General features: G+C 42.8%; 1 protein-coding gene across 1 annotated transcript; it reads right to left on the bottom strand.

Moving 5' to 3' along the window:
* Positions 1-25,606: 25,606 nt before the first annotated feature.
* On the bottom strand, positions 25,607-70,805 carry NSG2 (neuronal vesicle trafficking associated 2). Its single transcript, XM_083181999.1, has 5 exons — positions 70,646-70,805; positions 70,154-70,304; positions 63,113-63,229; positions 29,803-29,913; positions 25,607-28,460 (listed from the first exon to the last, which is right to left on the bottom strand). Exons 2-5 carry the CDS (start codon positions 70,280-70,282, stop codon positions 28,269-28,271), a joined length of 549 nt encoding a protein of 182 aa, XP_083038125.1. The 5' UTR covers positions 70,283-70,304; positions 70,646-70,805; the 3' UTR covers positions 25,607-28,268.
* Positions 70,806-72,089: the final 1,284 nt, after the last annotated feature.

Below are 72,089 nucleotides of genomic sequence, written 5' to 3'. Positions count from 1 at the left end.
GTATTCTTCACTGCTCCACATGCCAGCAGCTCTGAGGCCATGAAATAAAGAATAATGCACAGAAATTGGGAAAAGATACCACCCAGCATTTCCAACAGCTGCAGACAGAATATAGCTCTTAAATAAACAGCAACAATATAACCCACAATTCCAAAGTAATTTAGGGCCAGAGGTATCAAGCTTCAAAAGTGATAAAATGGGGAGTGATAAACAGCCAGCCAATCAGCTCCTACCTGCCATGTCAGAGGCTGGGTTTGAAAAATAACAGGTAGGAGCTGATTAGTTGGCTTTTTATCACTCTTCACTTTATCACTTTTGAAACTTGATACATCTGGCCCCCTTAATCTTTTACACCAATGTAATAATTGACTACTGGACTACCCACAGGAAGGGACTCTAGCATTAGTTCCCTATTTAGAGGGAAAATGGTCTTTATTATTTATACCTATTTCTTTTATTTGGTAAAGTGACGAACCCCATGGAATAAATAGGGTAGGTTTTCTAATGTCCACATAGATAATTAAGCTACTACGGGCCAGATGTATCAAGTTTCAAAAGTGATAAAGTAAAGAGTGATAAAAAGCCAACTAATCAGCTCCTACCTGTTATTTTTCAAACCCAGCCTCTGACATGGCAGGTAGGAGCTGATTGGCTGGCTGTTTATCACTCCCCATTTTATCACTTTTGAAGCTTGATACATCTGGCCCATTGTTAATGAAATGCATGCTTCAGTAGCTTCTTTTTGCCCTTTTTTTTAATTAAACACATTGTACTTTCCTCAAAGGTTTAAAGGTTTAAACATAAAGCCATCTGTACATTGACCTGCACTGATATGACGGGAAATTGAATGGGTGCAGTGGATAAATGAAGCATTTCCAAAATGTGTTTTTAACATTTATGCACTAATTCTTGACTCACAACTCTGTTGCAAAGCAAGGTCAGATTAAGGCCCTTATTCTGGTTGGTGCGGTCAGAGCCGCACACGGGGCTCCGACCGCACAAACCAAGGGCCGCCCACCCGACGGATCGCCACGGCCGTCCGTACACGGACGGCTGGCGATCCGCACAAAAATGGTGGAGGCTACGCCTCCACCATGGTGGGAGCTGCCCCCTGCCTTCGATGGTCGACGACCATCGAAGGCAGGCCCGCACGCCGCGGCAGCTCCCGCAAGCTCAGACCACACGGACAATCGTCCGTGTGGGAGCTTGAAAGGGGGCTGAAAGCTGACATCCGGCGACGTCAGCTTTCCGCCCCCATGTCATGGTAATGAGGGCGTCATGCCCTCATTACCATGCATACGCCCCGCGTTTGCATGGGAACGCCCATGAAACGCGGGGCGTACACATAGGGTAATGAGGGGCTGAAGCCCCTCACGCCCCTATACGCCCCCTTTGCGGCGGACGAAATCCGTCTGCGGCGAAGGGGGCTGCACATGCGCAGAATGACCTCTGCGCATGTGCAGAACAAAAACATCGGCGGTACGGCCGCACGCGGGCCGTACCGAGCCGAGTAGAATAAGGGCCTAAGAGAGACAGTGTCTGTCCTGGCCCCTCTTCTCAGGCCTATAATGCGCACTTCTGCTACTGCTGACATTGGACTCTGGAAAGGTAATTTATGAAGAAATGGGTGCAGGGTAAGCAGGTTGGGACCCCTGGACACAGGCTCATTAAACACAGGAGAGCATTGGACTTGAGGTGGATGCTATCTTGATGTTGTAGTAATGTGCAGACACAATGTGATATTGTTTCAATGAACTCACACACTTTTATATGGCCCTGGCCCTCTTCTAAACCAAGATAGGTATCAGATTTGCCTCCTTTACCATCTCATTGGCTGCAGAGTGTCACAAGACTGGTGCCTTTTAAATTTCTCTACAGCGCAGGCTGACTTTCCTGCATGTGGCCAAGCCAACAGGCTTATTAGATGCCCATGTATAGTGATCTAAATGCTTCACCAGAACCAAGGCACCCAGAGTCTCTCACTGCTGTCTCAAATGACACAACTGATGATTTTAAGTGAAATATAGGCTTTTAAGATGTTGTTGTTATTATTATTATTAGTAGTAGTAGTAGTAGTAGTAGTAGTAGTAGTAGTAGTAGTAGTAGTAGTAGTATTTATGTTGAGAACAAAGTAGCAAATCTTGTTCATCCCATTTTACAAGTTATTCTAACTTGTTTTTGACAGCTTTTTTCCACCTTACAATTCTGTCATCTCGATAATGGTATTGGTTAGTAAGTAATTTTCATGTGCGTACAGTATGTACCATTGCAATCTTGCTAACACTGACATTTTATACACAGAGTGATTGAACGAAAGAGACCATTTGCAAGTTACTATAACTTGGGAACGGCAGCGAAAACGTAGGCATGTCATGGCCATTTCTGAGGCGTGTATCTACGTCAGTTGCAGTGGTGGTTTTTACCTATGGGCTGCAGGGCTACAGCCCCCCCCCCAGGTAATATGCGCCACCGTAGTGAAGACAGATGCAGTCTGTGATACTGCACTGACTTCACTGTGACTGGCAGTGACTTCCTATTGGAAGTCCGACCTGCCAGTCACCAAGGCAGTCCCATTGGGAGGTGTTCCCTACCTCCGGGACGCCTTTGTGTGGGCTGCCGAGAAAAATCGGCAATTGCGCATGCGCAGTACCTATATTGGTACTGCGCACATGCTGGTCCCGGTGCCTGTAATTTATATTGTACAGGCGCCGGGACCAAGAGTCCTTCTATGGGCTGTTGACGAAGTAGCCCAGAGAAGCTGGCCACATGCGCAGTACATACTTTTGTACTGCGCATGCGCCAGTCCCGGCGCCTGCATTCATAGGACAGGTGTCAGGGACGGGAGGTCAGTGGCAGGGGGGGAGGGACAGAGGCAGCCCACCGCCCCCCCAAAGAGGTAGGAGCCGCCACTGGTCAGTTGTGATAATGTATACAGAGTAGTATTGGTATTGTTGTGGCCAGTTTGCGTAGCCATAGGTCAGCCATAGTCAGTGGCGGAACTCCCGGAGGCAATGGAGTCATCTGCCGCCGGGCGCCAGCCTTATAGGGGGCACTGGCTCCATTGCCTTCTGATGTTCCAGGGAGACCATGTGGCTGAACCTAAGTGCCCCCCCTGAATCTAACACAACTGGCACCCGCTAATTGTAAGCTGCACCAGGTCCCCGCTCATGCACGGTATGATATGCACAGGCTCCCGGCTGAGTGGTCCCGCCCATGCATATCTAATGAGCGGGGACGCAGTGCATACTAAATGAATACTAATGGTCCCCATCAGGCACGGTCATGGAGGGAGCGGGCGGTTGCCCCCCCCCCTCCCCCCCTCTTAAAAGCAGCGGGTCAATGGCTTCCAAATCCTGCTTGCGGGACTAAAGTGCTGCTGGCTTCGTCATGCTGCTGCCGCCGCCCCCGGTTGCCACTGCCAGCCAGGAGCTGCTGCGCCTGCCACCACAATGGGGGTCACCACAGAGTACTCCGGTCCCCACTCCTGCTTTCCGTCCTGTTGCCGCACACTGGCTGCAAGGTAATGGGCTGCGGTCGAAGTGGATGGATGCTCAGCTGAGATTTGGGGATGAGGAGAGCTTTGAACTTCCTCCCTCCCCGTCCTCCAGTCTCATTGCACACTCATACATGTCTGTGTGTGTGTGTATATATATATACATATATATATACAGTCCAAAGTCCCACCAGGTAGGACAATAACGGCACTCAAAAGGATTTTTCAACACAAGAAAAACTGTATTAAAATACAGACATGTACAGAGTGATGGGTAATGTTTCGGGGGACAAACCCCGTCCTCAGACCCTCCTACAGCAAATGAATCCCCCAAAGAGACCTCATTTATACTTTACCTGAAGCCGCCACGCTCCCCGGACATCTCAGTCGCGTCTGCCGCTGCCGGAAGTGATCAGCGCGCGCTTCCGCCCGGATACAAGCAGTGTGTTGCCTAGCAACCCTTCTGCTTGCGCTCCACAGGCGGCGCGCGTCATATGACACAAACCCGGACAGCTACACGCAGCCACTGGAGTCTCAGTGGGAGCCCGGGCGGCCAGATTAGTATACAAAGCAATTATAGACCCCAATAGACCTGACTCCATAAGCGCACCTGGCTGTGTGGATTGGAGGAGATAGCGCTATCCAGCACTGATATTATGTACTCACCCTGCTGGGGCACCCTGGATCAGCACTAGCGCACCACATCAACCACCATCACAGTCCTTGGTTGCCATGGGTAACTCGGTCTGTGGGGATGTGAATGAAAAAACAAAGAGACAAAAAAACAAATATTAATCAAAGTGCAATAATAATAACCAAAATAACAATAAACATGGACATATACATATACACATACAGAGAATTACATATATTAGCAGAGAGAAACATTAGTGAAGCTGACTCGTAACGATTAGGCAATACTAAATAAAGGGTCCTAAACCTCATAATAAGGCTATTGAGGTTAATCTTTTCATTAAGACCACCCGGTTGGATGGTACCCAGCCTAAAGATCCATCTAGCTTCTAAAGTTAGCAGTTGTTTGGCCCTGTTACCGCCTCTCATCGACTCAGGAATATGGTCGATCATAAAACACTTAAGAGAGCTTAAAGGGTGACCTAACCTCTTTGTTTTTTCATTCACATCCCCACAGACCGAGTTACCCATGGCAACCAAGGACTGTGATGGTGGTTGATGTGGTGCGCTAGTGCTGATCCAGGGTGCCCCAGCAGGGTGAGTACATAATATCATTGCTGGATAGCGCTATCTCCTCCAATCCACACAGCCAGGTGCGCTTATGGAGTCAGGTCTATTGGGGTCTATAATTGCTTTGTATACTAATCTGGCCGCCCGGGCTCCGACTGAGACTCCAGTGGCTGCGTGTAGCTGTCCGGGTTTGTGTCATATGACGCGCGCCGCCTGTGGAGCGCAAGCAGAAGGGTTGCTAGGCAACACACTGCTTGTATCCGGGCGGAAGCGCGCGCTGATCACTTCCGGCAGCGGCAGACGCGACTGAGATGTCCGGGGAGCGTGGCGGCTTCAGGTAAAGTATAAATGAGGTCTCTTTGGGGGATTCATTTGCTGTAGGAGGGTCTGAGGACGGGGTTTGTCCCCCGAAACGTTACCCATCACTCTGTCCATGTCTGTATTTTAATACAGTTTTTCTTGTGTTGAAAAATCCTTTTGAGTGCCGTTATTGTCCTACCTGGTGGGACTTTGGACTGTGTAAATTCGTTTACTGGCACCTGGGTTGATGCTGCAAGTACATTGGAGTGCCGGCATTTTTGGATGGATACATATATATATATACTGTATATATATATATGTGTGTATATATGCACACACACATATGCACACACACACACAGACACATATATACACAGACATGTATGAGAGTGCAATGAGCCTAGAGGACGGGGAGGGAGGAAGTTCCATGTCCATATGTAGTGGATTCAGTGGAGGGCAACGGGTGCAGTATTCCAGTATCCAGAGCGCCGGGGACTAGTTCTACATTGTGTATATATATATATATATATATATATATATGTGGAAAGTGCACAGGTGTATCAATCCAGCACTAGTTTGCGGTCCTCACAGCCAGCTAGCAATGGGTTAAGGCCGACCCTTTTCAAAGGTACACTAAGTCCCAATCCGGACTGTAGCTCACTCCGCAAGATTCCAGGACCCCAGGAATCAAACAACAATCTGCAGAAACATAACAACAGAGGAGACACCGATTGTGTCCGCAGCACCCCGGAGGTGGTAGGAGATAAGCCTGGTCCTTGTTATTACACGCCTTGTGGTACCCAGCCCACACCTGTTTTATTTCTGGTACGAGTCCACCTTGACTGCACCGGAGCAATTTTATGCTTATTAAAAACTCAGTACTCAAACTTAGTAAAAAATCAGTTTTACACTATGAAGCGCTTCTCTGTTTTTATGTTTCTGCATATATATATATATATGACAGAGTGACAGAGAGACAGAGGAATGGCAAAGACAGAGGGATGGACTGCAGGAAGAATGACAGCAGGGGCAGAAAGATTGATGACAGAGAGAGTCTGCCTGACACTCTGCCTGACACTCTCCACCTATGTCTCTGCTGTCCATCTCTCTGTCTCTGCTGTCCCTCTTCTTGCCCTCCCTCTCCCTGTCACTATGTTCCTTCTGTTCCTCTCTCGTTCCCCGATGTCCCTTTATCACTCTCCCTGTCCCAATGTCGCTGCTGTCCCTCTCTGTGTGTCCCTGCTGTCTCCCTCTCTGTATGTCCCTGCCATCCCTCTCCATGTCACTATGTCCCTGCTGTCCCTCTCTTTGTCATTGCTGTCTCTCTCTTGACCCTGACCCTGCTGTCACTCTCTCCTTCCTGACCACAGCATCCTCCGCACTGCCGCAGATCACAGCCTTCTCTACACCGCCGTTTCAGCCGACCTCAGCCTCCTGCACACCACCGCTGTCACTGACCGCAGCCTCCTCCACACCACTGCTGCCGACCATAGCCTTCTTTGCACCGCTGCTGCTGACTATAGCCTCCTCTGCACCGCCATTGCCACCAACCACGGTCTTCTCCTCCACCTATCACAGCCTAAGGTAAGGGCTTCCTTTCTCTCTCCCACTTCTATGTCCCTGTCATCACTCTCTCTGTCATCACTCTTTCTGCCACTGCTGTCATTCTTCCTGCAGTCCATCCCTCTGTCTTTGCCATCCTTCTGTCTCTCTGTCACTCTGCCCATCTCTCTGTCCTTGCTGTCACTCTTTCTCTATCCCTGCTGTCCCTCTGTTTCTCTATCCCTGTTGTCACTCACTCTCTGTCCCTGCAGTCCCTCCCTATTCCTGTATTATGTGAATTTTTACTTATTCCATGTCGCATAATGTTAATATTGGCTCATTCTGTTGAATTCTGTGTAAGGGGCACTAGTATTAGGTAGTATACATGGATCCTACTATTGTGGTGTATGAGGGGTATATGGTGTAGTATATTACACCTTAGGACATGTCCCCTTTTGAGTGGTCACACACCCTTTTCTGGAGTTCTCACGCCTTTGGCGTGTACAGAAAAAGGCTCTACGTGTGTGTGTGTGTATGTGTATATATATATGTATCCCCAATATTCCAACTTGCGCTTTATCCTATTTCACAAATAATGTATACAATGTGTCACAATTATATGCTTGGTAGCCTCACCACTAAGTTCCCTGAGGGATAGGGAATGAACAAAGACCAATATTTTTACCCAATAGTGGTATGGCGCCTCTAACAAAGTTCAATAGCAATCTTGCAATATCCACATCCAGTGAAGTAAAACAGGAGGTGTTTTTCCAATATTTTGTTTATTTTTCTTCACAGGATAGTCAGGTAAAAAACGCTTGCAGAAAACCCAATGCGTTTCGTCTCACAGAGACTTCATCAGGGGAATAACAGTCTTGTAATTATTTTCTTCTTTATACAGATGTTCTCCAGAATAATTTAATGTAAGGACATGATGTTCCTTGAATCTATAATAGGAATATGCATCAATATCTGTTGATAGGTTTTGGAGTAAGTCAATAATTGTGGCCTATAATGAGACAGGTCTTGGAATTCCTGTCAACCTCCTCTATTTTGGAGTTAAAAGAAGTTACCTATAATGAAACAGGTCTTAGAGTCCCTGTCAACCTCCTATGTGTCGGAGTTAAAAATTCCTATGGTGTAACAGGTCTTTGAATTCATGTAATAAAGGGCTTTTCGAGCAGATTTCATAAAAAACTGCTCCAAACCCTTTAAATCACATTTTTTATGTAACTGAATCGCATGTTCCATACTTCTTCCGTACTTGTAATGGGAAATGCAATCTGGGAAAATTTACTAAACAAAAATTGTGAAACAAATGCAGTGAGTCCTGTGATAATATCGCCAACTTTAACTGGCAAATTCCCAGGGCTCACTGCGAATCCTAGCTTCTACACAGCTTTCTTAAGAAGAGAAAGCAGTGTGGAGACCAGGCCAGTGATATCAGCTATGTGTGTCCGATGGATACACAAGTTGATCACTGTGTAAAAAACACAGGGACCAGTGAATGGAACTTTGTTGAGGGCTGCCAGTCATCATGGCTCCCTGCATCTCATGTGACCCTTTTTTTGCAGGAAAGTGATGCTGCAAAGTGGTAGTTCACTTCTCAGTACCAGAGGTCACCAAAGCAGAAGGCCCTGATGACTAGTAGCCCTCCTGGTGCTCCGATCAGTGATCCTCGGGTAGGTGAATATGAGTAGCAGTGGTGGGGGGTGTCTCAGCATGGGGGGTCATCATGACCATGAGGGGGGTGTCAGTGGCAGTGAAAATGGCAATGACAGCAGCACATGATATGGGTATTTTTCACAAAACATACCCCGATAATGCTGTAGTTATAGTGGCATCACAGGGACAGAACTTCCTCGCAAGCACTGTATATCTGTGTGTTGTAGTCAATATTCACAATACAGCTTGGTCCAAAAATATCACATCCATATCTAGGGATGCGCATGTCGATAAATAGATCCCTTAGAACCTAATTTACAGTATGTTTGAATGCTAATACCTATGCAGCTACAACTGCTATGGAACTGTTAAACACATGGGGCCAGATGCGCTAAGCTTCAAAAGTGATACAATGGAAAGTGATAAGCAACCAACCTTAAACTCTTGCCTGACATTTTTCAAACAGAAGGTGGAATGTTCTAACATCTGCAGCCCAGCTCTGCCGCCCTTCGCCTACATAATTATCGCATATGCTCTATCATATGCGATAATTATGGCAAAGGACAGCTCTTGCGTTAAGAGCTGTCCTTATCGGTGAGTTAGTTGGTCCCATCGGGTCCCGGCGGCTCCCCCGTCCTTCCCTTACCCGGCGCTGGTGCTGTTGCTGCTGCGGGGCTGGCTGTCCTCCACCTCCCTGCACCCAGAAGAGGATCACAGTGCAGGGAGGAGGAGGTCACAGGTCTGAACCAGAGCTGTGCTGCCCGGACACAGGTGGGGGGGTCGGTGCGGGGTGGCGAGGGTCGGTGCGGGGCGGCAGTGGGTCGCGGTAGAAGCCCATAGCCTTTTATGGGGCATCACCAGCTTTTGCTGGGGATGCCCCCCATCGCGGTAACACGGCGGAGGATGTTTATAGCATCCCAAAATGCGGTTTTTACAGCATTTTTAGTTTAGAGAATCTCCCACAGAGGGCGGTATTCAATGAGCCTGATTCGCCAGGTTTTTATGGTGAATTTGTGCTGTTTGGCGAATTTCTGACTAAAACGGTGAATCACCCTATTCAATGACCAGTTGGCGAATACATTTGAAGGTTTTGGTCACCATGATTCACCGAGCAGCAATCGCTATCTTTTTATGGTGAAGTGGAATGTGAACTTTTAAAATAAAGTGTTCTGTTTTTTACATTTGGTGTCAAAAAATCAGGAATTTTCTTCTGAGGAGGGGCATGCTATTTTTATTCATGTGCTGTAAGCACATGAATATATATTTAATTTTAAAAATAATATTTTTTTTTTTTTTTTTTTTTTTACACAGCAGCCAGCAGGTGGCGCCAGAGCGGAGCCGCTCATTACATATTCATATATTCACTGCACGATCATTACGATCCTGTGTAGTGAATATACGCTTGCCTGCTGGGACCCCCGGGGGGGCAGCCTGTGCTGCCTGGCACCCGGGGAGCACACCTAACCCCCCACAAAGGTCTGGGCTAGGCAGAGAGACTACCATCTCTCTGCCTGGCACCGTCCTGAGGCTCCCTGCGGCAATCGCCGCAGGAGCTCATATTCGCCTGTCAGGGGCAGCGAGCCCCTGACACGTTGAATACCGGAGCCCGCTGGCTCCGGAACGTGGCGAATGTGCAGCGAATCCTAAAAAGGATTCGCTGCACCTCGCAGGGTATTCACATTGAATACCGTCCAGAGTCTGTGACATGGAAGTTAGGAGCTGATTGGCTGGCTTTTTATCACTCTCCATTGTATCTCTTTTGAAGCTTAGTGCATCTGGCCCATTAAGTGAAGCTACTATCCAGAAAAAAGAATATAGCCAGTTAGCCACCTACCAAAGCCATTGCAAATTGCTTTTGCAACTACCAATAACTAGGAACAATGACCACTAGGGCCAGTGGCGTAAGTTCATTCCAGTCGCCCGGAGGCAAGATACATGGTGGTGCCCCCCTCCCCTTATTCAAAGCTAACTTACTGTTATGAATACTGTACACACACCATATATATTTATATATATATATATATTTATTTATTTATTTTATTTTTTTACCCAATAGTGGTATGGCGCCTCTAACAAAGTTCAATAGCAATCTTGCAATATCCACATCCAGTGAAGTAAAACAGGAGGTGTTTTTCCAATATTTTGTTTATTTTTCTTCATAGGATAGTCAGGTAAAAAACGCTTGCAGAAAAACCCAACGCGTTTCGTCAAGTCTTGGAATTCCTGTCAGCCTCCTCTATTTTGGAGTTAAAAGAAGTTACCTGTAATGAAACAGGTCTTAGAGTCCCTGTCAACCTCCTATGTGTCGGAGTTAAAAATTCCTATGGTGCAACAGGTCTTTGAATTCCTGTTCCTCCTCTAAATTGAACTTAAAAGATTTTACCTAAAAAAGTGGATGACGATCCTTCATCCAAATAATAATAGCAAATGAATCTCCACTGGGACTTCTGAATGCTTCAGAGAGGAATTCTGCTAGCCTCTCTGAAGCATTCAGAAGTCCCAGTGGAGATTCATTTGCTATTATTATTTGGATGAGGGATCGTCATCCACTTTTTTAGGTAAAATCTTTTAAGTTCAATTTAGAGGAGGCGAACAGGAATTCAAAGACCTGTTACACCATAGGAATTTTTAACTCCGACACATAGGAGGTTGACAGGGACTCTAAGGGGCAGATTTATTAAGCTTGGAGACGAGAGAAACTGGAGATAAAGCGAAGAAAAGGTAAAAGGAGATAAAGCACCAGCCAATCAACTCCCAACTGTCTTTTTCAAACACAGCTGATTGGCTGGTGCTTTATCTCCTTTTATCTTTTCTCCGCTTTATCTCCAGTTTATCTCTTCTCCAAGCTTAATAAATCTGCCCCTAAAGGCCCCCATACACTAGGGCGACTTGTCCTAAGGACAAGTCAGCCCCGATTTCCCCTGAGCTTCCCGGGCAGCTCTCCGGGGGAGCTTGATAAGTTTTGGCACTTGATGTGCCATTTTTACATGTGATAAATCGGATGCGATTTATCACATGTAAAAATCTGGGGGGGGAGGCATCAGGAGCAGGCTGGCAGTGGGTATCTGTCCGGGGAGCGGCAGGAGCAGGGACTGGTCTGGGGAGCGGCACAAGGTGTAGCGGCAGGCAGCGGATGGTTGTGGGTACCTGTCTCCCAGAATGGGTACCTGACCGGGGAGCGGCAGGAGCAGGGACTGGTCTGGGGAGCGGCACAAGGTGTAGCGGCAGGCAGGGAGCAGGGACCGCGGCGCAGATGCTGAGCAGAGACCGGGGGCGTGGCGGGACAATAGAAGGAAATCCTATTCAAAAGACTGAGCGGCCGCTGATTGGCTGTGAACTTAGCCAATCAGCGGCCGCCCGGTCTTTTGAATATTATGGTTTCTATTCTCCCGCTCACCGTGGGGACCGCAGAGCGGCGGTAGAATAGAAACCATCCTATTCAAAAGACCGGGCGGCCGCTGATTGGCTGAGTTCCCAGCCAATCAGCGGCCGCTCAGTCTTTTGAATAGGATTTCCTTCTATTCTCCCGCCGCGCCCCCGGTCTCTGCTCAGCATCTGCGCCGCGGTCCCTGCTCCCTGCCTGCCGCTACACCTTGTGCCGCTCCACGGACCAGTCCCTGCTCCTGCCACTCCCCGGTCAGGTACCCACTCTGGGAGACAGGTACCCACAACCATCCGCTGCCTGCCGCTACACCTTGTCTCGCTCCCCGGACCAGTCCCTGCTCCTGCCGCTCCCCGGACAGATACCCACTCCCAGCCGGCTCCTGATGCTCCCCCCCCCCCCAGACGGCTGCACATTGCACATGATTAATCTTATGTGCAGACCATCCGACATCTGGATCTGATCCGATGCGCACGGGACCGCGCATCGGATCAGATCAGATGTCATACCCTACGCAATTTGGCCAATTTCACCCGATTTCTCGGTCCAATCCTCCAGAATCGGGTGAAATCGGGGCCAAATCGCGTAGTGTATGGGGGCCTTAAGTCTGTAAAGAAGAGTTAAGAATTTTTGTGGTTCTAAGCATATTTACTAGATTCATAGTGTTGCCTACAATTATACAGAGATTTAATTCATATTGTCATATTGGCTCATGAAGATGCATTGATGCACTATATTAAGCCCATTCATTTAATACAGATATAGCCGTGCTCATCAACGCTGCAATATGGCTGCTAGTGCCCGTTTGGCACATCAAGTTACCCCCTAGGTGCAGAATCGCAAAGTTGGCATGTGCCAAATAATGCTTTTCCATGAGCCATAGGTACAACTTCGATGAACAAGCGACATGGCAAACCTCCGATGAGCGAGACTACATCTGTAAGCGCATTTTCTGAAAAATTACAAATATGAGTTACTCTGCGTTATAATTAGAGATGTGTACTGACCCATGTGTTTTGGTTTTCGCTTGGGTTATCATTTCATCCTCATGTCTTGGTTCTCATTTCATCCTCATGTCTTGGTTCTCCAAAACCTCCCTCAAGTGTTTTCAGTTTAAAAACATTGATAGAGAGTCAATAAAAAAAAACTAAACTAATTTTTTTTTTCAACGCAAAACCCAAAAAATGTATTTTAAATCTTAATGAAAAACCGTGAAAAGATCCGATACAGGTCTTGGTTCAGATCGGAACTCCTAAGAAAATCCGAGCAGAGGTATAATTTGGGCTGAATTAAGATTTCTGGAGAACCAAACTACACTTCATGCACTTACTGTATAAGAGTTTTGTCTAATAGTATCATTGTTTTTCAATCCTAATGAAAAACACATAACGAACAATATAAATGTTATATGACTTAACTGCAACTTCTTTCATAACCAAGCTCTGCTCAACTCATTACATTGGGGAGTAAATATAGATACATTATAGATCCTTTCCTATAGTCACTGGCAGGTATTTTTTCTTACAAATGATTATGAATCTGGCCTTGAATCTGCTGGCAGATAAATGTAATAATCAATAGGAGGGCAGCTGTATACCTTTTATTCTATGGCCTTGGGCATTGTTGCACAAAACAACATCTTTAATTCCTTTAGTAATTTAGTACAGTCCATTAACCTACCTTTCAGTATATTATGTATTCTATAGAAATTGTAGTTAAAAGCAGAATCCTGGATTCTAAAGAGGCAAGTTGTGGTTTTGACCATAGCAAGTGCAACTGTATTTTATTGTAACTATCATTTATTTTTGCATTCTAGAACATGATACACTAGGCACATTCTAATTGGTTGCTATGGACAACGCCACCATTTGTCTGTTTTAGACGATTTAGTAAATTTTCCCTTTAGGACAGGATTTATTAAAGGAAACAGGCATCCAAAAACTCAAAACTGCACATGGTTTTGTCCATCTAAGAAGGATTTTTGTCAGAAAGAGTGAACTAGAATAAGGCCCTTACTGTACCACCTGTGCTGCTATATTTTTAGAATTGTGCATTTCCTATATGAAAAAGATCAAAGACAATAATAAATTCACTAAAGGGCAATTAATTTATTGAAAGCCATTAAACACATATACCATGAATTTAACAGTCAGCCAAATGTATTTGAACTGTGTCATAATGGTTTTTTTGTCTCTCTAAATCAGTATTACATTCAATTACACAATGTGGGCGCTTAGAATTGAAGTTAATATGTTGCTATTCTTTGCTTCTAATGTTAGAGTTTACGACAAGTGTCTAGAGGAAACTGCATTAGTGCTGACTATTACTGTAAATCATAACTAAATCCGTACCAATGTCGTCACAACTCCCACGTGATAGGAACTGCTGGTTTTAACGTAGTCACAGGTGACAGGATTATTTTTAACTGCCAGCAAGCTTGGTCATACTGTATTTGATTGAAGATTTTCAATAATTTAGCAAAAATTAAGCAATAAGAATGTACAGATGTAACCGAACACATTTCATCTTTGCAGGGGCTGGCAATTATATCCCCAGCCCCCGCCAGCCTTTGCCAGTCATCGGCTGGCCAGTTGCCGTCCTGTTCTGATAGAGCTCCCCTCGGGTCCCCGCCGCCTTGCCGCTGGTCTCCGCCGCCTTCCGCATCTGAAAAGTAAGTATGGACTTTTCAGATCGAAGGCTGAAGAAATCATTTAATGGTAAGTGACCATCAAATGATTTCTTCTCCTTTTGGTCACATGCCAGGGGATAAGTTTGTGTACACAACAACTTGCATGCTAGCAACAGGATTCGGGTGTATCGGGGGGGGTGGGTGGGTGTGCAGTTAAGTGGCAGGCAGGGTTTAGCTGTTTGCTAGGCTGTGATTACACACAGCCTAGAAAACTGGTCTGAATAAGGCCCTGTGTTCTGTGGAAACAATTAAGGGGCCCATTTATTACCATTTTTACTAATGGAATGTGAAAGGGGGTGTTTTCCAACCATTGACCTCACCACAGCTTGCTGTTTATCGGGCTGGTTTGATAATAATCGATAATCGATAATAATCAAGTAATCAGCCTATTTTATTGTGTAGTGTGTAGGCAGAAATGTTTCAGTATTTCTCAAATAAAATGGTAAAAAATTGTCCAAAAATACTCGGCTTTAGGACCTTATTCGGATCCATTCCCACAGGAAAGAGATGGTCAGCAGCTGCACATGTGCATAAAGTTATACGCATGTGCAGCTGCTTTGTGCAAGCGGGCGTGGCAAATTGCTTATTCACCGACCCGTTCACACCTAGTAGTGCTGGCAGTGGGTGTGGGGCGGCGGCGAGGTGTCGCGCCCATAAGACGCTGGGCATTCCCATGTAAATGCACCAGTGATGTGGGTGCGGTGGGTGGGCAGCTGACGTTAGCAGATGTCAGCTGCCCACCCTCTTCCTGTACATGGAGCATGCAGATCTAAGACACCAGAGAGGTGTCTTAGATCTGTGAGCACTTGCAAAATCATTTGATGGCCAGTGACCATCAAATGATTTTGTCCCTGCATGCAAGTCTGCAAATGGATGTTTATGCGGGGATATTCGGCATCCGAGTGGGGGTGGGAATTCGTATGGTCGGCACATAGATGACACGCATGACATTTTCATGTCAACCAGAATCATCCCCGTAATCTCTGATTATCTACCTTGCCAGAAGATATTTTGTCAAAGTTGTCAATGTCTTTGTGTGTTCTTGATAGTTGTTATTATTATGATTATTGAGTACATAAACATACATAAAAACATAGTAGTTTAGGTTAAAAGAATACTTGCGTCCATCAAATTCAACCTCTTACAGGACATGTTGGAGGGTGTTGTCTAGATGATAAATACCCTTTTGAATTTTTTACTTCGATTCCACTTTGGGCTAAATTATGTTTATCAGTTGTACCCCTGGATGTTTTCAGCCAATAAATGCTTGTCCAGCCTTATTTTAAATGTATTTATTGTGTCTGCCGACACTACTTTTTCTGGAAGAGAGTTCCATACTTTAACTGCCCTGACCATAAAAAAGCCTTTCCTTCAGAGAGTACGAAATCTTCTCTCCTCCAGCCTGAAAGCATGACCACATGTCCTAGTCTCCAACCTCAAAATAAACAGGGTGTGATAGTTCGTTATATTGTCCCCTGATATAATGTATTTGTAAATGTTAAGCATGTCTCCCAGTAAAAGTCTCTTCTCCAGCTTTTAATCTGTCCTCATAGCTTAATGACTCCAACCCTTTCATTAGCTTGGTTGCCATTCTCTGGACTTTTTCCAGTAATATAATGTCCTTTTTGTAGTGAGGTACAGCAAATTCTAGAGATCTAACCAGTGTCTTGTACAGTGCCAGAATTATTTCAGTGTAAGCAAAACAATGACTTACAGTTGAAAACAATAGAGGACAGGTACAGGGTACATAAACATAGCTGCATCAGAAGAGGAAGCTGGAATAAGTATTAGCGTGGCAAAAACTGCAGGAGTTGATGCCATCAAAATGGTGTACGTGACAAAGGGAAAAGCATATGAGGAGAGAGGGCCCTGTTCATGAGAGCTTACATTCTACATAATCCGCCTGTATTTCCTTTAATATATTTTAATGACCTCTTGTGAGTGGACATATGCAAGTTTAGTGCACAGTGACAGAACATTAGTGGCTTTAAAAAAAATAGCTTAGTGTGTGCTGCCCATATCGAGTCCTTAATGTCCGTTGGCTGTACTATCCAAAACAAATCACATATACAGATGGAGCCACTCTTTCCCTTGCCAGCAGCGTGCCAGATTTCAGTATCTGGTGGTTGCTGGCAGAGTGTGGGCGGGTGTGGATGCGTGAGCATCTCACATGCTTACACGTCCATTGCCGAGTATGGGACTCTAATGCACGAGCACTCCTTCTGCCGGCTGGCTGACGGATGGCACGATGAGAACCGGCTCCATCTGTATTGTGTACATGGGCTAGCTTCAGAAATCCAGAACAAAAACGCAATTTACAAAAAAAGACTTCTGTTTCCTCAAAATTTACATTAATAGAATATATAAAATAGATTTTACTAGGGGAAAAAAAAAACATTCCATAACATACAATATTAGCACACTTTTTCCCTGACATTTTGCGTAGTTTTCCCCGTCTACAGAAGCATGCAGAATTCCCTCTAACCTTTCAATGAGCCGCGCTGCACGTCAACATGACATACAAGACCAGACATTTACTGCAACTGGTAAACAAGTATCTGTGCAACAAATGCTCTTAGCAACAAATGTATTTATATTCTTTGTGTCAGTAAAGGACAAATAATGCCTGTACCAGTAAAGGCAAGTAGATGTGAATCATACTCTCTATAATATCTTCTTTAACATAGATAATCATTCTTATGTTACATTAATTAGCCAAACAAAGTAGCATAAGGTGCTTATAATAATGGAAAAATACATATTAATTGTTGCAACTATAAAACAGATATTGCTGTGAGTATGAGAACCAGTATGAGCTTGATCTATCAGACTGCTTACGATTTCTATTATAGTCCATAGGATGCATCCTGCTCTTACAAACACAATTACCGTATATACTCAAGTATAAGTCGACCCGAATATAAGCCGAGGCACCTAATTTTACAACAAAAAAACTGGGAAAACTTATTGACTCAAGTGGGACCCTCACTCGAGTATAAGCCAAGGAGGGGCTTTTTCAGCATAAAATATATATATATGGTACACATTCCTGTTAGGACTGATTATTGTGCTGTTTACTTACAGTATGTAGAAGCTGAAGCAGAATATGTCCTCAAACATTCCCTAGAGGCTGACAATAGGCAGGAGGGAAATTAGTGTTGCCCCTATACAATATGTGCTGGTTGATTTTTAATGGGCAATAGTAGTTAAGTGGGGAGGAGTTTTTGTAATTAACAATAGTGTTTCATTCTAAAACATTGTATTACTATATTGGTCTCACAATTGTCCAACTCCTTCCAAGGAACTACTGCATTGCTGCAATTGAAGGGAAGGTTCTAGGGCCCTCTACTCCTCCTGTGGCATGGTATTAAAGAGCTGGCATTCTGAATCCACCAAGTCCTTTTGTAAGGAGGCGCAAATCTTTTTATATTAATAGAGTTAGTAATATATTCAGGGGCGTTTTAAAAGAGGAGGCCCATGAGCATCCTCCTCTGGCCCGGCTCCCTCCTCTCTTATTGGAGTAGCACTGTGTAGTAGGGTCTGAGCACTAGAGCACTCAGACCCTACTGCGCATACACAAATCTCCAGAAATGTTGCGCAGCAGCCATTTTTCTGGTTATTTTGGTATCACTGATGCTGTTAGCAGAAGCATAGTGTTGTGGAGTCCGAGCACTAGAGCACTCAGACTCCACTGTGTATGTGTAGATCACCTGGACAGGTATTAATGGATTCGAACATCACAATTAACATACAGAAAGGTATTAAATACAAGGATCTCCACATCTGTTGCTTCCATTTCAAATGGGAATGCTCTTTCATGTAGTAGTGGAAATGTCAATTTAATGATGCAAATAGACAAAAATTGTTTCATATAGTATAGTAACAACATTAATCCATTAAGTATTGTTACCTGGAGGGGTTAATACATAAGCAGCCAATCAAAACTGGCTAGAAAGTGCTGGTTATAGTCATTAATGTTTATCACTGAACCAGCCTTCCGGTATCAGCAAGAATTGAACTTATTAAACGATGTATGGGCATCTAATTATGCCATAATTATGTGACGACTCTGATTAATATGCTCATGCAGAGCTTCTCCATCTTGCTAAACCCAATTCCACTTATTCAGGCATAAGGGGATACATGTTGACAATATCAAAGTGTATTTATACAGTATGCAGTTAACATCCTGGCTGTTGGGATGCCGGCAGTCAGAATACTGACACCAGGTTCTGACTTGTGGCCACAAGACCGGTGCCGGAATACTGACATTCATGAGGATGCTAATGACAGAATCCCAACTTCCGACATCCCGATCGTAAGTATGTGGGTCGGGTAAGCATTAGGCTGGGGTAGGTTTAAGCAATAGCGGGGGACTAAGGGTTAGCTTGTGATGGGGAGGAGGGGAAATTTAGGGTTAGGTTGCAGGGAGAGTAGGTTAGAGTTAGATGCAGTGGCATAACTACTGTAAAGCAGCCCCAGCTGCCGCTTGGGGGAGCAAGCGGCAGCGGGATCTGTATGGACTCCGGCACCCGTTGACACACTGACATGCTGCTGCCTGCCGCTGTCCACTGGCTGAGCACCGGAGGCAAGTCAGCCGCAGCACGGGTGTGGCCATGACAGAGACGACAATTCTCCCCCGATTCAATTGACTGTACACAGAGCCGTCTATTGGTTTTTGTGTACAGGATGGAAAGGCGGATGGGCGTGCTGGGGCAGCCTGGGATGCGTCAGAGCCAGGGGAAGCAGCAGTGTCTGTTGGTCTCTCTGCCTCTCTCCTGCTTCAGCTTCTCCGATATGCTGGGCAAACATGCTGGAGAGGAGCCCCCCGGGGGGAGGGGCACCACAAACTTTTTGGCAGGGGGAAGCAAAATTTATAGTTACGTCACTGGTTAGATAAGTGCGGGGAGGGTTCGGTTTAGGCTGCAGAGAGGGAGGGTTAGGGGATGGCGAGGAAGGAGATTTAGGGTTGAGGGGGCACGGTGTAAAGTAAGTATACTTACCAAACTTCTGTCCTGTTTCCCTCTATTGTAATGTCGGCATCTGTATTCTTAACTGACAAAGTCTGCTGGTCATCCGTGTGTATTGCCTTTATATGGATGCCAGTGTGTGCGATTAGTAAATATAATAGAAACATAAAATTTGACTGGGACAAAATATCTCTTGGCCCATCTAGTCTGCCCTTGTACATTTATCTACTGTATTTGGTCAATTCAACCCTATCTGTTTTTTAGGTCTGTGTACGAATATTCTTATGTCTATCCTAAGCATGTTTAAATTGCTCTACTGTGTTAGCCTCTACCACCTCTCATGTGCATTTAAATTTGTCATAATTTAACTTTAAATAGCCCATTTTACCAAGTTGTCCATATCTATTTTCTAAAATAAAAATGAAAACAAAGTATGCCAAAAACTAAATTTGTATGTCAAACTGCATTTGCCATAATGTGTACTGTACCTGACAGACTTTTGTTAGACTTATGTGGTAGGAGAGTGCCATGGGCTACTGTTGGCTAAAGTGAACATTTTTGTATACTGTTTCTTTTAATACATATTGAATAAGGCAAAATGCAGTAAAATACAGGTAATGAAACAAAATGCCCTGATCAAAGGTCCACTTCCAAATCAAATAGTACTATTGGAAGATAAACAACTGAACAGCATGCAAATCTAATCTTAGATACAGTAAATTGTCCATAGAGGGTTACAAGCACTTGTAAAATTCCTGAAGACTTTAAATTAATGTGCAACCCCATGCATTACACATCTTGCAGTCCCCGCCACAGTATACCACCAACCCTATAATAATCCACCGGGAATTTCTCCACAGCTTTCCCCTTTTAACCTGGCTGGAGCCCCTACACCCAACCTGGCCACATCAGTCACCACCAGCACTCTGTCCAGACTCCAGTGGTGTGTACTCTGCTATGCTGAGTACACAAGTCCCATCACAGGACTATGCTGACTTTTTACCGTTTCACATTTTTTTTTTTTACTAAATCATTTTTTCCTAAATTATTTATTTAAAGTTGAAGAAATTACTCTTCCATGCGTTCTCAAATCTTTTCTTCAGAAGGACTGCAACTTGGTCAGTACTATAGTGTTTGTGTGTACACGTCATTTGGCTGTAGTATACTCTAGTTAATTTGTTGGCCTTATCCCTCTATTTTGTTTGAAAAGTCTTTGCCTCAGAGGCAATTGTTGGCCTGATATTGTCAATAAAACCAGTGGTGTTCGTTTTTATTATTTTATACAAAAAATCAAAGGTTTAAAGTTCAAGATTTGAAATAACAATTTAAGTCAATTTTAGAAAAAAAAACATGGTATGGTCTCATTTGATTTTAAGGTTTTAAAAATGTGTAGGATTATTGATATTTTACAATATTTTACAATGTGCTATTATTTACAGGTATGGTTCCACTTTGCACTTTGCATCCACTGTTGGCACCATTTCTCCTGACTTATCTCCCTTGGTGCCCTGTTGACAGTGCTCCAGGGCCTCCTGTAAGTATGGGTAGTAGGAGTCAGAAATCAGTGGCACTCAGAGACTTCAATAGATGCAAAAAGGCTTTTATCCCAAATACATGGTGCAAAAAAAGGAACAGACATTTTGGTGGTACGTAACCCCCGTTATCAAGGTGCAGAACAAGTGAACACAAACATTAAGACTCCTACCTGTAGATATAGGAGATGAGCTCATGACAAAGACCCATCACCGTGCAGCGTCCTCACCGGGGGCTGGAGTCCGGTGGTATCCGGGTCCGCCTCACAGACGTGACGTCAACAAGAGAAAGCATCACCTGGTTGCTGGGTGGCCGACCGTGTGCTCTATCGGTCATTGTCACCCAATGTGTGACTGTCACAACATTCAGTTATTGTTTGGTTCTTACCTGGTTTGTGGCTTCTTCTGTCAGTTCAGGCCTGCTCCATGCTGCAAGGGAGTTATGTGTGGTCTGAGCTTTGCTAATTGATTACAACACCTGGGTGAGTCCATGCTGCCAGACAGCTCTGTGTAACCTGACCATTGCTAATGATTAAACACCTGATTGAGACATGCTCAGCTCTCATTGATTGAGGCACAGGTGATCCAGTTCCTTGTGCTTCCTATAAAAAGCAGTCTCTGGCAGACAGAAGGTGCCAGAGTATAGGTTCACTAACCTGCTCCAGCGTTCCCAGTGCTTGGTCTGATATCCAGTGTTACCAGTGTATGATTCTGGCTATTCTCCTGACTATTCTCCTGCCTGCTCCCTGTGTACTACATCTGTGACATCCAGTGTATGACCTTGGCTTGTTCTGTGACCATTCTCCTACCTGCTCCCTGTGTACTGCATTTGTGACATCCTGTGTATGACTTTGGCTTGTTCTGTGACCATTCTCCTGCCCGCTCCCTGTGTACTGCATCCTTTGACTGCAAGGAAAAAGTGGTTGTGGTACCAACCTATTAGGCGCCTGTGGTGGGATGGTTTGTGGAGCTGCTACTGGAAAAGGGGGTGAGAGCCCCTTAAGGAATACAAAAATACAAAAAGGAAGATAGTAGCGCTAGACAATATTGGATAAAAAATTAGCAGGGTTTATTACACACAATTAAAAATAGGACAAAAAATGAAAAAATACTATGCATATGCAATAGGCTAGGCACCTGGTACGCTAATAATGGTCCATTCCTAGTACACCGCCAAGTGATTTGTTCCAGTATAGTGTCCAGAGTTGAAAAGTATTCAAAGTGGGTATAGTTACCGCAGGGAAGTGTCCAAATGGAAGATAATTAATCCTTAGTAAGGAAAGCAAAATTGCTGAAGTCTTCAGGTGGTTAGGTGGAATTCCCGAATATTGATGCGGAGATAAGTACAACCATCGGTCGGCTCTGGTGGCGGCTGGTCTGGGCCAAATGATAGCGAAGGTAGCTTTAGGGGGTGCCAAGATGCCTGCTCCTGACGCGTTTCGCTGTCTCAAGGTACAGCTTTATCAAAGGATAAAGCTGTACCTTGAGACAGCGAAACGCGTCAGAAGCAGGCATCTTGGCACCTTCGCTATCATTTGGCCCAGACCAGCCGCCACCAGAGCCGACCGATGGTTGTACTTATCTCCGCATCAATATTCGGGAATTACACCTAACCACCTGAAGACTTCAGCAATTTTGCTTTCCTTACTAAGGATTAATTATCTTCCATTTGGACACTTCCCTGCGGTAACTATACCCACTTTGAATACTTTTCAACTCTGGACACTATACTGGAACAAATCACTTGGCGGTGTACTAGGAATGGACCATTATTAGCGTACTAGGTGCCTAGCCTATTGCATATGCATAGTATTTTTTCATTTCTTGTGCTATTTTTAATTGTGTGTAATAAACCCTGCTAATTTTTTATCCAATATTGTCTAGCGCTACCATCTTCCTTTTTGTATTTTTGCATCCTTTGACTCCCAGTGTATGACCCGGCTAGTACTTGGATTCTTGCTCAAGCCTACTCCTATAGTACCTGTATCTGTCTACAAGTTCCTGACCCGGCAAGTCTGACCATGAGTATTCCAGGGCTTACCCTGCCTTACGCCCAGTGTTTACCAGCACCATGTGGGAAACCTGACCAGGGGACCGCGACCGGCGTACCGAGTGCAGCAAAGCCCAAATGCCGCTTGGAGGGGTCACTGGCGAAAACCACCAGTACGGTTAGACTCCGCACCCCTGAGTCAGGTCAAGCCAATTCCCGGTCTGGCATTCACCCGTCCGAGTCAAAAACCGTGACAGTGACCTGTAAAGAAGAAAAGTGCAAGTGGTAGGCATCTAACAGTCTGGTGTTAAAACAGCATGTATGCTTGACATTAGAAAAACCCCACTCTAGCTTACAGACTTATGGATTTTTCCATATTTTTGGAAACTCCTACAGTAGCTGTTACATTTTATGAGAAAAACATAAAAGATGGCGTTGTCTTTATGTTAAATTTGCTGTTTGAAGACAAATACAATATGTTTGAAAATACTTTATATGTGCACATAGCTGCCAACAATTGTTTCTTAAAACCAAAATTGGTGGCACTCCATCCACTAAATTTACAAACATATGGTAAAAGGTAAAGGTGTGAGTGTTTTTGGACAATAATGAGTACACAGAATAAATATCAATACTATATAATACTTGTTTAAAGATGTTAGGATTGCTGGATTTCCTTGTTCTTTTTATATGAAAATTCACGTAGTGGACATTTTTAATGTAAAAAATGTGTAGTATTGCCATTAAATCTAAAACCTTAAAATCATAAATTTGTAGAGGATGATTTTTAATGATCTCAAAAGAAAAATATAGGATATGGTCATGTACCCCAACTCCCAATTTAACACTGATAAAAGTATCTTTGTCCCTGACTGTGTCAGAATTAACAATCAGAGTAAAAAGGTTCATACCCTAACTCACTTAAAAACTTAGTACAATTAAATATATACAGGTTTCTTTGTATAGCAGAGGTTAATTGCTGGCATACCACACTCATGATCATTGAAGTAAATGTACTCCTATGTGAGTTTCATTTTAATACCACGGAGGGCTGGCAGACTTCACACATATAGTATGTGTATTTGTAATGAATGACACTGCTATATACTACTAAAAGATACTATACATAAAAGCACCCACAATCACACATGCCACACGTGACTATATACACACATACTCATTTTTCTTTAATGCAGTAGTCAGTAAATTGGAGAAATTCAAGTGTCTGTGAGTGGTGGGCTGATACCCATTTAATGATTGTCATCAGGAAGGCAGGGGTGGGGAGGACTGTATCAGTTAATGTGGTAACAGGATGACTTCTCTAGAACTGCCAATGACTTCCCTAGAACTGCCAGGGTTCTTGAGGATGTTTGGTAATTGAGGAAGGGGTAAAAGTTTCCTTTATCCGGGTAAGAATAACATCTTGTTTTGAGAGGCATTAAGGTGGCAATATGTTAATACAAGAGATGAATATGTTAGGGATGCCATTAAGGTGGTATAGGTGGCACTGTTGCACTTGCCCAGCAGTCCTTGAAGCCTCCTGCAGGCTGTTCGAAGGAGTAAATTAGGTTCACCCCAACCCTGGTGCCGCCAGGACTTTTGAGGGGACAAGGCTGCTACAGGAGGCTGGGCAAGGCAAACACAGGACTGAAGTCATACTGGGACACAAAAGGAAGGACCAGACACACAAGACAAATACAAACTTTAGCACACTACCATGTGTGACTAGCACAGGACCACTGCAGCATATGGTATACACGAGCACCACAGCACTGGAGATGGAATTACCAAGCACTGGGTACTGAACCGCAAAGGCATTAGAGGTGCAGTCCCAGACAGTGTCGTAATGCAATATAGTGCAGACAAACAAGTGACAAGGCCGGATTGCGGAGCAGAGCCGGCACAGGTGGGTAGATATAGACAGTACATAAAGCAGGACCAGACTGTGGGACAGTTCTGGTTACAGAAGACATAAACAGAAGCTCTATTGGAGCAAGTATCAACTGGGGCAAACAGGACCAAACACAGCACAGGCACATGCAGCGTCAAACAAACTTTGGGAGACAGGATCCAGTTAGGTACAAACTCAGGGCTGTGTAAGATAGGGTATACAGACAAGGACTAAGTACAGGAGATAACATAAGGGTTTGTCAGAAAAGCATGTATGTGCTCTGCTGCAATGGCTAGAAACAATCAGCATAACCAGCACAGATCTTAGGGTTGGCTGGGTAATATAGGGAGCAATGTCCAATCAGAACAGCTAGAATAGACAAGCCCCCTTAATGAGGAAATTCACTACCGGTGTACAGTCTGCCACAAGACAGAGTGCTAATTGCTTAATTATATGACAGGTGAAACTGAACACAGAACAAATATAGGAATCAGGCTGCATTTACACAGACCCACCAGAGGACGCTTGTAACAGAATACTGCATTATCTCAGAGGTGATGTATAACTACAGCAAATACATTTTCTATGCTACGCCTTCTTTAATGTAATAAATAAAATAATCAGAACCATGCTTAGATTAAACGTGGTGGCCATAGTGTGAAAACAGGAGATATAATTAAATTATGGGTAATATTCCTAACATCACAGGACGTGCTATAATAAGGCGACATTTGAACTTTGAGACTGTAAGTGAAATAGATATTTGTCTATGAATAAATTGTGTAAAGTTACATCATTTTGAATGCTAAATCTAAATAAAGATTAACACAACAGCTTAGAAAGGAGGTCTTGTACTTCCGTTGTTGTGGATGTAAACTCTATCTTTGTTATTGTTACTTGCCTTTTCGAACCTTCGGGTGTTACCAAATAACATGACAATTTAGCACAGTTCAGACACATCCAGCTTTATTGTTCCTGTCAGAAAAGAGTGCAATGATTACATCAAAATACTCCATTCTCTTCTAGCTACTAACAAGAACACACCACAAAATTATAAACAATGAGTAGCCAAATTATTTTTTTACAGTGACAATGGATTTACAGGTGATAAGAAGTAGAGGAAACAATTCCAAATGATAATTTGGCACTATAGTCTGGGTACAGCACATGTTACACCTTCAGCTCAAGTTTATGGAGTACATATGGTAGCACAGCACAGTTCAGAAAGCTCTGCACAGTTCTCACTAGAAGGAAAATGGTCTGCATTTGGGAGTCAAACACCAAGGATCATTTCACTGGACCCTTAAAAGAATATGAAACAACAATCAACAATGCATACATTATATGCTACTTAATTTCTATGCATTTAAAGCATGGAGTCGTATCTAATTGTAATAATATACTGCCCTACAATATTTCTTTGTCTACAATCTGACTTGGTGTTGTGAGGAATGCAATCAAAGATGAATTTACAGAATGTAATTATGACTAATGTGCACATCTTACCAAGGCAGGTAATTGTTTAATATTTATACAGCACGGTCAGTTGCATCTAGTGAAATAATTAGACAATTTACTAAATAGAACTAGCCTAAGCAAAACAATAATTTAAAAAATTGCAATGCCAGAATATACTGTAGCTCTTAAATAGAGCTGCAAAAACCACTGTATGCTCCTATTTTACACAACGGATGTTTATGTACCGATGGGGAACTGAACCTGTCGGTGGCACAAACAGGCCAAACCTCCCATGCAATTTTAGATGTATAGAGAAAGAAAAAAAAACTTCCAGTAAAAACTTCCAGTAAGAAAACAATGAGGGTAAATAATATACTTCCACAATTAATAAAATATTTAATCAGTGCCAAATAAAAGGGAGAAAAAAAGATAAAACTAACATAATAAATGTTTCAAATTACATTAAAGAATATAAGCATTATAATTGAGTGTATCTACAATTGATGAGTACTGTATCTATACTTAGGGTAAACTTATGTGGATAGAATTTGATTTAAAAGTAACTTTGCATACAAATCATTAGTAATAAGCAAGCAACTAGTAATCAGTATCTAATAATTAGTCGTTAGTAAATAATTAGTAAGTATTAGTTATTAGTAGCCAATAACTAGTACTTAATAATAACTGCATTCTATTACTCAGTTATTGAAGTTAATAAGCTCTTCTAAAGGTGCCCATACACAGGTCTGACCTTTCTCCGGGCAGCTCCTCTTGAGGGCTACCTCCGTCTTGGTACTTTATATGCCAAAAGAGCTGCCGGGGGAGTTCAAAGGATGCAATACATTTCGGGTACTAAAAAGCACCCGTGATGTGCCACTGATGGTCCAATTCCACATCATTTTATGTGCTGCACATAAGTTCTCCAGGCTCCGATCCAATGATCACAGGACCGCACATCGGATTGGCCCTGATCTCAAACACCTCCAATTTGGGCCAATTTCACTCGATATATTGGCAATATCCATCAGAATCAGCCCAAATTGGACCTGTGTATGGGCACCTTAGTCATGATGATAGTATGCCTAAAAACAGTTTTATCTTGCCCACTCATCTTGATGTAAGAAGATTGAATGCAATTGTAAATGTATATTCTTGCTTGCTTGAATTAACAGAGATCACAAACACACCCCAGTTATAACCATTTATTTACTGGATTTATATATAGTGATGCAGCTATTATATAAGGGCTCACCAGCTATACTATTCTCACCCACTGAATCATAGTCGCGTTATCATTTTATCTATATACAGATGGAACTGCGCTCATCTGTAGCGCCGGAGCGCCTCCATCTGTATAACTAAATCCCATTATCACTGCTTAGGATTGTGCCCATGTTATTTTAAAAGTTGCGTATTTTAAAATATTGTTAGTAATGTAATATTAAACCTTTTAAGCTTATCCCTAACCAATGGGTCATTCATATTGGGGATCTGAGGTATTTATGGATGCCTATCATTTTATATTTGTTTTTTATTAATTGACAAATGTATTATTGTCCAATAACACTTTATTTATTTTTGCCTGAATAGTAGCAAAAATAGATAATTGGAAAACATGTTGTTTTTGTCGGACCTGAAATACTAAACTTGTGTCCCCACTATTTATGTCAAAATATATATTATAAAATGTTAAGCTGTGAATGTAGCTTTTCTTTGTTTTGTTCATGGAACTATTATGAAAGTACTCTAGTGGGCAAAGCGTTCTCCCAACACATTGTAAACCGCTGCCAGTTCACAAAGAACAATGGCAACAATTGTAACGGAGAACAAAGCAAGACATTCAATTGCTATGTGTTATGTATATGTTTGCATCCTCTATCAACCGTGTTTAGAATTTGGCAATATAAAAAAAAAAAAAATTCAATATGCATTTTTTTTTCTATTTTTAAATTGCAAGTTAACAATAAACATTAAACATGCCTTTGTACAAGGTTGTGACTACAAAATAACAATAACAATGCACAAAAAAGAAACATGTTATTCATTAGTGACTCCCGCAAGTTTGTTTTCAGCTTTGCATCTTCATTGCGGCACCTCATCTGAGCCATGCCCAGAACACTGGGAACAGGGAAGTTCCTTGTTTACTTGACCTTCTAGTGACTTTCACTTTTACTAGCCTTGCCTTCATGGTTAAGGGTTCCTGAAGAAAGCCATGGAGAGACAGATCTTGAACTTGTTTGTTTTGCCATGCTGTAGTGGCTAATTACAGTATAAAATCTTCCTCGTGAGTTGGAATCCTGTGCAGAGTAATAGGCATCAAGGGAGGAGGGTATGCATCTCTTATGCTGCAATGAAAGAGAATAGACAAAAATGCCTCTTAAAAATATATATTGCATCATTATATGAAATTAAATTCTTAAAATTAAAAAGTGACATTAGTTTATTATTATATTCTGGCCTTTCAAGAAAAATGAAGTACCGTAAAGTTGTTTTAGTTACTTAAGCTACTATTTTCAAACTTGCTATATATTTCTTTCCTATGTACACAGTACTTCAGGCGCTACATTGCATTCAGTTCACCCATTGTGATTCATTCTGATCACTGCCTCACCATGGGTGTTAGCTAGATATACTGTATAAATAGCAACTGCAGGGTCACATTCCAAAGCCCCAAAATAATTGGCATCTATATACGTGTTCTGTTCAGAAGGCACCCGGCAAGTACCTCTTCTACAGTGGCTTGGAGTGCCGGCCTGCACTACTCTCTCTCTCTCTCTCTCTCTCTCTATATATATGCTTTTTCTGGAAACAGACAGTGACACTCCGCGAGGTAAACTTAAAGTGACTTAATATCAGTGTCCAGGAGGCACCCGTGGCTGCTGTAATTAAGGTGGAGTGCCAGGCTGAACCTTTCTCTCTCTCTCTCTCTCTCTCTCTCTCTCTCTCTATATATATATATACACAGTATATATATATTTATAGTGTAGAGCGGCACTCACAAGATTTTCAAAGAAAATAATTGCAGACCACACCGGCAGGAAAGGTTCTGACGTTTCATTATTTTAATACTGTTTTACCGTTTTACAATAGCAAGTAGATGAAGGGGATCGTCTATTTGCTATTGTGAAATATACTACTGAACTTTTTATGGTCTGAAACAATCACCACTGTTATGTGGAACAAGAGACTTTTTAATAAATGTTTATGAATTTTGGACTTTACTTTTATTGCTTTGAAATTTATCAAAAGGCTATATAGACCCAATCACTAAAGGTCTAAAAAAAAGAGGGTGCCAACTGCTATCCACATTTTCTTTGTCCCCAACCATATATAATATGTGTGGCGTACCTTATTGTGCTTAAATCACTATAGTGGAATAGATGTTTTATTGCTTACATAAGTATTACCCAAAGTCCAGATTTTCATTTGTCAGACCAAATTCTTGGCAGCCAAATGGAATAAAGTTTACCAAATTGTGGGCATGGTAATAGTGTAGTAATCTGTAATAAAGGACATGGCAGGCATACAATATTTAAGGGGCATGACCAAATTTCATCCTACTTTTGTAATGGAGTAGTAGGATATTTAGGCTCTCTTTTTAACATCGAAACACATAATTCTCCGCCAGACAAACTTACATACATACTTTTTATCATTTTTGGTTTAAATAAGAAGAACACTGCATACCTTGTACACAAATCCATCTGGACAGCTGTGATCATACGTAAAAGCTTTGTAGACCACAAGGAACACTATGCAAGCGAGAAAGGCAAGTGCCAGGCTTATTAGAATGGTGACCTAGAAGGAAGAGAAGTCAAAGAATAAATACAAATTGTGCGCTATCAGCAAAGTGAAAACCACATCCCTGCAAAAAAAGATCTGCACTGTCACTTTCTAAATATAATTTTTAGGCCTTGCTGATGGGTTTATTTAGCTTTACTTCAATCAGAAGGATGTTTTCAAGCTGCTATTTTGCCCGTGGGATACAAAGGAGGGACACTGCTGTACTGAAAGGATTACAATCAATAGGAGGAAATTGACAGCTTCTCTCTTGCGGAGCCAAGGAATGAAGACAAGTAAGCATCATTAGGACCTGAGTGTTCTTTCTGATCTTCCTGGAACCTGACATCACGTCTTTCGTTGCATGGCCTCTTCATAATGCACCATGAATTAAATTACACAGTGCATCTCAAGGTTTTCAAAGAAAAGAAAGCTTTTCAAGAGGTTTGTGCTTCCAGTACATCTGTTTATGAGCACATGTGTAACCCGCAGTTCCAGTCAAGTCCTGAAACCGTCATATATCTATCCCATTCCAGAAACTGTACATTGCATTTTAATGTTTATTCACTAAATATGTGCATTTGCCATATTGTTCAGTATGGTATCTGACAGACAAGGTTTAGGTCGACATGCATATAGTCAGCACTGACAAATGGTCAACACAAGCAAAATGTCAAATTAGAAACGATTGACATGGTTTTTTGGGGTGGCTTTTTCATTCTTTACCATCCACGTAGACTGTAATTGGGGACTGCAAATCAGTGTATATCAGCACTGATATGTAAACCAGACCTGTGCTAGAAACACCACAGCAGACAGCAACACCCCAGGCAGGGAACAGGAACTGCATGGGTTTTTAATTAGATTTCAAAAATAGAAAAATGGAGCATAAAAAACAATGTGATTGGCTCATTAGCCCACTTCAAAGTTATTCACAAGTTAATGTTCATAACGTATTGTCAGCATCGATAATTAAACAAAGTGACAAAAAAAGCGAATAAATTATTACAGTTCCAATGTACATAAACAGCATAAATATGCCTTGGCATTCAACTAATTATGGGACTGGTTTCCCTATTGCCAATTCCACAGGTCCTGATTCATCAATCATGAATAATTTGAGCAGAAGTGAAATGTATGTTATATAACACTGAGTGTGCTGTATAATACTGCATTAGGCAGCTCCTATTTATCAACTATTTGGACACTGAACTCTAAATACCACACCTGGTGTTCTCCAGGGGCCAAGGCGGAACAGGCGAGTTGTGGGCCCCCGAAACACACACAAAAAAGTATTTTTTGTTTTGTTTACCTAAAATGTAAAGACCATTACACACTATGCCACACACCGTAATGCCTATTACATGTTCACACACCGTAATGGCCACTACACATTGGGCCTTATTCTGGTCTGTGCGGCCGGAGCCGAATATGCGGCCAGCACCATGCGTCCTAAACCCCGCCTTCCGTACGGATCGCTCACTCCGTCCGAATGCGGTAAGCCGCTGACCGCACGGAGCACGAGTGGATTTCTCATGTGTACACCTCCTCCATCTCTGGGAACCTCCCCCATCATTCGATGGTCGCATACCATCGAATGCAGGACCGAGTGGTCAGGCAGCTCCCGCGAGCTCAGACCACTCGGGCATTTCTCAGTGCAAAAGCAGGGATCTGGGCAGGCAGCTGACATCCAGCAATGTCATATGTCCGCCCCCTACACGTGCGTCACGGCCGCATTACCATACGTACGCCCAGCGTTTTCATGGGAACGCCCATGAAACGCGGGGCGTATGCATATGTTAATGAGGCCAAACAGCCCTTCACGCCCCTCTCCTCCCCCTGTTCGTAGTGTAAACAATCCATGCGGAATTTGGACTTATGTCCCTTTTGCACATGCGCAGATATGCCTCTGCACATGCGCAGACAAAAAACATTGGCGGAACGAACGCACGCGGACATATCCGCACCAACCAGAATAAGGGCTATTATGCCACACATGTAATGCCCATTACACATTCTCACACACTGTAATGCCCATTACACATTGTTACACACCATAATGCAAATTACACATTATACCGCACATCATAGTGGCCATTACATATTATGCCGAACACAATAATGCCCATGACATATCATGCCACACACTGTAATGCCCACTACACCGCATACTGTAATGCCCATTACACATTATACCACACACTGTAATGCCCCTTAAACATTTATGCTACAAGTTATGCCCTGCAGTACTCCTACTTATACAATTAATACGCCCATTATTGCCCCTTACACAATGCCACAGTAGTGTCCATTACACATAATGTCCCTGGAAGATAGAGAGACAGACTGTCAAGGAGAGAGAGAGAGAAAGGATGTAAGCAGGAGAGACACTACCTGACTACAGCACAGGATGAGAAGGCATAGACAGACAGACAGACAGACGGAGCACCGTATAGGTGCATAGATGGATTTACAAATGGATGGGTGGATGGACAGAACACTATGAGGGTGCATAGATGGGGGGGTCATAAACAGATAGAAAAAGGCATAGACAGACAGACAGATGAGGGGGCATAGACAGACAGGCAGACGGCTAAGTGGGGGCATGGTGGGCAGAGGGGCAGACACACACAGACTGCGTTACTCAATGTACAAATACCCTGATATGCGGGTAATACCCAAAATTTTAGGGTAAATTGTGCCTTTTTGCAGATGACACAAAGGTATGCAACAGGGTAGACACACCAGGAGGGGTAAAACAAATGATTGATTATCTAGGTAGATTAGAGGAATGGTCAAGAGCATGGCAACTACAGTTTAATGGCAAAAAATGCAAAATCATGCACTTGGGTCTCAAAAATTCAAAGACTAAATATAGAGTATAAATGGCACTATAATGGAAACTATAATGGCACTATAATGGGATCTAGGTGTCCCTATTTCAGGGGACTTAAAGGCAGGTAGACAATGTAAGAAGGCAAGTCAGATCCTTGGTTGCATAGGGAGAGGTATCAGCAGTAGAAAGAAAGAAGTAATAATAACACTGTATCGGTCATTGGTACGAACTCACCTAGAGTACTGTGTTCGGTTCTGGAGGGCATATTTCCAGAAGGATATAAATACATTAGAGACTGTACAAAGAATGGCAACTAAAATGGTGCATGGCCTACATCACAAAACGTACCAGGAAAGACTAAAATATCTTAGGGGGGGATGCTCTAACATCCGCTCCCCAGCTCCGCCGCACATCACCGCACTTTGCATTCATAATTATCGAATATGCAGTAACATATGCAATAATTATGGCAAAGGACAGCTCTTGCATTAAAAGCTGTATATTGCGATAGAGTCAGCGGGTCCCATGGGGACCCGGCGGCTCTCCCTTCCCTCCCAGCTCTGTGCTGCCCGGACACAGGTGAGAGGGGGGGTGAGGCGGGGCGGTGGGGGTCCGTGCGGGGCGGCGGTGGGTCGGTGCGGGGCGGTGGAGGGTTGCGCTAGAAGTCCATAGGCTTCTATGGGGCATCGCCAGTAACCCGGCGGAGGATGCTTACAGCATTCCAAAATGCGGCAAAAACCCAGATAACGGGAATTTTACCGCATTTTATGCTTAGAGAATCTCACCCTCTATATGTATACTTTAGAGCAGTCTTGCCTACCTGACCCTCTCCATGCGGGAGAAAATGCTCTATTTCTGGACTTCCCTGGTAATGTATGATTGCCATCACCTGTGGGGAGCTAGTAAAGGTGTTTCACCACAGGTGCTGGCAATCCTACATTACCAGGGAAGTCCAGGAGCAGAGCATTTTCTCCCGCATGGAGAGGGTCAGGTAGGCAAGTATGCTTTAGAGCAGAGAAGGGAAAGGGGGGACATGATATAAACTCTCATATATATTAAGGGTTTTAACAAGGTACAGGTGGGAGACATTCTTCGGTACTTGTTTCCTAGCACGGCGCCCATCGCATCGTATACCATAAGACTAAATATGGTATGCGATGCGACGCGACGCGAAGTTGTACAATTGTATGCCATACAATGGCATACAATGCGACGGTATACGATTTTTTATTGTACAACCACCCTGATGGGTCCTTACAATGTTAAATGCCCCCCCACTATCAATGCCAACCCAGAGTGTGGCGAGCGTAGCGAGCCCGTGAGGGGCGGCGGTACACGTCCTCCGACCTTTTCATACCCCCACTATCCACGTCGGCGTGGAGTTGATTTTAGATAGTGTGGCGAGCGCAGCAAGCCACCGAGTCTGAAGCATGGCGAGGGGACACGGAATACATGTAAAGTAATATGCGTCCCCTCGCGAGGCTCGCCACACTATCTAAAATCAACTCCACGCCGACGTGGATAGTGGGGGTATGAAAAGGTCGGAGGACTCGTACTGCAGACGCTCGCCACGCTTCGGGTTCGCATTGATAGTGGGGGTGGCGTGGGGGTGCATTTAACATTGTAAGCACCCACTAGGGTGCTTATACAATTAAAAATCGTATTGGGGGTGCATTTAACATTGTAAGGACCCATTAGGATGCTTATACAATTAAAAATCGTATCGCATCGCATCATATGCAGTATTATGGCATGCAATGCATGTGATGGCATAAGATGCCATAAGATGGAAATCTTGGGCGCCGTGCTAGGAAACAAGTACCCATTCTTCACAGGAAGAGGAGCAACAGAACACGAGGATATGCACTGAAACTAGACGGAGGAAGATTCATGGGAAATGTGAGGAAGAATTACTTCACAGAAAGAGTAGTAGATAAGTGGAATAGCCTCCCATCAGAGGTGGTAGAGGCAAATACAGTAGTACAATTTAAACATGCTTGGGATAAGCATATTGATATCTTTACAAAAAATAAGGCTCAAATATGGTTTGAGGTAACATGTTTAAAAAAGGGGCAGACTAGATGGGCCAAGTGGTTCTTATCTGCTGTCAAATGCTATGTTTCTATGCCCTGGTAAGATGCACCCTCCTATATGAATGACAGTACCTGTCAGTGATTCCCTCTTAAGATGTGCTGCCATGCCCAGTGTTTAATGCCACCTGCATATACAGTACAGCATACACCCAGTGTCACACACACAATGTCCACAGTGCTACTGCTTACTACGGGTCCTGGCATTATATTTAGACATCTCAATCTGCAGACCACCCTGTGGTCCCTGTCCATTCCCAGCCCTGACAGCAGCTCTCAACCGTGGAGATCCGTATGTTTTATTTCCCCTCTTCCGCTCCCCATGTGTGCGCAGCTCCCTCTGCTCTCCATGTGTGCGGCTCCCCTCTCCTGCTTTCCATGTGTGCGGCTCCCTCCTCCACTGTCTTGGGTAGCTCAGCAGTTGTAAATGAATTCGCTGTTCCCTGCTGTCAAAGAACTCAGTAATGTATAGGTTAAATCAAACAACTAGGGTTCAATGCTCTGTAGAGATCCACAAATCTCAAAGATTGCCGATCCTCTTGCCTTACAAAGTCATTAATACCCCGTTCTCACTGCAAGGTAAATTCCCGTGTCTAGCATGTCGACCCGGTAATTTGCCTTTTAAAACAGGTTTTTTTTTTTTTTCAGTGTGAACGGGTCAACCTGTGTCAAATTTCCAGGGTCTCCAACCCTGCTTTTTACCCGTGTTTAAGATCTGGGTATGCAAACATGGGTTGACCAGTTCAAACTGCAAAAAATCCTGTGTTAAAAGGCAAATTACTGGGTAGAACTGCTTCACCTGGGAATTTGCCTTAGCAGTGAGTGGGGTCTGGCGCCGCAGTCCAAGCTGTGTTGTTCAAACTCGCAGTGTGAACACGGCATAAATGTAACACCTCGCTAGAGTCACAGTATAAAGCCTATTTATCAAGACTGGGCAATAAAAAACAATTAGTATTACCACTTTTTGAAGCGGCAGAAAGTTTCTCCACCAAACTTACTTTTAAAATACTACTAGGAGTGCTGAGTGCCGCTGAGTGTTCTTCAAATACGCACAATGCCATGGAAGCCCAGTTGTGGTCTCCAATTGCATATTTAATTTAAAATAAAAATGTAAAAATGTAGAAAAACACTGTAAAAAATTATTTTACTTAGCTTATAAAAATATATTTTTTCTTTTTCTTAAGCAGCTCTCACTCTACTCCGTCATGCTGTAAGTGGAACCTGATACATGTTTGGACTTGGAAAATGTGACTTTTTTATTCTTATTTTATTTTACCATATGGGTCATTACATGGGGTATGAGTTGTTAGATCTACACCAACTAGGTCAACAAGCATTGGGTCGACACCACTAGGTCAACAGGCAGCAACATCGACATAGGTCTAGGTCAACATGGGTCTAGGTCGACATGGGTCTAGGTCAACAGGACATTAGGTCGACACAGGCATTAGGTCAACATGGGCAAGGTCGACACAGGGTTTTTCACAGTTTTTTTACTCAAATGTCAACACAGCCCACACCCCCATCCGCACTGATGGGTGTGAGCGCCCGCCGAACACTCTGTTCACTGTGGCCACTTGCAACAGGCACATGCGCAGAAACGTGCATGCGCAGTTGTAAAACATGGCACACCCGTGTGATTTCGCACATGTGCGCATGAACCAGAATAACCTCCAACCTGTGGATTAGAGATCAATGATCCCTGTGACTATATATAACAGTCTGTTGCTGTCTACCATCAATTGTTTGGTAGAGCACAGCATTAGTTGGTAAAGTGTGCCCCATGTTTATGTTTTTTCACCTTTTCTTTTTTGCAGCTTGGTATAAAAAATAAGGATAATAACTAATTATATGTAAAATCCTGCTTATTTAATTGGAACAAGGTTTACATGAAAACTGAATGACAGAAGACTTCTGTCCAATAGTCCACAGCTTACAAGCCAAGATCATGAAATTTTACATACGAGCATATTAAAACATGGCCAAGAAAACAAAAAACTGAATTACGGTTAATTTTCAATGAATTAAGAAACACAATTTTTGTTTTTCGCATATTCCGATTACCAAGATCACCGATCACATCCACTGATACAAGCCTATCACAACATATGCTAACACTGATGCACCGATTGCCATTAATCTCTGAACTGAGCAAAATTCAGGGTTGCATTTACAGTATCTATCTCTCTAACTCTATTTTCTAATATATAAAAGTGAAAATTTGGCTGTCCTTCTGTCTTTCTATACAAATCCACAGTTTACAAGGGAAGATCGTATTACGAGTGTATTAAAACATGGCCGAGACAACTAAAAAAATTCCATATCATAATTAATTAGTTAATTTTTTATTATTTAAAAACCACAATTTATGCTGTAAGCTCGTATGTATGTTCCAACATCACTATGGAATGACTGCAGCCATTAACATCAAACTTGGTACACATATTACTTACAATTTGAGAACAAACAATGTGGGGTAACACACCCCTAGCACTGCCCAATCATTGTTTGGGCTTGACTTGTGAGGTGTACTAGGTCACTGTGTGCCTTCAGCCTGCCAATTTAAGCGTTAGAGGACAACTACCATTCCTGTGGTAACCAATGTCTGGTCATGCAGGTTGCAAAAGTAAGGTAACTGCTAGACCACACCCATTATAGCTAGGCCACACCCTTATATTAAACCACACCCCTATTTGCAGCGCATGCGTCTCCGTCGCTCGCAATTTCTTCACAACCACATGTATGGGGGGGGGGCCATTTTGATTTCTTCCCACTGGGAGATAAATTGTCTAGAAACAGCCCTGCTTTTAAGACCTATAAAACCTGTTCTATATCTGGTAACTGTCCTCATTTCAGGACTCTATTTTTATAGGAATTTTAAATACAGTATCAGATTGAAGAAACAGGTTGAAGAGAAATAAAGTAATGGAATCAATGTAGTAGATTTCGCAGGTCTCAGTTAGAAATCTAATAAATGTTTGGACTCGTTTCACAATTCCTTTGTTCTCGAATGTGTCTATATCAGGTAAGGCCTGTACAGTATGTAGCATGAGAAGAATCACACTGTGCCTATGAATACAGCAGCCTGCACCAAGAGACAGCACTGAAGAAACAATCTAGGATCAGCAGTTAATTGCATGGAATCAAATCATCCTTCTCTGTGGCTTTTATCTGCCAACTTGAAACAAAATAAAGATGAAAGCTGAAAACTGTGCCCAGTTTCCACTGGCATCCAAACACCTAGAGGAAGTCGACTACACATTGATTCTCTTAATTATGGGTTTGGAGGATAGCGTTCTTATCTTGGTTAAACTGCAAAAGACAGAAGGACAATGTAGATATAGTTTAACCATTCTTCAAATAGCTTTCTGGCCAACTGCAATAGATAATATATAACAAAGAGATTCAATTTATTGAGCCAGTAAATTTGTCAATTAGGGTTTTTTTATCAAGCAGATCATTTTTTTCACAGACACTACTTTTCATTAATATGCATTTCCTCTCTATGCTTAATTATTAAGCAGGCAGAAATGGGAAGATGTCAGAAATTGTGTATATGATGATGTGCCGCACTTAAATACACTGAGTATCATGTTTGCCAGTAGTTGGGACTCGGGAGATTAATCACCACTGAATCATGCATACCAACTTTACAGCTGCCCCATGTGGGAGGTGCCAGGTCGGGAAAACAGGGGGCCATTACCTACCAATGTGGATCTTGCGCGGGGGGGTGGACACGTGTTTATGTCATTATGGGGGTGTGGCCTCTCAACAGGTGTGTGGACGAGTACTGGTGTGTGGATGAGTGTTCACATCATCATGGTCCTGCCCCCTGCTATTCACGACCAGACTATGATGATGCATATTGAATCATTGGCTTCTCCAGGCCATCCAATTTTAAGGATCACTACCTGGTAGGAGGATGGGGAGAAGCTGCAGCTAACTCCAGGAGACTTGCCTACCCTTCTGGGGGGCCAGGAGTGGCACTCAATTTTTGTGAGCCTCCCGACCAATCTGGGAGGGAACACAAATATATACTGAATGTATACTTTACCTTTTTGTCTAGGCTTTTATCTGGGTTGGCTGGGGCTGTCGTTATATTTTGATTTAAAATTATACTTTATTATTTGGTAAGAGAAAGTCAGCTACAATATTTACAAAATATGTACATATTGGGGATGGTGGTTGGGGCACCATAGGCGATGAAAAGGGGGTCAGATCTTTAATACCAATATGCAGGCTATTCTTTAGAAATAAGTACTAATAACACTAAGTTGACACAACTTTATATAACATACTGTATCTAGGGCCAACTTTACTAATACCGCTTTCAGACCGTAAATTAGGACACGGGTCCCATCCCCTGTGCGACACAGCATTTGCGGTCTGAATGCTCCGTGTCCGACCCAGCTTATTGCCAAGTCGGTGATGTCACACGGGGCGTAGCTGAGCGGCAGCACATCATCCTGTGGCTCGGGAGTAGGCAGCGCTTTGAGCTGACAGTGCTGTTTCCTCCATACTGGGAACAGGACCCGGGTCGTTCCTCCCAGGCTACCCGTTCATACTGCACTTGACAGGGGTCAGAGCCGTGTTCAACCCTGGTCATTACCAGGGTTGAACTCCCATGTTGCTCAACCTGAGGTGGCCCCTCAGACTGCACCTCGAGCCATGTTTGGGCCGCAAGGACACAGCAATAACCCGGGTCTAGAGTGTGGTCTGAAAGCATTATAAGTGACGGGTTCTAGATAATTGGCGGTTTAGCTGAGCTGTTTCTATCAGCATATTTATTGAGCTACTGTAAAACCAATGAACATAGAACAGAATTGTATATCAAAGCACCATTGTTGTTTAAGATAGATATGAGTCAGGCACAGAGGGCAATAAAATAAGTTAGAGGTCAATGTTTTGGCAAAGTTAAGTCTTGAGCCAGTAGCAGCAAATACGAAAGCGGTTATCTTACTCCATGAAGAATTTAGAATCATGTAAGCTTTATTGCAAAAGATTAAAATACTGTAGTACCAGCTGCATGAAGAAGAAGCCTTTGTCTGATAAGCATACCTGACATTGATAATTCCTGTTATCTCTCTGTGACTTTAAGAAAGATAATGTGTTATCTTCTAACATTGCCTACATCTACTCAGATCTCCCAGGAGGTCACTGGAAAATTAAAAGCCCAATTTTTACAGAGATGATATTCATCAGCTCTCCCTCTCCCCCACCTCACATACAGATGGTAAAGCAACTGTTGTTGCTTCACTTGGAATGCCGATATCCTAATTTATCAGTGAATCATGCTTCTCTGCAATGCATAATGGGAAAAAAGAGATGTTGGTTTCTGGGAAAAAGGTGCTGTACACAGAGACCCTTCCTCTTTCCTACTTTAGCTGTGAGAAGTCGGAGAGAGGTGGGAGTTTTTATGACTCCCACCTTTTTCTATGCTTTCCATGGAGCGGTAACCAGCTGCTAATAGACACAGCCCAGTGCACAATACATAATGTTGCAATGCAGCACAGCAATAATGAATATGGCTACATCTGTACATCTAGCTCCAATATGCCACTTAGCACGAGATGCCTCTGCTACGCCCATACATCTTCGTCTCAATGCGATGTGACTACGATGCAACTGAGTTTGTATTGGGAAAAAGCTGCATCTGCTACAATGTAGCATTAGGTGTACAGATTCTAAACAGTGGTGTATTTATAATGGGTACTATGTGCACGGTGCACACAGGCAACTGAGTCCCAGGGGGCACACCCGGCAGAAGAGAGGAGTAGGCCCTGCTGGAGGAGGCTGCACACATTCCTCCTTCTCTCCTAAAGCGCCTCTGTTTCTGAGACTCAGTCACACACAGATATACAAGTGTCACATATCAATTTAATCAGCAGTGTCCTGGTGTATACTAGTCACAGTACCCAATGCTAGCAGAGTCATGTGGGACTTGGCACCCCGAGTAGAGCTGCTTGGCGTGACTGCAGCAATGAAGTATGAAGAAACAAAAATCTGCATATGAATTAAAATGTTAGACGTGTTAGCATCAGAAATGCAATGACTGTACCCAGAAACAATGGTTTGAAGTATTTTTTAAAATGCTTAAGCCTTGCTAAAGAGCACCCGGATAAATATGGGAAAAGGTGATCCAGACTTGGTGAGCATAACTAGCCTTAGCCATTACATACAGTAAATATAGTTGAATGATGTTTGTGTGTGTGTGTGTGTGTGTGTGTGTGTGTGTGAGTGTGTGTGTGTGTGTGTGTGTGTGTGTGTGTGTGTGTGTGTATGTTCCAGGATAACACCCAAAGCTTATCATCTTAAGGGACAATCTAAGTTTGAAGATGGGCTTAATCGGACGAGCCCTTAAGGGTGCTGTCATAAGGGTCCATGCTATTTCTGTTGTTTTCATGCATTGTGATATGTCACTGGAAAGCTTATGCCTTTCTGAATACAACACAATAAACAGATTCCTTAAGTGGACCTTTAAAGGCCTATAAGGGTGTATTAAATGAAAAACATTTTCACTTTACAAAACTTTTAACAAACTAAAATTAATAAGCGACTCATCGGCACAGTGGTCTGTGAATCGAACACTGCAGATATCATTGTGAAATCCATGTGAGGTCAATCCCCAGTCAGTTATTTTTTCTCTTTTCTCTTTTTACAACAGACAAGAGAAGTCTCACGTGCGCTAAAAAGTCCATATATATGTAGGTGATCCTTGAAAGGATTTAATTTCTTTTTCTTCTTTACCGTTTCACACAGCTCCGAATATATGGAGAAACAGAAAAAGAATATACCAATTAATGATATATAAACACTGGTTATTTCCTTTCCCAGTGGGATCTAGAAGAACAGAGAGCGTGTTCCCAAGATTTCCAAAGAGATCCAAAGCGGTTTATAGGGTCACCCCACTCGTGTGTATAGGGACTGTGCTCACATGTATGCTTACACAAGACAGGGTGTGTGAACTCTCATAAAGGTATCTTTTTTCCAGATATGACTCCAACAGTCACGATGAAAGCAAATTTTCTTTTATTCTTTAAAAAATCACAGCAGGGCAGGGATAATATAATAACAGCCTTTCTACCATATAAGATGTAACCCGGGTGTGGAATATGGTACCAGATACTGCCAAATACTGCTCCACAAACTCTGCTGCTCACATGAATTTGACCAGACACTAAGTTTCTACGTGTTTCGGCACGCTGCGGTGCCTTTTTCAAGATAAAGTGTAATTGCTCCTCTGCTTGTGAAACCTGTTCTCCGATCATGAATTACGTCAGTAATAGAGTTCCTTTATGTGTGCGTTATTGTGTCGTCTGGCAGTTTCTTCTCAGTTCCATCTTAATGAAGAAACCCAGTAAACATGTACTGGGTTTCTTCATTAAGATGGAACTGAGAAGAAACTGCCAGACGACACAATAACGCACACATAAAGGAACTCTATTACTGACGTAATTCATGATCGGAGAACAGGTTTCACAAGCAGAGGAGAAATTACACAATGGCCCTTATTCTGGTTGGTGCGGAAATTCCCGCTTGCGTACGGGCCGCCGATGTTTATCTTCTGCGCATGTGCAGAGGTCACTCTGCGCATGTGCAGGCGATTTCGCCGCAAGGATTCTCTATACGCCGCACAGGGGGCGTAGAGGGGCGTGAGGGTCTACTTATCCTCATTACCCTATGCATACGCCCAGCGTTTCATGGGCGTTCCCATGCAAACGCGGGGCGTATGCATGGTAATGAGGCCGTGACGCGTGGGTACGGGGCGGGCATCTGACATCGCCGGATGTCAGCTGCCCGCCCCCATACAAGATTTCACACGGACAAGTGTCCGTGTGGTCTTGTGTTGCGGGACCTGGTGGAGCGTGCGGCCCTGCATTCGATGTTCGGCGACCATCGAATGCAGGGGCTGCTCCCACCATGGAGGAGGCGTATCCCCGTCCAATTTCATGCGGATCGCCACATATCCGCGTACGGACGGCCGTGGCGATCCGTATGGAAGGCGGGGATTCGCCTGGTGCGTTGGAGCCGCATATGCGGCTCCGGCCGCACCAACCAGAATAAGGGCCTTTATCTTGAAAAAGGCACCGCAGCGTGCCGAAACACGTAGAAACTTAGTGTCTGGTCAAATTCATGTGAGCAGCAGAGTTTGTGGAGCAGTATTTGGCAGTATCTGGTACCATATTCCACACCCGGGTTACATCTTATATGGTAGAAAGGCTGTTATTATATTATCCCTGCCCTGCTGTGATTTTTTAAAGAATAAAAGAAAATTTGCTTTCATCGTGACTGTTGGAGTCATATCTGGAAAAAAGATACCTTTATGAGAGTTCACACACCCTGTCTTGTGTAAGCATACATGTGAGCACAGTCCCTATACACACGAGTGGGGTGACCCTATAAACCGCTTTGGATCTCTTTGGAAATCTTAGGAACACGCTCTCTGTTCTTCTAGATCTCACTGGGAAAGGAAAGAAATAACCAGTGTTTATATATCATTAATTGGTATATTCTTTTTCTGTTTCTCCATATATTCGGAGCTGTGTGAAACGGGAAAGAAGAAAAAGAAATTAAATCCTTTCAAGGATCACCTACATATATATGGACTTTTTAGCGCACGTGAGACTTCTCTTGTCTGTTGTAGTATTGTCTTTCTGAGGTCCGGTGACCTCATTTTGAAGTATCATATGCAGCTCTAAAGTTTGCAGCGCCTGGAGTGGAATTCCCCTTTTTCGAAAAATCTTTTCTCTTTTTACTTATTCATTGAAGGTTTTCAGGGATCTGCATCTGTTGCAGCAGCTCCTGCCCTGCTATGGTTGGGAAGGGAAGGTGGATAGTTGGAGACTTGCTCTGGCTGTTGCAGCAACTCCTGCCCTTCTGTGGTTGGGAAGGGAAGGTGGATAGTTGAAGACTTGCTCTGGCTGCTGCAGCAGCTCCTGCCCTGCTGTGGTTGGGAAGGGAAGGTGGATAGTTAGAGACCTGCTCTGGCTACTGGCGCAGCTTCTGCCCTGCTGTGGTTGGGAAGGGAAGGTGGATAGGCATAAGCATAAACTTTTGCCCATCCATCAGAAGGGCCTTAATACTAGTACCCTAATACTTCCCTCTAGTCCTTCTCTATGGCTTTTTTTTTCACCAGTGGGTGCTTCTACATGCTATAGTATCTGCGACAGCCATTGATTTCCATGCTAGAAACCGGCTGGAAGTTTGGATATCCATAGAACTAGTTTGACAGCTACCCATGCATTTTGTAGATACAATATGTGTATTTTGTCAAGGATTTTGTACAAATGAGTCCATGGCCCTTATTCTGATCGGTGCGGATATTCCCGCATTCTTACGGAGCGGTCCGCACGCTACGGTGTTTTGCCGCATGCGGCCATCGTCCGTAGAAACGCCCACGTGTCCTCCGCATTCGGACGGACTCACTCTTTAAGAACAGGGCGTGTTTACGGACGACATACAAACCATGCGTGTGCGGGAGAAACACTCCGATTATGCACGGTATTACAGAGTATTACAGAGTATGCTCGGAAATACCGCATCCGAACGGGAGCCAAGCGGTGCTACCGCCCGTAAGCGGAGTATTTACGCCAAACAACCCACTATTATGTATCTTCTGCAATACATCACATGACCCACTTATTCAATTACCTATCCTCATAAAAAACTGCTTATTTGGAATTGGAATCAATTAGATGCCAATATATCCTTACAAGCATGCCTAACACATGCATTGCACACATTAACCCTTACAGCAATTGAAGTGCAATGGTTTCTATTAAAGCACTGACAAGCGTCCTATTAGTGAGTAATGAGTAAAGGAGTCGATTCTATTGGGTTCAGGTGTTAATGCTTGTAGTCATTAGGCGTACGTTCGCCTACCGCATGAACGAGTGGTGTCCGCAAAGCAATAGTACACTTGTGGACACCGCACATTTCTTCCCTTTTTGATCGCGTGCATTCGGAGTGCTATCCGAATGTACGCCCCCCAACATAAGTGTACTCCCCCGTGTCCGCCCATGTTTCCGCCCCGTTTTGCCCACTTTGAAACTACGCCCATGTGACATTCCGCATGACGCCCATAATACGCCCATATTTCCCGACTGATTGCGGGGAACAGTTTTGTACGGGATTTGGCCGAACTGGTACGGAGTCAAGGCGTGGCACATGCGCGTTGCGTTCTCCACGCATGCGCAGACGCCGAAAAGACGCGATCCGTAAGAATGCGGTAAAGTCCGCGTCAATCAGAATAAGGGCCCATGTCTTAGAGCATAGTTGCCTACTATCCCACATCCTGCAGGAAGTTCCTATTTCAGTCATAAATATCCTGCTGTCCTGCATTGCACTACTAATCTCCTGGAATCTTTAGATTCTGCCAGGGGTGCTAGTAATGAGTTTCTTTGCAAGGACATTGATTTTATGAAATCACTGGCATTAGCTGTAGCTGCTCAGGAGTCACTGCTATTAATCTTTATTTTCTTAAACACATTTGTTTAATTAGAGTGGGTATCAGTGTCCATAATGATTTGGCTAATGCTATAATGGTATGGAAAACAGCGAATTCAATAAATAGTACCCACAAATAGTACCCACAAGTCCAGTGCAGACAGTCCAGTGTTTACAATAAAATAACATCTATTACAATGAAATATACTTATATGCTTAGGGATGAATTCACACAAGGTCAAATTGCATTTGGAACTTATTGCATAGGAATCACATTTATCATGTATACTGTGCTGAGTGAGAAGAAAATAAATATCAGAACAAATATTTGCTACACAAAATTAGGCATTTGGTTTAAATATTATTGCTTTTATAGCCAGTATATAAGTATTTTTAGCCAATCATTGGGCCTTATTTTGGTTCATTCTTTCTGACAAAATCCTTCTTAGATGGGCAAAACCATGTGCACTGCAGGTGGGGCAGATGTAAAATGTGCAGAGAGAATTAGATTTGGGTGGGGTTTTACTTCAAAGTGAGATCTATATTGCAGTGTAAAAATAAAGCAGTCAGTATTTTCCCTGCTCAGAAACAAAATTACTCACCCAAATCTAATTCTATCTGCACATGTTACATCTGCCCCCACCTGCAGTGCATATGGTTTTGTCCATCTAAGAAGGATTTTGTCAGAAAGAATGAACCAAAATAAGGCCCATTGTTAGGCCCATAGCTACTGTGCTTGTGGTTGCTTGTGTCTCTTCTCTCATTTACTGATCTATCTGCAGCCTTCCCAATTTTGAAGCATGTATTGTTTTTGATTTATCAGAAATAAGTTGTTATTTGCTTCTAGTGAAACCCACTTTCCTCCAAGAACTTTTTTTTAGTATTATACAAATAAGCAAAGTGTCTCAGGTACTCCCTCCTCTCCTATGTCTCACTTATCAATTGTACGTTATTTAATAATTTTCAACTTTTGCCCTGTGCATGTGCGTCACTGACAACACAGGCAGTTGACACCATTACACCACTCTGGCTCACACTGTGCATTTTAGGAAATTATAAACATATTATGAATTCCCCTATGTTTTGAATGGCCAGGTAGATTAAAGAGCTTGTGGCTTTCCCATTCCACAATTCTTTTTTCATACTTTATAAATTGATGATTTTCTAGCATCAGGTCTTCAGTAATTGTGGTTCTATGGAAAATTGACGGAAAAACACAAATATCAGAGGTTTTACAAAAGATTTCTATAGATAATTTAACCCTTATGGGGTATACAATTAGCAACGGTGCTTCTACGCTACTAACAGGTTCACGTGGGTCTATTCTATTTGCCCCCAAAGCCAGTGTTTTTTTTTCAATATTCATTAATTGGGTATTACGCACATTTCCATGTGTTTTCCTAAGACCCATGGTCTCCTTTCGGCCAATAAAAACAGCCAGGAATTGTATAGTGACCATAGTATTCAGTCATTTCTATTGGCTGAAATTGCATCAGGGCTAATAGGATATTGCCTTAAAGGAGAGAAGCAGCAAATGGATAAACCTCTGAAAATTCCATTTTCAGAGGCTTGGCCGTGCTCCGCATATGCACCGAGCATGGAAATTCCTGGGTTTGGTTGTGGTGGGAAACCCCATTTTCAGATCAGTGTTGCCCTATACAGACCTATTGTGGCTCCCTGCTGTGTTGTGTGCATTCCTTAATCCATGTGCAGATAGGATTCCTGGTCATAAAGAAGACCTATCATCTCAAAGGATGGCTCTTACCACAAGAGCCATCCAATGATAAACTCTTCATGTATATGGTGTGAGTAAACAGTGCTATACATGGCAGGATGCATCACAAGTTTCCTACCCACACTAAAGTATGCTGAGTGTAGGTTTCCAAAAGACTGCTGCTGTATGTTAAAGCTACTGACCATTGATGCTATCACTTACCTTATCTGAATAGTCATATTTAGAGATGTACCTAAGCAGCTAGTCTGAATGTGTGTATACAGTGTAATTCTCCACACATGGCATGCAGTTTTTGTACCCAAACCACCAGATTTTTGGAGTCAGTAAGTTACATGTGTCATTATTTGGAACAGGCATTATTTGGAACCTCCCCCATCATTTATTAATAAGAGTTTAAATGTTATGCTCAGTTATTGGTAAGCAATATTGGGTTAATATACAGTATGTGTGCTTCTATTTGTATAGGTAGATTATTTGATTTGTAGTTTTTTTGTTTGTTTGCACATATACTGTACATTTCCTACTTTTGTATAACAAATACTGTGTATGTGATTTTTATGTTGTGGAATTATTTGTCACTAGTGTTTATTTCTATATCATTCTTCCAGTGGCATAACTAGACATATTGCGCCCCCAGCCAAAAACTATATGGTAACCCCCCCTCCCCCCGCACCACATATATACCTACATGCACACACGGCTGCACGCAAGAGCTGGGCTGTCAACGCTGCAGGTAGGTGCCAGACGTATTCAGTGGAATGGTGATTCCTAATTTACTAACCAGACTTATGTAAAATACAGCCAGTATAGATCCCAAAAATACGCCTGGAAAATACTCCTAATTTTCCAGGCCTATTTGGGTGAAGCCTGGACGGATCAGTCAGACGAAATGGTAGTCAAGTATGGCCATGAACCATGGTATTCAAGATTGTTTGTATGTGTGTGTGTGTGTGTGTGTGGGGGGGGGGTGTTCCTTCCCCCACTGTTGAAGTATGCACCATCTGGGACTCTCCCAGACAGGTTACTTACTGTATATAGTCAGTAAGTAGTCCTATACTCAAGAAAGAAGATACAGAAAATATGCACAATCACAGTGCTTGAGAAGGGGACTAAGTGCTAGTGCAACACTTTCATTCTGTTTTGTTCATATAAACAAGGGCACCATTTGTCTAACTACAGTATATTAACTGTGTGCTTGTCTGCCATTCTTTATTGAACCATTATTTTAGTGCAACTGAGACGTGCTCTTACTGTTTGAGTATAATGTCTGACATTTGTTTCCCAGACCACGTGACTGGTTGCCATGGTTGCTATTTTCCCCAAATGAAAGTAGAATAAATGAATAAAGTGAATATAAACTGCTGCTGCATAAGTTATGAGCACCCTGAAGGAGGAAAGTAATTAGGAATACATTATAAATTAAAAAATAAATGTCCCTACATAATAAGAGAATTCATTAAAATCCACTTTTTATAATAAGCTTTAGAAAAGTCTGGGCTTCATAGTATATACTTTTACTTTCCGATGGGCAAATAAGGACAAGAGTGTTATTTTAATAATGAACACTAATACGTTTTACCAGTTATTAATTAATAATTTCCAATATGCAAATGTTGATAAAGAACGTTATACATTTACAATGGTATGTTTAAAATGTATAAATACAGACATTTAGAAAATAAAGGCAATGGACTCCGGTCTTCTAGCCGTATATATATCCCAAAATGAGGCAAAACGCCATCTTGCCAGTGCTGGATCTTGCATGTTTCGTATTGCACATAAGAACCCTCCTCATGTCTGGGGCCCAGTTCACATAGGAGATCAGAGGGAGAGTTCAAAGAGATAGTAACAACATTGGGTACTTGTACTTTCACGGATCCCATCGCATGCCATCGCATGCCAAATGTAGTGGCATGCGATGGCATGCGATGGCATGCGATTGCATGCGATCGCAATCGCAACGCATGCGATCGCAACGCATGCGATCGCATGCGATTTTTAACAGAAATGCATCCAAATGCATTGAAATTAGTATCAAACATGTTCAATGGCCCCCAAATGTCATTTTTGAGGCTGTACCACCCCCACTATCAACGCGAACCCGAAGCGTGGCGAGCACAGCGAGCCCACTAGGGGCGGCGGTACGCGTCCTACGACCTTTTCATACCCCCACTATCCACGTCGGCGTGGAGTTGAGAATAGAAAGTGTGGCGAGCGCAGCGAGCCACCGAGCCCGAAGCGTGGCGAGCGGCCGCGGACACCTGTGAAGCCCGCGAGGGGACGCGTATACCTGTAAATATAATGTCATTTTAGGGTGTCATTAAAGTGAAGCTGCACAAATTTTTCCCTAGGAAATCTATCATCGCCGTATACGATATGATATTGTTTATTATGTGATCAACAAATAGTAAACTCATTGTTCTACTATGGTAGTTGACCTCAACTATAGTAGAACAATGTTTTGACAGTTACATAAAAAACTGACTGATATTTAAAGAGGAAAAAGAGAAAAGGGTTGTCACTGGTGTGGTGCACCTTGAAGAATTTCTCACAATAAAATGTAACCTTTATTAGTTAGTTTAACACTAGCGAAATATAAAACACACACAAAACATAATAGAAGTGACTAACAAAGAATGAATAAGTGTGTTAAAATATGGTGGCTTCCTGGCAACGCACTTTCAATTGATAGTGGTATATGTGTGTTTATTTCTCAGGTTCTTATAATGGACACTTAGTAAAAAAATATATTATAATATTGGTGTCTCGTTATAATGCCTATTCACTACTGCTCATATCTCCACTGGTGCAAAATCAGTATTATACTTACATAGTTACATAGTAGGTAAGGCTGAAAAAAGACTTGCGTCCATCTAGTTCAATCTGGTATAGATATCCATTGCTGATTTGGTAGGTTCTGATATTTTACAGACAGATTATATTTCTTATTTGTACCCATGGATGTTTTTATCCAGTAAATGCTTGTCCAACTTTGCCTTGAACGCATTTAATGAGCCAGCCGTTACCACCTCTCTGGGAAGAGAGTTCCAGAGTTTGACTGTTCTGACCGTAAAGAAATTTTTTCTACTAGCTGAATGAAATCTTTTTTCTTCTAATCTATACTCATGCCCCCGTGTCCTAGATTCCTTTCTAGTAGAAAAGAGGGTGTGTGACAGTTCCTTATATTGGCCCTTGATATACTTGTACATGTTGAGCATGTCCCCCCTTAAACGTCTCTTTTCCAATGTAAATAGTCCCAAATTGCTTAATCTCTCCCCGTAGCTTAAATTCTCCATTCCCCTAATAAACTTTGTTGCTCGCCTTTGGATTTTTTCTAATTCTATGATATCCTTTTTATAGTGTGGGGCCCAGAACTGCACTCCGTACTCGAGGTGAGGTCTCACCAATGCTTTATACAGTGGCATAATTACCCTTGAGTCCCTAGTTTCCATTCCCCTCTTAATACATGCCAGATGTTTGTTGGCCTTTTTTGTAGCTACATTACAATGGGCACTACATCCCAGTTTGCTGTCTATTTGGACTCCTAGATCCTTTTCAAGTATGGAATTACCCAGTTCCTCTCCGCTAAGGTTGTAACTTGCACACTGGTTGTGTCTCCCAAGGTGCATAACCTTACATTTATCTACATTGAACCTCATCTTCCATTTTTTTGCCCACTCATCTAGAATTGCAAGATCATTTTGAAGCATGATGACATCTTCTGATGATTTGATGACTTTGCTAAGTTTTGTATCGTACGCAAAGATGGATACATTGCTGAGTAACCCTATCCCAATATCGTTAATAAAAATGTTAAACAGAATGGACCCCAAAACCGAACCCTGGGGCACTCCACTTAGTACCGGTATCGTATCTGATACGGCACCATTCACAACCACTCTTTGTTCTCTATTACATAGCCAATTCCCTACCCATCTGCAGATATTTTCACCCAATCCTAGGTTCTCCATTTTATTAATCAATCTCTTGTGTGGGACAGTATCAAATGCTTTAGCGAAATCTAGGAAAATCACATCTACAGCATTTCCATTATCGAGGTTTTTGCTAACCTCTTCATAGAACCCTAGTAGATTAGTTTGGCATGAACAATTTTTCACAAACCCATGTTGGTTAGTAATCCTTCAAATACTTTACCCACAATTGATGTTAAACTAACGGGTCTGTAATTAGCGGGATCTTCCTTTTTTCCTTTTTTGAATATTGGCACTACCTCTGCTATTCTCCAATCTTTTGGTACTATACCTGACGATAGTGACTTGCTAAAGATATAATGTAGGGGGGTAGCTAGTTCATCCCTTAATTCCATTAATACCCTCAGATGAATCCCATCTGGCCCTGGTGATTTATTTGTTTTGAGTTTGCTTAGCCTCAGTACTATTTCCTTTGGCGTGAAATCCACAATGAGATCTGGCTTATTTGTCCCGTTTGTGGTAAATGTTCGTTCCACAGTCTGATCTTCCTTAGTAAATACTGATGAGAAGAACTCATTTAACAGTTTTGCTTTTCCCTTGTCCTCAGTAACACTTTTTCCACTAGTATCAGTTAGTGGGCCTACGTTTTCCTTAATTAAACGTTTACTATTTATGTTTTTAAAAAATACTGTATGATGCCAAAATTCCTATCGTGGTCTTATGGAGAGATCAAGAAATGGGTCATCAGAGAAAGGTTCAGATAATATCCATTAATATTGCAACAGTTTATATGTTGCAACTGCGTGTATGTAAAACTGTAACAATTGTTGCAACCACTCTGGTTTGGCAGGGAATGCTGTAACCTGAAGATAACTGTGAAGATAGTGTAACGGCTTACTGAAGTAAGACCTTCTTACCCAGGACTGATGTCTGATATACTATACAAGCCACGAATTAGGGCAAAGTATTTTAAGGGATATAATCACATTCATTCAGTGACTAGGATAGTCCCACTCCCGGAGTTATGTATAATGTATTTTAGTTGGCACTTATATGTCAACTCAGCCGGTTATAGACTGTTAGCGTGGGGGTATTAAATTCCCACTGGGACAGGTGTCCCTACGCCCCCAAATTTACACAGTAAGAACTTTGAAGGAAGCTGTCTAATAAGTAAATAGACTACATATCTTCTCAAACTGTGTGGTAAGCAGGGATTGGTATATAATAGGTCGACACTTAGGTGTTCACAGTGCTGGCGAATAGTCTGTCAACAGATTTATATTAATCTTTGTAAATCTTTCTTGTTGACACCGGAAGTGAGATTATATATACATATGTGCAGATATGAGCAGCCCAGCAAATAGATCTCTATATCAATCTCAGCACCTTAGCTGTATAAAGTGAGATGAGCTTAGCACACATACTGCAGACTCCTGTGGGTATATATAATTATCCGTAAGCATGTGCTAAACCCCTGCCTGGACAAACAACTAATATGTGGTCATGGTGTTAATGCCAGACAGTTTTGGTAGTTAACACTAAACCCTAAAGGTTTAAGTGGTATGAGCAGTGAGACTTAAAGGCAACCTGAAGAAGAATACAGATTCAAAACACAATCCTATCTATCATGCGTTGCCAGGGTAACACACCGCTAGCCGGCGCGCGCTTCGCATGAGCTTTTTCAAGGCTAGTGGTAGCACACCTCCCCAATTGTTGAAACAATATTTATTAAACTTGGACACATCTGGGGGGTCCGATCTGTCCCTCTTATGAGAGGAAAGTCCTGTGCGAGTGACAAACATCCCTGTCTCCTACATAAAAAACTGCAAAACATTTTTTTTCTTTGTTGTCAAAATAAAAAACCTGCAGTGTTTTATAATTAAATTTAACAACTATATTGTGTATTTAGTCAGTGTGTGCTCAGAAGAGTGACGCAGCATATATTGTTCTGTGTACTCCAAAGTGTTAAAAAATGAAATTCTTGGCTGGTGGTAAAAATAAAATGAATCATGGATCAATGGATCAGTCGATAGAAGAGCAGGAGCAGAAACCCAGTACAGCGCACCTAGGAAAAACTGACCTTTTCCAACTCAGTGGACCAGAATAAAGCAACATTGGGCCTAATTCAGATTGGATCACAAAAGCAAAATCCCTCTCTAATTGGCAAAATCATGTGCACTGCATGTGCAGAGAGAGTTACATTTTTGTGAGGTGTGTTGAAACTGAGATCTTAATTGCAGTGTAAAAATAAAGCAGCCACTATTTAACCTGCACAGAAACATATATATATATATATATATATATATATATATATATATATACAGTCCACTCTATGTCGGCACACAGCTCAGTAGGTCATCAGTTCCGGTGCGCATCTGTAGCAATCACATAACCTCCAAATTCAGAGGCACTCGGATATCAGCGAAAAATAAAAGAGGCTTTGAGGCAGAAGTTAGAACATGGCTGTATTATATAAAGCCAAGCGCTTTCGAGGTAGCACCTCGTCGTCAGGGCACAGCAAACAACAGTTGTTCGAAAGCGCTTGGCTTTATATAATACAGCCATGTTCTAACTTCCGCCTCAAAGCCTCTTTTATTTTTTGCTGATATCCGAGTGCCTCTGAATTTGGAGGTTATATATATATATATATATATATATATATATAATATATATATATATCACCCAAATGTAGCTCTTTCTGCACATGTTACATCTGTCCCACCTGCAGGACACATGGTTTTGTGCATTAAATAAGAAGTTTGCTTTTGAAAACCAACCTGAATTACAAATTATGAAGTCTGGTAGAGACTAAAAGAATAGCTCAAATTTATTGACACCACTACCTTCACTCAATCTGATATAATAATCATCAATTGAATAGTCCAGAATCATTTTTATGACAATATACAAGTTAGCATGACTACTGGGAGACAGAAAAAAAACCTATTTAGTAGTGCTCCTTATGCAAACACCCTCCAGTGTGTACTCTAAAAGTACAGCTGGAAATCTGCTGAGTGATCGGCATAAGAGGCAACTTGCTAAAAATGTGAAAAGGAATGAGGAAGGACCTTTGCCGCCAATTACATAAGTACTCTACTTTTGAAATTTAGAATCAGGGAGATTCAAAAGGAGTTATTGAAGGGATGTCATACTCTTCCCAAAGAGTGTGTCTATGCTTAAATGCTTTTTCCAAACTATTTTAAACTAGGCGATGGGGAGGGGGGGGGGGGAGCAGCTAGATGCTATGGGACCTGTAGTGAGTACAGTAGGATTGGGATAAAGAATCAATTTGGGGGAGGAGAAGGGGGGAGGACAGAGTTACAGGCAAAGTCTGGTGTACTAATAAGGGTAATATCTCGGGTACAGTAGTTTCCAGGGTGCTTGAGGAATGTTATGTAATAACAATTATTTTACCTCACTACAGCTCTTAGGTACAGATGATCTTGGAGTATGGGAAGGCATGAATGCAATAGGAAGAGGCTTCAAAACTGTAAATAGGTTGGGCAGTGGACATGGTGGGGAGGGCTGTAGAGAGCTTATTGAGGGGGTGGTGGGTACGAGGAAGTTAGTAAGGAATACAAATAAGTTTAGGGGAGAAATTAAACACAATGTTGTGGACGCAACAAAATAAACATAAACTAAAATGCTTACTGGCTAATGCAAGAAGCTTAGCAGGTAAATTCGGGGAACTAGAAACTGTGGTCACTAGGGACGATTATGACATTATTAGTATTACAGAAACATGGTGTAATGAGTCACACAACTGGACACTAAGCATGGAGGGATATACACTCTACAGAAAAGACAGGGAAGGTGCGTGCCTATATGTGAAAAAAAACATTGTGTGAGAAAGAAATGAGCATAAGTACAGAGGAAGATAACACGGAGGCTGTGTGGGCAGAGATAATAGACAATAACAAAAAACCTAATAACAAAATTTTAACAGGGGTATGCTATAGATCGCCGAACATAAACGAAAGGGATGAGTCTCTTCTTTTAAACCAAATCAAACAATCATCAGATCAGGGGCAGGCCGAAATTATGGGTGATTTAAATTTACCGGACATTGATTGGAAAAACAAAACATGGAAAACAGCAAGAAGCAGTGGGTTCCTAAGCTTACTCAAAGACCAGTTTATCACACAAATGGTAGAAGCTCCAACTCGTAATAAGGCAATATTGGATTTAGTATTAAGTTTATTAACAAATAACATAGATTTAGTCCCAAACACCAAAGAAATTAAGCATCTAGGGAACAGTGACCACAACATGGTTTCACTGGAAATAAACATCAGTATACTACATCATAAAGGATCAACAAAAATACTAAACTTCAGAAAACCTCAATTCTAATTATTCAGGGAAGCCCTGAAAGGAATTATGTGGGAAACGGTTTTTGATGGGAAAAAATGCAGAGGAAATGTGGGATACTCTAACAAATGTGCTCAAATCATTAACTATTAAATACATTCCTAAAGTAAATAAGGGTAAATTTAATTTAAAAAAACACCATGGTTGGACAAAAAGGTAAGGTCAGCAATCAACAATAAAATAAGAGCATTTAAATTCTATAAAAATAACTTAAATGAGGAGGCGTTCAACAAATACAAAGAATCCAACACAACTTGTAAAGGGGTAATCAAAGTAGCTAAAAGGGATTATGAAGAGCGCATAGCCACTAAAAAAACAAAACCAACCCCAAGAAGTCTTTCAAATACATAAATAGTAAGCGTATAATTAAGGAGAACATATGCCCATTAATCAATACCAATGGAAAAAGTTTTACGAAGGATAAGGTTAAAAGCAGAACTGTTAAATGAGTTTTCATCAGTGTTTACTAATGCTGCTTTCAAACCGCAAAACTGGCATTGACCAGGTATTTTAAAACGTTTCTAAAAACGGGTCTGCCAGCTAAAACCCATTTCACACTGCATGTCTTTAAACTGTATTTCAGTGCAGTTTCTGTCCTTAAACAGTATTTCAATGCAGTTTTTGTTCATTCACAACACTGAACCCGTTTTAACCCATAGAAAACAGTGGAAGAAAAAAAAACGGATCTGAAACGGGTAGGACCCTGCTTTATTACCGTTTAGAAACACCAGTTCAATAGAACCGGTAAATTCACTCTTCACCTTTCAGACTGCACAAATTACCGTTTTAAAACGGTAAAAAAACAGCAAAATAACGGGTAAAAAGTGCGGTCTGAAAGGGGCATAAGGGAGAGCAGACAGTGGAGCACACACGTACCACAAATGGGATGAACAAGCCGGATCTAAATATTGAAATCACGACAGAGGAAATAATATTGAGGCTCAGCAAAATCAATGCAAACAAATCGCCAAGGCCAGGTGGGATTCATCATTGGGTACTAACATCAATAGTTGGAAAAATATTTGAAGGATTTTTAAGAGATGGTATCCAGGAATATTTAGATCATCACCGTCTACTCAGTATTAACCAACATGGGTTTGTGAAAAATCGTTCATGCCAAACTAATTTACTAGGATTCTATGAGGAGGTTAGCAAAAACCTTGATAATGTAAACGATGTAGATGTGATTTTCCTAGATTTTGCTAAAGCGTTTGATACAGTACCACACAAGAGGTTGATAAATAAAATGGAGGACCAGGGATTAGTGAAAAATATCTGTAGATGGGTAGGGAACTGGTTGTGTAATAGAGAACAAAGAGTGGTCGTGAACAGTGCCGTATCAAATATGACACCAGTACTAAGTGGAGTGCCACAGGGTTCGGTTCTGGGGTCCATTTTATTTAACATTTTTATTAACGATATTGGTATGGGGTTACTCAGCAATGTATCTATCTTTGCAGATGACACAAAACTGAGCAGAGCTATTAAATCATCAGAAGATGTCACCACACTTCAAAATGATCTTGACAATCTAGATGAGTGGGCAAAAAAGTGGAAGATGAGGTTCAATGTAGATGAATGTAAGGTTATGCTCCTTGGGAGACATAACCAGTATGGTAGTTATAACCTAAACGGGGAGGAATTGGGTAATTCAGTACTTGAAAAGAATCTAGGAGTCCAAATAGACAACAAACTGGGGTGTAGTGCTCAATGTAATATAGAACAAAAAGGCCAACAAAATTCTAGCATGTATTAAAAGGGGCATGGAAACTAGGAACTCAAAAGTAATTATGCCACTGTATAAAGCATTGGTTAGACCTCACCTCGAATAAGGAGTACAATTCTGGGCCCCACACTATAAAAAGGACATCATAGAATTTGAAAAAATCCAAAAAAGAGCAACAAAGCTTATTAGGGGAATGGAGAATTTAAGCTATGAGGAGAGATTAAGCAATTTGGGACTATTTACACTAGAGAAGAGACATTTAAGGGGAGACATGCTCAACATGTACAAATATATCAGGGGCCAATACAAGGAACTGTCAAACACCCTTTTTTCTGCTAGAAAGGAATCTAGGGCACGAGGGCATGAGTTTAGATAAGAAGAAAAAAGATTTTGTTCATCTAAAAATAAAAATTTCTTTACGGTCAGAGCAGTCAAACTTTGGAACTCTCTTCCTGGTGAAGTGGTGTCAGCAGACACAATAAATACATTTAAAATAAGGTTGGATAAACATTTATTGGTTAAAAACATCCATGGGCACCAATAAGAAACATAATATTTCTTTAAAATATCAGAACATACTATACAACAGGGGTGGCCAAACCGGTCCTCGAGATCTACCAACGGTCCACGGTTTCCAGGTTGCCTAGCTGGTGCACAGCTGTAGTCATTACTAACTGTAACATTTTAAAACCTGCTGCATTCATTCCTACTATAGATCCACAGGTTGCCTGGAAAACATGCACCGTTGGTAGATCTTGAGGACAGGTTTGGCCACCACTGCTATACAACAAGGGACAAGCTATTATAAACCTAGGTTGAACTAGATGGACGCAAGTCTTTATTCAGTCCTACCTACTATAGGGCTGAATTGTAAACACTGCAGTATCTGAAACTTGTAGGCAATACCTATATTTATTGGCATATCAATATGGGATGGTGGGTCTGCGCATGCAAATGCAGGTATTTGCGAAGTGCGTTTCAGCAAGTATCACACTTACTGAAAAATTCACATGGGTAGGGAAGGGAGGGGGTCGGTCAGAGTTGCATCAGTGGAAAGCCTACAGATGTAGCTGGCCTCATTCAATGCCAGCACCCGCCGTATCCTCTCCTCTGGCGATAGGGACTGGGACCAGCGTGCGACTCACGCACACGAGCGTCCCAGTATCATGGCGGCTGGGCAGCATGTCCCTACCGTCTCCGCTTCAGGGACACGGGCAGAGTTCAGGGGGGATTGGGGCGGCTAGGTGGACTGGCGGCGACGGCAGGGGAGGCGGCGGGGACCCGGGGCAAGCTCCGTTGCCATGGGGCGCACGAGAGCCTCGTGTGCGCGCACACCTGGCGGGAGCCGGCCGCTGGCGGGGGCTGGCGATACTTTTGCCAGCCCCTGCAAGAACTAGTTCGGCTCCATCTGTAGCTGGGCATTCTTCTGGGAACACATGTGTGGCGCTCCCTGCTCTTCCCTGTCTTCAGCTAGCAGCCACATGTGAGGGGATGTGTTAGTAAACACAACCTTTTGCATGCTTGTATGCCGGCGGGCACCATTTTCCCACTCGCAAAGCAACGAGTGGGTCTGAATTAGGCTCGTTAAGGCACCACAGGTAGTTTGATATATTCTAGTAAACTGCAATATATTTGTGACTCTTCCCTGATGCTTACTTTAGCCAGCAAGCTTTGGTCAATATTAGTGATATCACCACAATGCTTACTAAATGTAAAAGGTTAGACCTCAATAAAAGTGTTATTGGGTGATATGAGTATTCAAGATGTGGCAACCCACTCCAAGGTACCCCTGGTATGCCTCCTGTGCCCCCTAACAGCTCTGAAAACAGAAGCCAATGCTGCCCGAAAGCCCCTTTTCCCTTCTACCAGGGACTGAAGGGTTAAACAAACCCAGCCAGCACTAGGCAGAAGGCACCTGAGGGTGACTCCAAAACACAGGAGTCTGTGCACATCTCTATTCTGCTTTCTCTACAAACACACACCCCCTCCCCCCAAATGTCTCTTCTTGTTTCAATCCAGTTTCTTCATGGAAGTTTTTCTCTCCTCATCTTACTGTAAGTATTCCTCTGTTACATCTTCAGCTCTAGCCACTTTCAGTGGTGTATCTATTGTCAAAGAGCTAATGCCCCTCCCCCTCATACATATTGTAAATAGTGACAGCGCACATGGAAAAAAAGGCATGGTCTTGTGGGGAAGGAACCCAATTAAAATGACTCCACACTGTACTGCCCTTTACTCACATTACACCACACCACACAGTACTGCCCCTTACTCACATTAAACCACATAATAATGTCCCTGAATCATGTTACACCACACAGTAGTACCCCATATACATGTTATGCCATGCACTACTGCCCCATAGTCACATTACTCTGCACAGTAGTACTCCTTACTTTCCACTTCATAGTATTATGCTTCACTCAGATTACACCACAATCTAATGTCTTTTCACATTACACCACACCATAAGAACTCTTATACATGTTATCCCACACACTAGAGCCCCTTATTCATTTTACGGGGGACACACCGGGTATACTGGATATTGCCCCCCTTATGCCCCCACCTGGTCTGTGCAGAATGGCCTCACTAGCTGTCTTGATTCATGTCCCAGTGTGTAAGTACTAAAGAGGGTACTGCTATTCATGCATGTGACAAGATAGATGATATACTGTTGTATATTATATATTTCTATGTGTATTTTAAGGTTGTTTTAAGTTGTCTTTGTTCCCCTACAAGGAAATTTATAAAATAATTGTCTGGTACACTATAAGTTTGAATATAATATACAGATGTAGCGGGATTCATCTTTGCAGGTGATGCCGGAAGGGGACGTCCCCTTCTGACGGCGCACCCCCCCGCAGTGCCCTCGGGTCCCTCCCAGCCCCTCGAGCGGGAGGCGGACAGTATTGCGTCCGCCTCGCCGCCCGGATACTGAGACGCGCGTGCGTGGGGGACGCACGCGCGTCTCAGTCAGATGGAGCGCCGGGTTGCTGGCGGATCGCCAGCAGCATGCTGCTGGCGGTTCGCCAGCAAAGATAAAACCGGCCCCATCTGTACATAAGCCATACCTCTCAACATGACCCATTCCAGGAGGGACAAAATCCTCTCTACCTGGACTTCCATCTTAATTTATGATTGCAATTACCTGTGTTGAAATACCTTTATTATAAGTTACATAGTTCAAGTCAGGTGATGCCAATCATACAGTTGTGCTCATAAGTTTACATACCCTAGCAGAATTTGTGATTTTCTGGCCATTTCTCAGAGAATATGAATGCTAACTCACAAACTTTTCTTTCACTCATGGTTAGTGGTTGGGTGAAGCCATTTATTGTCAAATAACTGTGTTTAACTGTGTCATAATGACAACAGAAACTACCCAAATGACCCTGATCAAAAGTTTACATAACCCTAGTTCTTAATACCGTGTATTGCCCCGTTTAACATCAATGACAGCTTGAAGTCTTTTGTGGTAGTGGGGTACATCCCATACGCAGCTTCCTGGCTGATGAGTGCAATTATCCTTCAGTATTTTCTGATAACATGCTGCATTCATCTTGCCATTAATTTTGACCAAGTTTCCAGTGCCTTTCTAGCTCACACATCCCAAAACATCAGCGATCCACCTCCGTGTTTTACAGTAGGAATGGTGTACCTTTCATCATAGGCTTTGTTGACTCCTCTCCTAATGTAACGCTTATGGTTGTGACCAAAAAGTTCAATGTTGGTCTCATCACTCCAAATGACTTTGTTGCAGAAGTTTTGAGTCTTGTCTCTGTGCTGTTTGAAGTATTGTAAGCTGGATGCTTTGTGACATTAGTGTAGTAATCGCTTTCTTCTGGTGACTCGACCATGCAGACCATTTTTCTTCAAATGCCTCCTTATTGTGCATCTTGAAACAACCACACCACTTTTTTTAAGAGAGTCCTGTATTTCAGCTGAAGTTATTTGTGGATTTTACTTTGCATCCCAAACTATTTTCCTGGCAGTTGTGACTGAAATTTGTGTTGGAGTACCTGGCCGTGATTTGGTTTCGACAGAATTCCACTTCTTAATTAGATTTTGAACACTTCTGATTGACATTCTCGATTGCTTGGATATTTTTTTATATCCCTTTCCTGTTTTATACAGTTCAATTACCTTTTCCCGCAGATCCTTTGACAATTCTTTTGCTTTCCCCATGACTCACAATCCAGATATGTCAGTGCAGCACTGGATGAAAGATGCAAAGGTCTTTCAGGAGACCAGAAACTCACTGACCTTTTAAACACACACGCTGATTACAAGCAAACAGATCACAGGTGAGGATGGTTACCTTTAGTAGCCATTCAAACCTGTTTGTGTCAACTTGTGTGCATGTTATCAGGCCAAAATCTCCAGGGTATGTAAACTTTTGATCAGGGTCATTTGGGTGGTTTCTGTTGTCATTATGATTTAAAAAGAGTAAACACAGTTGTTTGACAATAAATGGCTTCACCCAACCACTAACCATGAGTGAAAGAAAATTTTGTGATTTATCATTCATATTCTCTGACAAATGGCCAGAAAATCACAAATTCTGCTAGGGTATGTAAACTTATGAGCACAACTGGATATTAAGAGGGAAATCCAGGTAGAACGCATTTTGTCCCTCCCTCCTGGAATGAGTCATGTAGGGAGGTTTGCACAATCTAATAATATACACCCCCCCATTCCTCTGGGCCCCTCTGTTTTAAGTGCACCAGGCCCCCTCAAACCTTAAACCAGCCCTGATTACGCACATACAGTAGTACCCCTTGTACACCTTATGCCACACAGGGAGAATAATAAAGCGCCCCCAACCCCCCCCCCCCCCCCGCTCGCGCGCGCTGATACCTATATAACATGAATTGCCTATTTGTCTACGTACATGAGACAAGATTGCCTTCTTGACTAATTTTCTTAAAATCAAGTTTACAGTTAAGTCCAGTGTTACATAGGTGTGAACAATACCAATATTGTCCCTGCTCCACCAATGCGCTGCAGGGAAACAATGCTTGGGACAACCTTCTACAGAGGAGGCAATCTGGAACATCTAACAGCATTCTGACATGTCATTCTACAGTGCCTGCAGGACTGTGTCTCTCAAATGGGCCCGCACAACAGCTTTATTTACCCCTTGAGTGGTGGCTTTTGCTGGGGCAGGATAAACCTATCAGGGCAGGTTTGACCTGCCCCCTAGCAAAACCCACCACAGAACGTACGGCCACCTCCCCCTGTCGCTCTCCCCTCCTGTCACTCCCCACCCCACTTGTGCACACCTTCATATTTGTGGTATGTCCGGAAATGTTCCGGGACAGCCCACCGCGGCAACAAAGCTGAGCCCGGAAAATTTCCCGGCATACCACTGAAGAGGTTATGGGGCCCAAGACAACACTTTAATACATAAATGTGGAAATATCTATTCTTGACAAAAAACTCAATGCACATGCATATACAAACTTGGTGGAATAATAATTAAATGGGCACTAGTAAGGTAGACACTGGGGTAAATGTAAGGTAGTATAGGCCCTGCTTGTGAGCTGAGCATCAAATTTAGGGAGTAATTCAGACCAGCTCACTAGACTGCGTATATTCGTGCCTAGCCAGCAGGTAAATCCCGCCATACCGCCCCACCAAACGCATGTCCCCCCCACCACCCGAATCCCCACACTACAATGCAAGTGGATGTGTATGCTTACATATATGATTGCATTACTCACCATCGAATGATTTATCCTCTGTTCATAATGAGCAGTAAGCCGGTACTTTTCTGATGGACATTATTCAACAAATTTGGGGTGGGTGCTGACGTCATATGCCAGGACTGCATTTGCTTGGGTCCGCCCATCGTTTCCATGGGCGTGCCCACCGCTTTTGTAGGCATGCATTTTGTAGGCATGCATATGCTGGGGCGGACCACAACAGCAACCACCTGCCTGTCACTCAATTTGCAAAAGGCCCAGCCCCAATTCTCTTTCTGGCACATGGCATCAAAATGTCTAGTTGTGGCACTGATCAAATCCCACTATATGACAAAAAATATCTCAGTAACAAGAATATACAGTAGATACATACCTTTAACCTTTCAGTCACCCCATCAGTGAAACTGACGGTGAACTCCGCAATTTTTGGCACTCTTAGTTTCTTGTTCTTTTGTTCAGACTGGTACTCTGTCCTTGTTTTAACAACCACCTAAAAAACATCAATATGTTATTATTTTATACCTAAAAATTACTTGGCAATGTGTGTTAAAAATGAGCATTTCACTTTATTTTCCTTTTACTAGACTGTTAGAAACATAATTAGTATTTTAATAATATGATTAGATTGTCATTTTTTTTCTTTTTTTTAATGAAACCATGGAGAGAATTCCGTTAGCTGTGGTAAATCTTTGCAGGCTAATTGATCTCCCGGAGCTGTTGAATTAGCCCCAAAGGCAACCTGCAGTAAACAGGGAATTTTTTTTGAGTCTGAGCAGGCTTGAAGGGAAATCTCAAAGAAATAGCCTGTTTTCATGTCCATGACCATGTTAACACAGGTCCAGGAACTTAGCTCAGATTCTGGTCCTAAGCTGGGTACACATCTATACAATCCCTGTTTTCTTGCGAGCGTTCGATCGACCATACACGCGACCGTCCACAAGCACCAGCCGATACGCGCGTACACACCTGTACCATATTACTTGCGACGTTTGATCTACTCCCGTCCAAACAATCGCAAGAAAAAGATTGTACCACTGTACACACTCTCTTGATTCGGGCTATTGACACATCAGATATAAACAATATTATCATAATGGGCTGGGTTACGGGCATACCAAAACAAAGAGGCGTGAGCACAGAACTTAGACAAAAGCGATTTCTTTTACATCAGACGTTCGTTCGTTCATTTGTTTTGTTTGTTTTCTATCACTCCCTCCCATCATGAGCTTGAGGAAAAGAAAGGTTCATGCTTGTATTCTTTCTGCTATGGCCACAACACTGCAGTCTATAATAAAAAAAAGAGGAGCAAGAATCGCAGCTGCTGGACCAGAAACTGGCTTCTGAGGTGAGACACCTTCTCCCATATGTCTTTTTTTTTTACAATAGTTTTTTTTATTAAAGTAATATTCAATCACAGAGACATAGAAGACATGACATTATTGATTCAATTCATCTCCATTTTTGTCCATCAAGTTACAAAACTAATATAGTGCCGTGTTGGAGTAAGTAATATCAATAGTTCCATGTCCCATAATCAAGCAATAGCATTCTATTACATATGCTGTACTTAACACTCGACAGACATATAGACAAACAGACAGACAAACAAGACAGAAGGTATGGGGAGAAATGGAAGGGGAGGGGAAGAGAGTAGGTTAGTGGAGGGAAAACAAATAAGGAATAACAATGATAGTGGCCATTTTTATCTTATCTTATCATTCCGCAAGTTAATCCCCCTGAAGTTTCTTTGTAGTTTATAAAACTCCCTGACACAACTTGGGGATATTACTGAATATGCCAGCATGTGTTATTACATGTACAGTACTTGCCCTATATCGTAATGCAAGCCATGCACATCTGCTGAATATTGCAGCTTGTGCCTTATATGTATCAGCTGTGTACTCTAATTCCAGCCTCGCACTTGTAATATGCTAGCCTGCTGTCTTATTACACGCACCATTCCTGTAGCCTAATACTAGCCCTGTACCATCACTTAATATGCCAGGCAATGTTCTTATTATGGTACAGTATATATGCTAGTCCTGTAGCCTAATGCCAGCCTTGTACTATTTCTGAATATGCCTGCATGTGCCTTTATTACATGTACCTTTCATTGATTGCACAAGTTTACATTGTTTTTTGGGTTAGCAAGCAGCATTTTGAAAGTGGTATGACTTTACAAAAAATACCTTAATACAATAGAAAATAAGATCCAAGATATTTCATAAACAAAAATGTAATATTGCCCCCAGTAGGAGGTACAGCTCGCAACCAGTGAAGACGGTCAGGCACAGGAACAGTTTCTTTCCCCAAACAACCACAATATTAAATGCTACCCATATTCCAGCATGATGCCCCCACCCATATTGTCACCGTCATATTACTTATTAGTATTTGTTATTCCTTGTCATGTATGTCTATGAGCAGTAGTTGTCGTTGATGGCAACAAAGAGATTCTAAAAACTACTGCAAACGATTTACCCTGTTCATTGCAGGACTGCCCCCAGAAATTGTGGGGGCCAGGGCTGAAAATATAGGTAGACCACTCCCTTCCTCCACTGCACACGAAAACACGAACACGCAGAAACACACAGAAACACTGCCCCATAACTCCTGACACACACATAAACGCACTGCACCACAGCACCCCCCCCCCCCCACACACACACACACACACACACACACACTGACCCATAAAAACATATACTGTAGATACAACAGCCTGCATCACCCTGCACTGGTAGATCTAGTTGGAGATCTGCAGGCAGGAAGTTAAGGTCACAGCAGTCCATGTGATCATTGAGAAGGGGCCCGAGTGGCAGCAAAGTGGATTGGGGTGGACCGCCAGCTGGTTACTGGCAGACAGCCATGGAGGGACAGTGGTATTTAAAATTTGGTGTTAGCTATGAGTCAGCTGGAGCTTCTGGACTGGTATCCAATCAGAAGTTACCTATACTCGTTTCACACCTGAAAATGCAGGGACTCTTCCTGGGAATACAGTCCAGGTATCATGCTGGAACATTCCCTGGTTGGCCCCTTTCACACCATCCTAGTCCCTGCATTTTCTGGTGTGAGGGGGGAGAGTTAGTGCAGGCAGCGGGAGGCAGGGTGAGTGGGATGATGCTGGCAGGGCCGGCATGGGATTAGCTGGGTGCTCAGAGCTGTGTGTGGGAGGATACAGCACGCTGGTGTGGTTGCTAGGAAGGCTGTTGCAGCACAATGTGCCGTCATTGCTAAGGTGCTGTGACAGGCAACCAATTAAATCTTGAGACTGCCGCCCTGCTGGCTGTAAGAGGATGCAGGCTCTGGTGGAGACTGGCAGTGGCTGTGTGGCATCCTCCGTTTGCGGGACACAGGCGCTCCGCTCCACAACCACACTCCTCCAGCTAACCAGAGCCTCGCCCTCTCCGGCCATTCTAGGCACAGCGTGTTACAACCAATCGCCACGTCGCTGACCCAGCTCCCCTGAATTACAGTTGGACACTTAGACAGCAAGCCGGGAAACCGAGTAAGTACCTTTCATAAAGGCCAGTAACCAGTGAAGGTCCTGGGAGCAGCCCTGCTAGCCAGCAGGGTTAAAATCAAGGCACATTGGTCCCGGGATTTTGGCCCTGGAGCCTTTCACACTAGCACTAGTCAATGGGTTTTGGCAGTGGTACAGAGGGGGGACAGGTACTTTTTACCAGGGCCTGAGTCTGATGGAGGAGCCCAGGTCCCACTCCCCCCTCCAGCATTGCAGGGAGCTGGGCAGTTTGTGAGAGAGGACCGGCTGCTGCTGCAGCACAGCCTTTACCCCAGCTGTGGAAAGAAACTGCTTAGTGTGGTGTGCTGAGCTGGGGAGAGAGGCAGCAGCAGGGGCAGCCTGTCCTCTCTCCTGCTATGTCCGATCACACCCAGCTGCACCATGCAACCCGTACCCCGTACACCGCTCTTTTCACACCGCAAAAACAAATATATAATTTCTTCAGTGGGGTATGACCACGCCCCTTAGCGGCCACACCCACGGAGGCCACGTCCCCTACATTCAACCAGGGCCTGGCAGACCTGTTGGCAGCCCTGGTTGTTGGACATATAAGTTTTGCAACTGTACACACACATTCACACAGCCATCACATTCATTTGCATGGTGGTATTTCACTCTAGAAGGGCAGCGCCTTAACTGAACATTGGCCATGCAAATTCGTGGCCCTGTGGTCAGGTGTAAATTACCCCCAAAGCTCTGATACAGAACAATACCAGTCAACCATTGACACTTATTTGCTATGCAAGAGGACTATGACAAGGTATCCGTCTGATAGTTCAACCATGAAAAGTCAAATGGCACAAGGCCAAAATTGACAAAAGGTCGAAACATGCATTTGATCAATATGGCAATGGATGACACATGAAAAGCTGAACATGAGTGTTCCACGATTTGTTTCTATCTTTGGGCTTTTTCATGCTTTATAATCCACATGGAATACAATTAGGAATTGTAAAGTGTCCTGAGTGCATAGGTAGCGGAGAGAGGCACCATGCCCAAAGCATGGAGAGCAAAGTCATCCATGAGAGGGTACATGTGGACATTTTTTATGTGTCAACTGATTCCATGTTGACCTTGTGCCTGTCGACCTAAGCACTGTAGACCCTATGATCCACATCCTATGAAACTGGAATACTTCCTTTCAGTCCCACCACAGTCACCTGCAGTGACAGCTTTGAGCAGGGGTGGACAAATGGTCTTCGAGATCTACCAACGGTCCATGTTTTCCAAATCACCTAGCTGGTGCACAGCTGTAGTTAATACTAACTGTCACATTTCCAAACATCCTACGATAGATCCACAGGTTGCCTGAAAAACATGAACTGTTTATACAGGTAGATCTTGAGGACAGGATTTGGCCACCCCTGGCTTAATGGAATTGGCTTAGTTGCATCACAAGCTTTTCTGCAGAGACCAGTTACTGATGGTACACTGTTTATGATGCCAGCCATTAGTACTGGAACATTGCTCCTCTTGAAGCCGCACTGGAGGCTTCACCCAGTGGAGAGATACACAGAGTATACATACAGCATGTGCATCAAGGCCCACACCACGCAGTGCGGAACTACAGGTGCCCAAGCCGCTACTGTCACCATGGTAAGTGGCTGGAAGCTATCCATTTAATGATTCTTCTTTCCCTATTACCTCCTCCACCATATACAAAATGAAATACAGTGGCCACTCATGAAATATACCGTTAGGCTACAAGGGCTCCCTACCTAATAACGAATTTGATTGATGGGCATAATACCATTTTGACTGTAATATATTCTTGGCAGGGGAACATTTATTGAAAACACACTGTATGTCCATAAGGTCTAGTACTGTGGAACTGTGATCGTGGACTGTATGTATTTAATACTACTAGGATATGGTATTTTTATTCATTATAATGAATGCAAATGTGTATGGTTTTCTCAGTCAGTTGCATTAACATTGTTACAGAGAAACCTATAATATGTTTTACCATACAAGCAGTGTCATTACCAATTTGGCATAATCAGACAAATATGTTTTGTGTGCAGCTAATTACAAATAGAAATGTCAAAACATAAACCAAATCAATGTTGTGGTTTTTTAATTAAGCAAACCCAATATGGAAAAAATATGCACAGATTCAGGGGTATGTGTATACAGCTCTGAGATATAGGCCCTTATTCTGGTTCACTTGCAAAAGCAAAATCCTTCTCAAATGGACAAAACCATGTGCACTGCAGGGGGGGGCAGATGTAACTTGTGCAGAGAGATTTAGATTTGGGTGGGGTTTTTCTTCAAAGTGAGATCTATAATGCAGTGTCAAAATAAAGCAGTCAGTATTTTTCCTGCACAGAAACAAAATAACTCACCCAAATCTAACTCTCTCTGCACAAGTTACATCTGCCCCCCCCCCCCCCCCCTGTAGTGCACATGGTTTGTCCATTTGAAAAGGAATTTGCCTTTGCGAGTGAACCAGAATAAGGGCCATAGTCAGACTCTGGGATAATCCCTGTACAATCCTTATATAACAGAAGGATTTTGTGAAAAGATATCTTTGGGAAAAAAGTCCAAAGAAAAAAAAAAGTAATTTCTCTAGTAAATTAAACATGTGTTTCTCTCTGACAGGTATTAAAATAAAATATTTATTAAAATGATAAAGCCTATTCTGGAAATACTATAGTGGGAAAATGTCCACCTTTGTAGGTTCTACATCGGAGTCTCATGCCATAATATATAGGTGTGTTTTCACACAAAAAAAAGCTAATGTACTTCACAGCATCATAAACAGGCAGAAATAATCCAGATCACTGTGAGAGGTTTTACCCTCTGCCATATTGAAAATTACTAAAAACTAATACAAAAAATGTAAAGCAAGCAGCTTTGACCACTGGAAACATACTCTATTGTCTTTTTCTGTTCACTGTAACAACAGATTAACAATTTTGTAATAGTTGTGTTTTATTGTTTAGGGAACTTTCTATTCTAAATGCTGGTTATGCCATTTTTATAATATTCATACTTTTTTAATTAAAAAAATATGACTTTTTATGCCATAAAATAAAAGTGACAAAAATTCAGAAAGTAGCCAGATAGCTGTACATGAGTACTAGCCAGACATAAAGGCCCATGTGTATGAGCAATAGTTCTAATTGGGCATATTAATTCATAGGAATGCTAGATGTGTGTGCAACCAAGCTGGCATTGTGTCTATCTGTAATGAAAGTTGCCAGTCATAACAGTACTGGTGATTCATGTCCCCACACAGGAGTATTAGCAAGCCATGTTTTATGTCAAACAATTCTAGGCTGACTGTTTGTGTGCGAACACCTGCATACATATACTGTAAGCACCAACACGCATACATAGGAGAGCCAGCCAAGTCTAATTGCTGTTATAAGAAATAAGTCTATTTATAATCATATGAGTCAATATAATAAACCCATCTCATTATTTGCACATAAGGAGCAGAACATGCATCCTGACACTTGTAAATCATAATCTCACATCTACTGGTGAACCTTCTTCTTTAATAAATTAACATATGGAATAGTCACTAACATAAAATATATATTGTCAAACAGTGCTATTCAAATGCTGGAAATGAGAGAAAGGCATTATAAGCATAAACATGGGGAATTCAATAACTCATTTGACTTGCCATTCCTGCTTAGGTTCACAATTAGAAATCAAACAATCAGGCAATACTAGAATATTCTTTACTAACAAGCTGTGGAATCAGGCAGGAACCAGACCACCTCCCCTATGTATGGTATATGACTGTGAGCAGAAATGCATGTCTTACACATCTATCCCAATATAACAATGCCATGCATTGGTTGTTCATTTCATGGACTGGAAATAAGGTCCAGCAGTCCTATTCATACACTTTCCTATAGCAACCATGCCTAATATTACCTTTTCTGGGGCAGAGAACTGCAGATGATTTACATCCAAGGGTGTGATCAAAGGCACCGTCTGAAATCCATCTTCTCCAGAAGGATCCTTACTGTTTTTGTCACTCAGGTTACTCCCCAGCTTCACCATTCTTATTCCTCTGTTCCCAGACCTGGAGAACGAGGACGGTGGCTGATATTAATATAAATAGCATGGATACGCATTAATGGAGGCGAGCAGACCTGACCACAATACAAATCCTGGTACCCATCAATCCAATGTTAGGTTCCTTCCCTGTCTCTAATAGCACTGCACAAAGTATAATGATTTATTTTATTTTTTTCTCTTTTGAGCATGCTAAGTATTGGGTTAAACATTGAAGGTTGAACATATTTGTTTGCATGTGACATCTCGAACACACACGTCTTTATTTGACTACAGTATGTGCAGGCGATCTATCCTCAGACAGGCAGGGAGTGTCTCTATACAGTAACTAGAAGGCACAATACTCACAACCAGATGCTTCTTTTCAATGGCCACGCTGGTGGGAGCAAGGCTTAGCGCTGTCCGTGGTGCTGATGCAGACAACGATCCTAGAACGGCGGCTTCTGAGAGCTACTAAAGGGGAGCAGGACGCCTATTGCAGCACACTCTTCCTGCGGCACTCAGTCTGGAGCCTCTGTGCCGTAAACCTTGTAGGATTGCGCCATCTGGCGTCGAATAGGAACAAATGCACATTACAATAAATGTACCCAAAACCAGCAGCAATGCCGCCTACAGGGAAAATAAAAGGACGGGGATGGCTAGATCTTAATTTATTTACCTTTGTCTAAGTGTCTGATTGTCATTGCAGGCAAGTACTGATTATGTTTGCGTGATGAGTTTGTGCACATTACATGGAGTACCATTTTACAGCTATTAGTATTGCAGTTGTGTAGAACACGTTGAAAATATGCGTCATGTTTCCATAGGAACTAGATTGAGTAGTCTGTCATAGCCTAAATCAAAAAATAACCTATGAACTAATGGGGCTAATGAGGGCGTAATAGCATTATTGTGTCACAACACTGAGGTATTGGGTTAAATTCACACCCTGGTCCCAACTGTGTGGAGTTTGTAAATTCTCTTCGAGCTTCAATAGAGTTTAGAGACTATGTAAAAACCGGACCCGGACTAAACCCCGGACCGCCTGACCGGACATCAAAATCAGCAGTCCGGAGCTTGTAGTGTCCGGTCCGGGAGGTGTCCCGTCCTGGGGGTGTCTTGTCGGGGGGATGCCTGTGATAGCTGTCACCAGGGACATGGGGACGGGGAGATTACAGCACCCCCGTGTGGTCCGGTAGATGAGATATTTAGATATTTTCTGCAGCACTTTACAGAGCATATTAAGCCATTCCCCTCAAGTCCCTGCCTCAGTGAAGCTTAAACTCCAGGGTAAGGGTAAAAACCGGACCAGGACAAGACCCCCGGACCGCCGGACCGGACACCAAATCTGCAGTCCGGAGCTTGTAGCGGGGGTGTCCTGTCCGGGGGTGTCCTGTCCTGTCCGGTCCCCCCCCCCCCCTCCTTCCCGGACAGGACACCCCCGCTACAAGCTCCGGACTGCAGATTTGGTGTCCGGTCCGGCGGTCTTGTCCTGGACCGGTTTTTACCCTTACCCTGGAGTTTAAGCTTCACTGAGGCAGGGACTTGAGGGGAATGGCTTAATATGCTCTGTAAAGTGCTGCAGAAAATATCTAAATATCTCATCTATGCAAATAAGTGGTAATAACATCTATTGCAAGATTTGCTCACATTTCCATCATTTAAAGTTAAACATAAACTATGGTATTGCAATTGTAATCTAAACTAGTTAAATCTTTAGCTAATGCTGTAGAAGTATGACAGGAAATTCGGTACTTATGTAGTATCTGGGCTGCCGATTTTGTGATTGTATGCCTTACCTTAAGGCATACAA

The sequence above is a fragment of the Crinia signifera genome, chromosome 4 (genome assembly GCF_055691185.1).
Source record: "Crinia signifera chromosome 4, ASM5569118v1, whole genome shotgun sequence".
Classification (NCBI taxonomy): Eukaryota; Metazoa; Chordata; class Amphibia; order Anura; family Myobatrachidae; genus Crinia; species Crinia signifera.
Note: the sequence above shows the minus strand (reverse complement) of the source record. Positions and strands in the feature narration are given on the sequence as shown.

Excerpts from the sequence above, each read along its gene's own strand:
- NSG2 (XM_083181999.1), bottom strand. The coding sequence starts at position 70,282 with ATGGTGAAGCTGGGGAGTAACCTGAGTGACAAAAACAGTAAGGATCCT. Across the intron at positions 63,230-70,153 it reads AGTTCTCTGCCCCAGAAAAG|GTGGTTGTTAAAACAAGGAC; the intron begins GTAATATTAGGC and ends GATGTTTTTTAG. Across the intron at positions 29,914-63,112 it reads GGGTGACTGAAAGGTTAAAG|GTCACCATTCTAATAAGCCT; the intron begins GTATGTATCTAC and ends TCTTCCTTCTAG.